This window comes from Phodopus roborovskii, unplaced genomic scaffold, assembly GCF_943737965.1.
Source record: "Phodopus roborovskii unplaced genomic scaffold, PHOROB, whole genome shotgun sequence".
Lineage (NCBI taxonomy): Eukaryota > Metazoa > Chordata > Mammalia > Rodentia > Cricetidae > Phodopus > Phodopus roborovskii.
In genome coordinates, this window is record NW_026125543.1 from 1054940 (window position 1) to 1127028 (window position 72089).

At 41.7% G+C, this 72089-nt stretch overlaps 2 protein-coding genes across 3 annotated transcripts; one reads left to right on the forward strand and one right to left on the reverse strand.

Annotated features, from left to right (window-relative positions):
- The first annotated feature begins 7225 nt into the window (after positions 1-7225).
- Smad9 (SMAD family member 9) lies at positions 7226-21112 on the forward strand. Its single transcript, XM_051176951.1, has 5 exons — positions 7226-7655; positions 10446-10703; positions 12924-13145; positions 16062-16318; positions 20899-21112. Exons 1-5 carry the CDS (start codon positions 7244-7246, stop codon positions 21040-21042), a joined length of 1293 nt encoding a protein of 430 aa, XP_051032908.1. The 5' UTR covers positions 7226-7243; the 3' UTR covers positions 21043-21112.
- Positions 21113-26433: 5321 nt separating this feature from the next.
- Rfxap (regulatory factor X associated protein) lies at positions 26434-31052 on the reverse strand. Of its 2 annotated transcripts, none has more exons than XM_051176958.1 (3): positions 30456-31052; positions 28649-28756; positions 26434-27906 (listed from the first exon to the last, which is right to left on the reverse strand). In XM_051176958.1, the coding sequence occupies exons 1-3, from the start codon at positions 30888-30890 to the stop codon at positions 27796-27798; spliced, it is 654 nt and encodes a 217-aa protein (XP_051032915.1). In that variant the 5' UTR covers positions 30891-31052; the 3' UTR covers positions 26434-27795. The 2 variants fall into 2 exon arrangements, with proteins under 2 accessions (XP_051032915.1, XP_051032916.1); XM_051176959.1 differs by having other exon boundaries at positions 30486-31050.
- Between the last annotated feature and the right edge of the window lie 41037 nt (positions 31053-72089).

Here is a 72089-nt window from a genome sequence, read left to right on the forward strand (position 1 = left end):
AGCTGGATTAAGATCTGTGGGCCATGCAGAGTGGCTAATCAGATGCCACCACTCCAGGAAGTGTATGGGAGGGGCGGGACAAGAATCAACATTGATTAATAAAAAAGCCTATTCAGGAAGAGGTTCAAGGATGGATTTTCTTAAGAAGCTCAATTGGTGCTTTGAGAAACCAAGGGCAAAGCACTCCCCACCTTTCTGTGCACCTCAGTTTCTACTGGGCCTTTATCCAAGTTGGGAGCTATTTTCCAGCTATTAGAAAAGGCAGGATGTGAAGTCTTCCATCCTTCCTCCCAGCTTCCTTTCTCTTTCCCGAGGCTAGGGATGCAGCTGGTTTTCTGTCTGTCCTCAAGCCCTCCCTCCAGCTGTTCTATTAACATGGTGCCCTCTTGTCCTTTCTGACTTTTTCAGGGTCCTTAATGCACAAATGCTGAGCAGCAGGCTCACCACAAAAAATATTCAAGAATGCTGTGTTTTTCTTTTCCACTTGAGAGCCTGTCTGCTTTAGGAGGAAAAGTGGCTGGTTTATAATTAGATGGTCAACTGCAGGGATGTGAGGCTCACAAGTACCCCATACCAGTCTGAATGTGGTGGTTCTTTATATTCCCAGTCCCCCACCAGCCTCCTCAAACCCCAACCCCCAGCCTCCCCAGCTTCCCCAACCCCCTGTCCCCAGCCTCCCCAGAGTCCCCAGATTCCCCTGCTCCAGCTCCCAGGTCCCCCCTTGAACCATAAAGAAGAGGAGCCACTCATGCAGGGCCCAGATTTGGAACTAGGCATTCTGAAATAAAGAGAACTTATTTTGGGGGGGGTTGTTTGTTTGTTTGTTTGATTGATTGATTGATTTTTCCTGACAGAAAAGCTTTTTCAGGGGTTGGGGATATACTCTGTGTGTGTGTGTGTGTGTGTGTGTGTGTGTGTGTGTGTGTGTGTGTCCTCAGCTGTATGGATGAGGGGGCCCATGCAGGAGTCTACTTCTAGAATATACTGTTCTTCTATCCCCAATTCACACCTTTTCCATTCTTCTCAAAATTTTCACCCCCTTCCAGTTTCACTGACCTCATTGTGACCTTATAGTCTTCCAATGACCAGATGGGCAAACCTGCTGTCTTAGTCAGGGTCACTGTTGGTCATAGTATGATGCTGTGATGAAACACCATGACCAAAGCAGTTCTATATAACAGTTCATCATCAAAAGCACTAAAGACAGGAACTCACACAAGGCGGGAACCTGGAGGTAGGAGTTGATGCAGAGGCCATGGAGGGGTGCTGCTTACTGGGCTTGCTTCTCCTGGCTGTTCAGCCTGCTTTCTCATGGAACCCAGGACCATCAGCCCAGGGATGAAGCCACCTATAGTGAGCTGTGGCCTCCCTGGCAATCACTAATTAGGAAAATGCCCTACAGACAGATCTTATGGAGTCCTTTTCTCAATTGAGGACCCCTCCTCTCTGATGACTTTAGCTTGTGTCAAGTTGACATAAAACTAACCAGCACACGTGCCTACATCTGTTCCCACTGTTTTTCTCTTCTCCCTCTATCCCTTCTCCCCATCTCTTCAGGGTTTTTTGCAAGATGAATCACTCCATTTGTCCTTTGAGAACACAGTCTCATACAGCTAAGGCTGGTCATTCAAGAATGACCTTGAAAGCCCGAGTCTCCTGCCTCCGCCCACTAGAGGCTGGTAGCACATAAAACCACACCTAGTTTTATGAAGCACTCCTTTCTACTGTCATTCTTCCATGTCTGTATGAAGACCTATAAAAGCCCGTTTCTTGAAGAAAGACAGAGCACAGTGCAGAGATCCTGCCTGCCCACTGCTGCCGATGAGCCCTCCATGTCTTCCTCTGCAGCTCTGCTGGTCACTCTCTGTTTCTGTCACGTCCTGTCCATCTCCACATCAGCATCCAGTGGGACCACTCAAACTTAAGTCAGGCCATTTATCTTCTTTGCTTTTTAATCAACTCTTCATGTTTAGAGTAAGCCTATTTTCTACAGTTTTCTTCATGGAGGGATGTGGCCAGCAACTCCCTTGCCCACTCTTCAGGATTTCCTTCATCTACAATGTGGACCAAGTCCCCGCCCTCCTGTGCCACATCCTTGGGACTCTTGCCTTCGCTACTCATCCCTTTGGTTTGTTTTCTGTCATTGTGTCACCTGCAGGTCCACAGAAGCCCCTGGCTCTTTTCTCAATACCACAGTGCTTTTCTGCACAGTACTTCATGGTTTGACAATATCATTCAGTAGTCAAGCAAATGTCTAAGCTCCAGAAAGCCAAGGGCCGTGTCTTCTGGGCATTCAGTAGACTTTCAGAATAGAGGGTGCATTGAGACCAATGAGTGGGGGTTGACAAACAGCTTCACGGTCTTATTTATATTCATTCACTCATACGTTTATTTATTTATTTATTCTTCTCTCATACATTACATCTTTTTCCGAAGTTTCCCCTCCCCACACACCTCCCGGTCCACTGTTGTGCCACATGGCCCCTTAGAATCACAGCTTGTGGGAACTGAGCAAGCCATCAAGCCATTGGAGGGCTTCTGGTTTTTCTCCCTTAAGCCAGATCCATTCTCCTTCATCCTCTGTTTCAGTCTAGCTCAGCCCAGACTTGGGCGCCCCTGTCCTGCTTTCAGTCTCGGCTTCTGGTGTCAGCCCATCACCTTAGGGAGCAGCAAGCTCTGTGCTGTAGCAAAAGCCTGGGTCCCCCAGCAGCACGGCAGTGCTACAGTATACTGTCGTCCATGTGCCTTTCTCACACCTGCTTTGTCCTTGTTCTGTCCACCCACCTGTGCTACCACGGCCAGCCAGAAGCACTTACTGCTGTATTAATTGGTGGTGTATAAGATTTGCTGGGAAAACAGTTCTTTCAGCAAATGTGTTTAAGCTCTAAATGTGGTCAGTAAACTGTTTCTGAGAGGGGTTCTTAGCACACCCTCAGCTCTGGCCGTGGGTAGAGAATCGTAGAGAATCAAAACTGTTGTGTTTGAACTTCCTTTGAAATGAAACAGTGGTGCCCTGGAGTGACAGTCTCTGCGTTGTGTCCTGAGGAAGGGCTTCTCAAGGCTTCCACTTACTGTGGTCCTTTGGGATGATCTGGATTTTGAGATCTTATCTCTTCAGAGCTAAAAGACAGACTCTTCCAAGGTGGCTAGGTTAGTGGAAATAAAAGTCAGTGATTGGTCCACTGTGGAGGCACATGCCTTTAATCCCAGCACTCAGGAGGCAGAGGCAGGACTCTGTGAGTTCGATGCCAGCCTGGTCTACAGAGGGAGTTCCAGAGCAGCCAGAACCACATAGCGAGACCAGCAGGGACCGAGGCCTTTCAGGAGGTGTCCTGGCTTCCTTCCAGCAGTGACATCTCCTCTCTGTCCTCACTGGTATCAGAGTGCTCAGTCAGCACTCTGATGGTTCCAGCAATCTAAATGGTGCTTCCTTTGTTTGCTGTGCTCTTTGCACTTTGTGAAGATATTGTAATGACAAGCAGCACTACTTACCTTCCCCTTACAGTTACAGTTTGCATAAATGACAGTTGCATTTTCTTCACGACCCCAGGGGAGTGAGTGCTCTGTTCAGTTGTATGGAGGCCGGCCATCGGTGCTATCAGAAGATCATGTGGGCTGGAGGCCATTGTCTGTGCACATTGCCATTCCCCGACAATGGAAAGCTACAGGGAGCCAGCTGGCACTGCTGAACTCATACAGGCAGCAGGGGCTGCTCTATGAGTGATCCTGCAGTGGCCAGCTCCTAATAAACAAGGATCCCTTAGTTCCTCCTGTGTCGGAAATGCTCCAGGAAAAGGAATGGAGTCATTTAACAGATTCCACGCTGATCCTCCTGGGAAAATACAAACTGTTAGACAGATAAGAACCTCAGCATTTGGGAGATTCTAAGCTTGATTAATTTTTAGCACATTGGGCATAAAGACGAGCAGGGAGGACAATGTTTGAGCATCTTTGTACCCTCCAGTCAGCCTGATTTAAATTTCAACTTTCAGATAAGTTCTAGTTTTCCTCTTTGTCTATCAGGAGGTCACAGTCTTGCCCAAATTTAGTATTAATCATTGTGAAATTCTGTATTGAACACTTCAGGGTTTCCCTTAATGCAGAGGTCTCTGCTTATTGGGATAGACGCTGCATTACAGCCTTAAAATCTTACTCGGGGCCCTGTGTGGCCTCTGTGATGATGCAATACACAGTGAGGTCAGACTTGAAGAATCAAGACATTTCAGACCCATAGTTCATCAGGGAAGGATGACAGTCCCTGAGTGCCACTCAAGGGAATTTTCAGACAGTCTGGGGAGGCATCTGCTTTAAAAGCAATACTTTTCAAGCTTCTTGATTGTAAACCATAATAAAAAAAATATGCAGTTCATATTGTTGATGTACCCAGCTCCCAGATATGTATGCAAGAATGGAAGGTTTTCATTATCTTATTATTCATACTATAGAGATTACTTTATTTGTGTTAGCTGCCTTACAATCGACTACTTTTTTTGGTCTCATACAAATCACTTTGCTCCAATAAACTGATTTCATTAGGTAGGAATCCACAATTTAAAAACAAAAAGTCAAACCAACACCATTGAAGAGAACTGTTATTTGTTCCCTGAAACAGTTTTTCTTTCTTTCTTTCTTTTAAATATATTTAGTTGAATTCTGCTGAGCATATTTATGAACATAAAGATTTATGCCATAACTTACTAATAACAAATTCCACACAAAACTAAGCAGAATCTACAGCTCTTTGGGCTCATGTTCTTATTTGTCACGCTCCAGTCTCCTCCAGAAAGCTCCTGACCACTCCGACCATTGCTGCAAGGCAGCCAGTCTAGATGGAGTAAACATAACTCCTCCATGGTGACTTAACTATACTTTATAAATTCACACTTGTTAAGCCACAAAAACAACCTTTCAAAAGAAAATGGAAAGTAAGTCAAACTACCAAGTGAAAAAGAACAGCTTTGAAGACTTCCACTGGCCCCTTCAGCACAGTTTGCCCCGGACCATCCTAAATAAGGTCCTCACGAGGAACGGAGCTGTAAGCACTGCGTTCCATGCCTTGGGTGTCATCAGCCTTGCCTAACCAGGCTGCCTCAGTGCTAATCCTGGCCCCAGGAGCAAGGAGGATCAGAGAGCACCTTTGTTCCAAAGAAATTTAAGGTTTAGAGTGCCATTCAGAAGTGGCAGCCTTGTACTGCAAATTAAACATTTATATAAGGAGGCCCGGAAAGCCATACCTTTCCCCCCAGGGATACAAAGGAGAAAATGGCGCTCAAAGTGGGTTCAACAAGGAGCTGCAGGAGGCTTTTGAGCTATGCTGATTCTAAGAGGCTCAAATGAGTCAGTTTGTCCCACTGATGTGACAGATGGACAGCACTGCACATGAGTGAGGTAGCGGGTTTCTAAAATATGGAAGGAGAAGGGTTTGTTTAGTCCCCCGCTATGTCTAGGAAGAGCAAGTGCAGCTGTAGCTCAGGAAACTGAGGGTGTCTTTTTTGGGAGCACAGAAGAAATGGATCCTTTGGGTTAGAGCATAGGGGAGGGGCCAGTTGATTTGGGGGCAGAATAACAAATGTGACAATGGTAATATTTGGTGTTCACAGGAACCTGTATGGTGCCGTGACTGTTAGAAAAACAGTTCTCAAACTTTTTGGTCCATGTTGCTTTTCCACTTTAGCTTTTATATGTGGGTTACATCTGTCAATTTTCTTCCATTTTGGAAAGTAAAACTATTTTTACACAGCTATTGATTTGCAGGCCAGCAAAGGGGTACAGTGCGAAAAGGCACTTGCCACAAAGTCTGAAGACCTGACTGTGACCCAGGTCCCACATGATGGAAGAAGAGATGTGACTCAAAAATTGTTCTGTGATCTCTGTAGGCATACCATCATCTGTAGGCACACCAACACACACACACACACACACCACACACACACACAATGTAATTTTAAAGTTATTGATTTATTAATGTAAATATATCTTTTATGAAGACAACCTTTTTTTTCAATTTTTATTTGTATGTATGTGACTGCTATGCCTATGTGTGTGCCTGTGTGCCACATATGTGTAGTGCCCAAGGAGGCCAGAAGAGGGCAACAGATCCCAATGACCTGCAATTAAAAGGTGATTGTGAGTGGCTGGGAATCAAACTTCTTCTGCAAGGGCAGCAAATGCTTTTAACCGATGAGCCATCTCCCCAGCCTCAAGGCAAACATTTTAAAATTAAAGACCTTGTTTAAAAGATTTGTTTAAAAGGGAAGGGGGAGGGGAGGAAATCTCTTGAATGCTGGTTTAATGGATGGTACCTGTGTTCACATTCTACCTCCTCATACAACCTGTTATGATCTGTTGTTTTGGCTGATGTGTGTGAGGAGAATTTAGTTTACAGAAATGTGGATTTGCAAAAGAGAGGACCTCACAGGCTGTAGGGGGGCCTTCGGGAGCTGCAGGGCTTCCTGGGAATACACTCTGAGAACTGCTGGTTTGAAATTCTGTACAGTGAAGTCTGAGCAGTAGGATTGTTTGAGAGGTCAGCAGCTTTCATTTTTATTTACATTTGTTTGTATGCATTTCCTACATGGAGGGCGGATTATTTGTGCAACTGGGAGATAAAGAAAGAGCACATATTCAGAGGGAGGGGTTGGGAACCCTGGAAACCCAGGCAGAGCCTACATTTGGTAGCTGAAGGAGCCACACCATTTCTTGCACAGGGAAGTGATTTGATGGGAATTGTGTTTGGGAGGAAAGAAATTGGTGTGGAGGAGAGTATGAAGGAGAGAGGTCACACTGAAGCCGCAGCCCATACTGGGCCTGGCTGTACTCAGTCGTGGGGAAAATGGAGAGGAAGAGAGAAACAACAAAAGAGATTTGGAAGGCTGTGCTAAGATCTGGCTGGGAGAAGGAAGAGGAGGGTAAGGTCAACAAGGACTTGGAGGAGTTCTCAAGTTAAAACATTGGGAGGGTGATTTGTCCCTTCTGTCCTTCCTCACTTAGTCTGAAAAGGACTCAGACGGCTCATGAAGGCTTGTCCTGTCTTTCAGAGTTAGATCGCCCATCCATCCAAGTGCTTTGGAGGAAGTCAGCCCATCTCCCAACTTAAATTAGTCTGCACTGCTTCCAGAAGAAAAGGCAAGCTTTTTCCCATGACATCCTTGGACAAGAGCTTGGTGCTGACCTGCCCAGGGCCCTGAAAGTCTTGAAAGGGCCTCATCCTCATCCTTGTGCAGTAGCCTGAGGTCTGCCTCCTATGCACCCCAGCACCCCCATCAGCTCCCTCTTCTCCTTCACCAGCCCTGCAGTGAAGAGGCTGCTGGGCTGGAAGCAGGGAGATGAGGAGGAGAAGTGGGCAGAGAAGGCAGTGGACTCTTTGGTGAAGAAGTTAAAGAAGAAGAAAGGGGCCATGGATGAGCTGGAGAGGGCGCTGAGCTGCCCAGGCCAGCCTAGCAAGTGCGTCACCATCCCCAGGTCCCTGGATGGACGCCTACAGGTGTCCCACCGCAAGGGGCTGCCCCATGTCATCTACTGCCGAGTGTGGCGCTGGCCAGACCTGCAATCCCATCATGAACTGAAGCCCCTGGAGTGCTGTGAGTTCCCCTTTGGCTCCAAGCAGAAGGAGGTCTGCATCAACCCATATCATTACCGCCGAGTGGAGACTCCAGGTGGGTACACCCCCCTGTCCCTGCCAAGATCAACTATCACAGGTTCTGTGGTTGTGAAGCATCCACATGAAATGATCTCTGTATCAGGAGGGGCGGGGGTGGTGCACTGAAGCAATGGCACCAAAATCATGCAGTCAGAAAATTATACTAATCTTATACTAAAAGGCTTGTAAGCTTGGTAGGATTTTGGAAAATGCAGTTTTATTTGTGTGGATTTAGGAGATCTAGTTCTTTCTCCCTTCCTTCCTTCCTTCCTTCCTTCCTTCCTTTCTTCTTTCCTTTCTCTCTCTTCCTCTCTCCCTCCCTCCTTCCCTTCCTCTCTCTCTCTCTCTCTCTTTTTTTTTTTTCTTGTCTTTTCGGTGTTTCAAGACCAGGCTGGCCTCAAACTCACAGAGATCTGCCTGTGCTGGATTAAAGGTGTACGCCACCATGCCTGGGTATCCTTCCTAGTTCTTAACAGATTTAATGCCTTAATAATGGTTAACTATAAAAAATAGATACATTAAGCATCCTACCTTCTCCTACCCCAAGCCAATCGAAATCTATGACTATTAAAGTTAAACTAAAGAGTGGGTGTGGGCTCCATTTTGCTAATCCCATCTCAGTCTGAAACAGCCCAGGGGAATTGCTGAAGGAGTCCGGGACAGCCAGGGCTACACAGACAAATCCTGTCTCCACCTCCCGCCCAAACACACACACACACACACACACACACACACACACACACACACACTCACATACACACACGCACACACACACACAGAAAGAAATTCCCTCTGGGACTGGAGAGATGCTCGGCTGTTACAAGCACATACTACCCCTGCAAAGGACCCCATTTTGTTCCTAGCACCAGTGTTGGGTGTATCTTCCTAACTAGGGGATCTAACTCCCTCTGCGGTCATCTGTCTGCACATAGCCTCCGCACCACACACATAATTAGAAAATAAATCTTTCAAACGTGCTTTCTGAGTAATGATTCTAAAATGTACCTGGTTTTCCTTTAAAATACCTGAAAGCCCTGTATTAAAGAATTTTTGAGTTTCCATTTTTTTTAATTTCAGTTTAGGTTTCTCTTAACATGACAGTCTGAATATTTCATGTAGGTAGATAGTTTTTATGTCCTTAATTGTAGGTTTAATTTTCTAAAAAAGATGGGCCAATATTATATTAATTTAAAAAATCATCTATAATATTAATTTTAGATAATATTCTTGCCACTCCTAACACCTTTGTAAGAGAATGAAGTGATTTTCCTTATAGGAATTTGAGCTGAACCTGACCTGAAACCCTTCTCCCTGAGGGCTACTTCTCAGCATCTGAAGGTATTGTGCAAGCTTCTAGGGAGAAAAGTGGTCCTACACAGCTGCAAAGCTGTGGGCCAGCAATAAGCACCCTGGTAAGATATCCCCAAGGGTACAATAGTGGCACTAACATCTTAGAGGTAACCAACAGCTGTCTAATTTGACAGCCCACTAGAACCTCAAGTTGTGACTATGTATGATCAGACCTCTGCCCTCAGCATTTTCAGGATCCTATGTGGTCCTCACATGTTTCCAGGAAAACTGGGGTTCCATCTTTTGGGTTCTTAATCTCATTAATAAAATAATTTAGGAACAGGCTTGAAAAAAAAATCAGTATGCCAATTATCTTAGACTAAGTTTGAATGATAAGCAACAGAGGGAGTCTGTCAGCCTTGGTAGCTGACTAGAGGAGGGAGAGTTATGCTTTTCTGAGGAATTCAGAAAGGCAGGGAGCTCCATAAAATGAGCTTATGTTCATTTTAATGAGTCGAAGCCAGGCTGGCACAGGCCTCTAACCCCATCTACTTGGTCGGAGTTCTGAGGCAAGAGAATGCAAGTTCAGTGCCTGCCTACATTACACAGGAGGCTGAAGGTCAGCTAGCCTTGGTAACTTAGGGAGGCCCTATCTTGTTTTTTTTTTTTATTTTTGTTTGTTTGTTTTTGTGTTTTTGTTTTGTATTTGTATTTGTTTTTGTTTTTTTGAGACAGGGTTTCTCTGTATTGCTTTGGAGCCTGCACTGGAACTAGCTCTTGTAGACCCTATCTTAAGTAAAAAGAGAGCTGGATGTGGCTCAGTGATAGAACACTTGTTTAGCCCACAGGTTCCATCCTAGTACTTCAGAGATGGCAGGAGGCCAGAAGGGACCCACTAACCCAAACAAATTTAACTGACAGGTTTTTCCTGTTGCCTCTGACCTTTTACCTCATTTCTTCGCTCATTACTTGTATTTTACTTGATGGCTTTTGGTCACTTGCTTTTAGATCATTGTGGTAAGGACACGGATTATTTCAGCAGCAGCAATGAGTCTGAAATTGAGGCTGATTGTCTAAATAATTCAGTATGGTCTCTAATGGAAAATATTCTGGGCTTCACCTAGGGTTTGGTTGCAAGTGTTTAGAACTAACTATGCCTCTTTTAAAGAGGACTTTATTGGCAGAGTTGAAGAAAGATATAGTCAGATGCATCTCCCTAAAGTCAACAAGATGGGTTTCCATAAAGTCGATATGAGGCCATGGGAGCTTCCTGAACTTGGTTCCTGACTGTCTGCTTAAGATGCAGGTGGCAAGAAGCAGGGCTGGTGACTGAGGATAGCCCACAGACTCCTGAGTAGAGATGAGACCTACATGCACAGTTTCCCATGAGCCAATGTGTGGAGAGGGGGCTGGCAGAAGGAAATATCACAAATGACCAAGGGAAAGCATTTGTTGTCCCACTCCATCCTGATGGGACAAGCTCTCGGGGTGATCTCTCTCATTCTCTTTGTCCTAGTTCTGCCTCCAGTGCTGGTACCAAGACACAGCGAGTACAACCCCCAGCTCAGCCTCCTGGCCAAGTTCCGAAGTGCCTCCCTGCACAGCGAGCCCCTCATGCCGCACAATGCCACCTACCCGGACTCTTTCCAGCAGCCCCTCTGCCCTGCACCACCCTCCTCGCCAGGCCACGTGTTTCCTCGGTCTCCAGGTCCCACCAACTACCCACACTCCCCGGAAAGTCCTTCCGAGTCAGACAGTCCATTTCAACACTCAGGTCAGTCTGTGGAAGTGGGACCCACGTGGATGTTCCTAAGTGTGGTGTTGCATCTAGCTTGCCTGTGGCACCTTTAGGTTTACAGCGCCTTCCCTGGGCCTGGCCCATCTAACCCACTACCCTCCAGAATGACAAGGTTGGGACCCATTTTGAAGTAGAACTGCAGATACATATTTTTGGATCCAGTCCTCTTTCAGAAACTAAATAGAATTTAACACTGTCCCTGGAAATTTACAGAATATGCGATTAGTGTTTGTTTTGAAACATGGTCTGCTTTTAGATTAGGCTGGCCCCGCGAACCCACAATTCTTTTGCTCCAGCTTCCCTAATGCTGGACTTACAGGCATATGCCACTTTGTTGAATGTAGAAGTAAGATTAACATAGTGATGTATGACAAACAAAAAATTAAAAATTTAAATGCTACAAAAAAGGACTGGTTAGATAGCTCAGCAGATAAAGGCACTGCTAAGTTAGCCTGCCAACCTGAGTTGCATCCCCAGAACTTACGTAAAGGTAAAAGGAAAGAACAGACTCCACAAAGTTGTCCTCTGACCTCTACACACATATCCTGCATACACAATAATAACTAACTAACTAACTAACTAACTAACTAACTAAATAAATAAATAAATAAATAAATAAATAAATGAGAGCAGGCAATAGGGGACTAAGTAAGGCTTTTGTTTGCTTGCTTCTTTGAACAATAAAAAGGCAGGTATCTTTTGCTCCAAATGCCATGTGCATGGCCTCAGTGGTGTGCAGAGCTAGGCTGCCAACATCAGCTGATACATTCTCTTCTCTGAAGCCAAGACAGCAGTTGAAGGTAGTGAGTACTTCTGGAGCTTAATTTGGGATTGAAAAAGCATATGCAAAAGAGAGGGACGCTCTAGTGTGTCTTCATGCTATGTGTGCTATAACACCTGTGAAGCTGGCCAAAGAAGAGACATGAAGAGGATATATATATATATATATATGTATATATATATATATATATATATATATGAGCTTCTTAAGTGTGAGATTAACAATATCTGGAGGGGACAAGTACCCAAGGCTTGCATATATACAGCTGACACCCACAGTTACAATCTGCCTCACCCTTTTATTCATAAGCCCTATTTAATGAATATTTATTAACTCTCACAAAGTAAACAAATAAATAAAGCCTTGCCCTAGGTTGCTGAGAAAGAATTAAGAGATTAACAAAAATTATCCTTACTCTCAAAGAACATATAAGATGTGGTGAGATAAGAGACATATTCCTTCAAAGTGTCTTTAATGTTTTTCCCTTAACAAGACCCTTATACAGCTTGTTCATATGTATCACCTTGTATTATGTCATCCCTCTCCTCTGTCTCCAACAGAGAGCCTGAAACACCTGTCCATTCATTACTCATTGCACAGAGAATTTCCCTGCATGTGTTTGAAACTTAGTATTAGGGCTGGTGGTTAAAGGACAGGATAATTATAAGATACATATTTGTCTAACACACACCTGTGTTATAAAAATTCGCCTATACTGACTGCATTCTGCCCTGTTACCATTTGACCTCCTTCCATCCATGGGCAGACCCTAGCAAAGCTGAGAAGCCAGCTTTCCTTAAAATACACTTATATGTAAATGGATGGATGTCTGTGTGTTTCATAGAGGAGAAAGTGGGCCTGTCTATGTAGATTTTTTTCTTCAATAGAATTCATTCAGGGCTTTCAACGTGGTTTGTTATATTCAAACTATTTTTTTTTAAAATCATTATGTTACTGTGGAATTACACCTTTTCACATAGCTCAGTTCTGTAACAACAGGACCTTGTCCTTCTCTGGTAAGGATGGGGTGGCCTGCCTCCTAGCGCCTAGCTGTGTTTACTCTGAGACTGGCAACATTTTGCATCAGTCTGTTCATGCTGCCTTTTTCCCTGGTCCTTCATTATATCACATCTGTAAACAGAAGTGTTTATAGATGCCCTAGCTGTGGAAAATTAACAAGGACCATGGCCTTAGACTCATGGGTGCAATAAACAAATGTGCTAGCCTCAAACAGCTTCCGTCAAACATGCATGTTTGAAGGATTGCAAAGGATTGCAAAGGAAGGCATGCATACTTGGTCTTAACAGCCAGCTTTGTGGTTTAAAGCTTTCACTTCTGTTTTCTGTTGGAATCATGAGCTTCAGAGCCCAGAGGTGACAGTGATGCGGTGCCTTTTCTCTCTTGTTTTCTTTCAGACTTTCGGCCAGTTTGCTACGAGGAACCCCAGCACTGGTGCTCTGTAGCCTACTATGAACTAAACAACCGGGTTGGAGAGACTTTCCAAGCGTCCTCCCGGAGCGTACTCATAGACGGCTTCACTGACCCTTCCAATAACAGGAATAGGTTCTGTCTTGGGCTGCTTTCAAATGTAAATAGAAACTCAACAATAGAAAACACCAGGAGGCACATTGGAAAGGGTGAGCGCCCACACAGCATGGCCCCGTCGCCATCACCGCTTCTGAGCCAAAACTCCAGCTCAGAAATCAGCATTGGTCCTTGGGAAGACCCTAGGGCACGAAGTCATGTTCTCTTGGGGTCTGTTTGCCTCTAAAGTCAGTAGGCCATCTTCAGGGGGTGACATGGGCTGAGTGACGTGAGGACAAGACATAGTAAAGAGCCAGTATCCCAGGCCTGTAATCCCAGTGCTGGCACCCCAAGTAGAAGCAGTAGGGCAGGGCTAATTGATCTGTATTGAAATGCAAATTGATCCCCTCTTTAGCCTGTGGCTGAGTGAATGCTGTGTTTGAAAGCCCCACCCCCTCACCAGGTGCCTCCAACGCAGGCTCAGCCTTGAGGACAGACCTGCCCTGAGGTGATCTTGACACTGACCAGGGGTTCAAAGTCACTGTATTTGCCTATGTGATGGACGGGCCAAATGGAATCACGTGACCACGTACTCCTTCTGAAGGTGCTGCTGTCTCTAGCCAGAGGCCAGCCTGCTGCTGGATTTGGTCTTCACGTGTCAGTCAGCCTTGGGCTCTGTTTCTTCCTCTAGGGACCCACCTTCCCACTCTCTCCTCTGCCAACTTGTGCCTGGTTTGCCGATAAGGCTTTAACTCGAGGGAAAACCACCCCCTAAATACAGGCTCAGGTGACAAAAATCTTATCTATTGTATGCAGTAAGCTCTGGAAGGATTATGCACTTGAAGGTCATTCAGGTAAAATCCCCAGGAGCCTGTAGCGGCTTCCCTCGGGCTCTCCGGTGTGTGGAAGTGGTCTCTGCGGTTCTCTTCAGCTGTGGCAGACAGCACACAGTGCAGAGGAACTATCAAAAGGCAGAGATGGGTGAGATGGGTAGTGTGGCCCACCGTTCTCAAGTGCAGGGAGTGCACAGGGAGGTGCCAACGTCCAAGGCAGAGCCCAAGGTGACACTGAAGCTCAGAGAACCCTGCTGCCTCACCACTTTCCCTGGGGTAACCCTCACTCACTGACAGAGCGGTCCCCCACCCCCAGCTTGCACTTGACTTTGCCCTGGCCTCCGTTGCCTTCTCTTCTGCAGAGCTTTTCGAAAGTTGGCTAATTATCAAGATTGTCTGGAGCTCTGAGCAGTGCTGAACGGACTGCTTTGAGCTCAGCTATACAACTGAATGTCCCATCACTGTCAGTCACACTGCTTGGAGAAGGCCCAGGGCAGGCACTGCATTTCAGCCAATCAGAGCCATCCTTCTGCTTCCTGGTCACCAGTGCCTGAGTTGTGAGTGTCAGGCCTGATGCCCTTCATGGAAGAAAATAGGGAGGAAAGCTGAGGGCAAGTAAGAGAGAAGAAAAGAGGAGAGGGACGCAGTGGGGAGTGGATTTTGTTTGAGTCTTGCCTATTTCCAATCATCTCCAGTTCTATCAATTTTATAATCTCATACATGTTTACCGCTGAATAAAATACCATTGTGCGTGTGTGTGTATGTGTGTGCGCGCGCGCGCACGCGCGCACGCACGTGTGTGCAGTACTCTTATTTATCCAGGATGTCCTTTTGAAATGGAATTCCAGGAATGTCAGAGAAACAGAGACAAGCTACATGTTGCTTGTGTTTTCACATGACTGTGTATCCTGTGAAGTATGGTAGGAGCACCCCTGTTCTCAGGAGCATGGTGTGACTTGCCTCTGAAGTGAGATACATCTCTGAAGCCTCTGCTCACAGAAATATTTTAGTTTTGAGTCAGGGTCTCACTGTGCAGCCCTGGCTGGCCTGAACCCTATGTAGGCCAGGCTGGTCTCTCAACTTCGCCTGCCTCTGTGTCCCAAGTGCTGGCATTGAAGGCGTGTGCCACTACACTGGACCTCAAAGAAACAGATTTGTAATTGTTAGTAATTTCTGGAGTAGGTCTAGTGTGTGGATTTCAGTAGCATTGACATAATATTAACTGGACTTCTTATTATAGTGTTTCGTTTATATGTGGGTATGAAGGACTTTGGGGGTTTTGTTTTGTAGGATGTGTTTCTTTTTGTCTAGGATTATGGATTTTTTTTTTTTTTCTCGAGTGAGAGCAAAAGTGGCGGGAGCAGTAAGAAGAGAGACTATGGACTCACCTTTTTGTTTTCTGTTCTGTTTTGTGTTTCGAGACAGGGTTTCTCTGTATTACTTTGAAACCTCTCCTAGAACTAGCTCTGTAGACCAGGCTGGCCTCGAGCTCCCGAGATCCACCTGCCTCTGCCTCCGGAGTGCTGGGATTAAAGGGTGCGCCACCAACGCCCAGCAAGACTGTGGACTGATTTTTGAGAGTGTCCATTCACATGGGTTGGGCTTAAAGTTTGTCCCCCCCCCCTTGGTGCTGGAGAGATGTCTCTGCGAGTAAGAGCACTGACTGCTCTTCTAGAGGACCAGGGTTCAATTCCGAGCAGCCACGAGGCAGCTCGCATTTGTCTGTAACTCCAGTTCCAAGTCTTCTAACATCCTTACACAGACATACATGTCCCCAAAACACCAATGAACACTAAATAAAAATAAATTTATTTTTTCTTTATTTTATATGTATGGGTGTTCCCCCTGCCCAGTATGTAGGTACACATACATACCATGTATATGCAGTGCCCATAGAGGCCAGAAGAGGGCGTCAGATCCTCTGGAACCAGTTCATTGCAGATTGTTGTGAGCAGCAGTTTGGGTTTTTAGAGCTGAGCTGTCTGACTCTCTGCAGTCCTCGGGGTTGAACTTTTTAATGGATTTGTAGGAAAAGTCAATGGAAACATGGGTATTTGGGGCTCACACCTTCTCCTTCTATGACCAGTGGTAGATGAAGAGTTAACCTGACTGCAGAGGGTCCTGCCGCTTGAGGTGGCGGGCGGGCGTCACTGAGAAGGGAGCAGAGTAGAAAGAGTGTGGTTTTTGTGCCCACAGGTGTGCATTTGTACTACGTTGGGGGCGAGGTGTATGCGGAGTGCGTGAGTGACAGCAGCATCTTTGTTCAGAGCCGGAACTGCAACTATCAACATGGCTTTCACCCCGCCACCGTCTGCAAGATCCCCAGTGGCTGCAGCCTCAAGGTCTTCAACAATCAGCTCTTCGCCCAGCTGCTTGCCCAGTCAGTGCACCACGGCTTTGAAGTCGTGTACGAGTTGACTAAGATGTGCACGATTCGGATGAGCTTCGTGAAAGTAAGGATGCTGGCTTTGGGATTATAAAATGGAAAATGGGAAGGAAGCTCAAAATGCTCCCGGCTTGACATGGCATTTGCTCAGCCAACTCAGACAGATGACGACTTTGTTTTTTCTTGTTCTCTCTCCGTCTCTCTCTCTCTCCCTCCCTCCCTCTCTCTCTCTCTCTAAGTTACCTAGTCCAACTTCTGCTGCCCATATATTCCTAAGTGTGGGACCACCCAAAGGAAATAGTGTGGTTGGGGTCAACCTTCCAGTGCCACTGCCTTAAAGAAAGCTGGGTCTCCCTAAAAGCCATCAACTGTCTTTAGTTAAGGCTGGGGATTCATGAACCACCTGCTCCATCAGAGAATACTCACACTCTCTCTGTCTCGCTCATTAATACCTCTATCTATCTATCTATCTATCTATCTATCTATCTATCTATCATCTATCTATGGAGAAGCCCTGCCTCACTATATGCAGTTCTGGCTGCCCTGGAACTCACTTTATAGACAAGATTAGATAGAAACTCACAGGGATCTACCTGCCTCTGCATTCTGGGATTAAAGGTGTGTACCATGACAGCCAGCTCTTTTAGGGGTGATGTTATTAACAGTTTATAGGAAGGTATAAATATGGACTGACTTATTAAACAATCATCTGAAGTTTTTACACTCTACCTGAGGAAGAAAACCAAATTTAAGTAACAGTGTTTGGATGTGAAGATTCAAGGACAGTGATGATAGGATGGAGTGCAGCAGAGATTTTCCCATCTTTCCTCTTGCCAGGCACTGCTGTCACTCAGTAAACGGCTAAGAGCCTCCTTTCAGTTGGGAAAGCTGCCAGGCAAATGTAGGGAATAAATTTATAGATGAACTACAAGAGAGGACTGTCTCTACTCTAAGACAGCAGTGCTCATTGTTGGGACAGAAGCACCGGAGAAGATCTGAGTAATTCAGGGAATTTACTCAGATATTTAAAAATCTGTATTCAAAGTCTGTGGTGTATATAATAGCTTTCACAGTGGCAAATACCCCACTTAGGGGAGGAGTGTGGCTTCGTCCAGAGCTCTTGCATTTTCTTTGTAATTTATTTTTATTTCATCTGTATGGGTATTTTGCTTGCAAGAGTGTACCACATGCGTGCAGTGCCAAAATGGCCAGAAGATGGCAGCATACACCCAGAAATGTAGTTACATGAGCTAGTGAGCTGTCATGTAGGTACTGAGAATTGAACCCAAGTCCTTAACAAGAGCAGCCAGTGCTCTTGACCACTGAGCCATCTCTCCAGGCCCCACTTGCCTTTTTAAAAACAGTTTTTGGAACAGAACGGGGCTTCCTGAAGTGAGTTAGGTAAGTGAGCTACATTCCCAGCCCAAGTTTTATTACTCATGTAAAGTTAGTTACCCATAGCCAGGTGGTGGTTGTTGTTCTTTTGCTATAATTATTGCCTAAGAAACACAAACATGAGACTCAGTGCCCACATGAGCACTGAGGGGAGAGAAAGGGGGTAGCTGGTGGTCAACTGAAAGCAGGGGAGAGAGAGAGAGCAGAGAGAAAGAGCAAGAGAGAGCAAGAGGGGGGCAGAGAAAGAGAGAGGCGCGGGCTTGGCGCCTTTAATCCCAGTACTTGGGAGGCAGAGGTAGGCAGTTTCTTTGAGTTTGAGGCCAGCCTGGACTACTAAGTGAGTTCCAGGACAGCCTGGGCTGTTACACAAAGAACCGCTATTCCCCCACCCCCAACCCAGCAAAAGTCTTAAAGGGACTTTTTATATTTAAGAGCTTTATTCATCTTTGACTTTCAAAGCCATAAAGAAACCCCTGGAAAATTTCCAGCACACTGCTGCTTTGGAGCCAGCAGGGGGCATTAACTCGATGTTACTGAACTATGCCTTGAGTGGGACAGTTATTTTTCCTGAATCCATGAATTTAATGAGGACGAGTTGTGAATGCCTCATAGGTAATTACTTTAATACAAGAATGCATAGAAATATGATCATTTCCCAACATGAACTAAATGTTCCTTAGCTATGTAACAAATTTATAGAGCTACAAATTTTAATTCACAGAAAACACACTGCCACTGCTGTTATGAACTCTCCTGAAACCTCCTTCCTACTCCCTCCTCCCAGTGATGATGAGGAAGAAACTCAGGGGCTTGAACAGGCTAGACAATGCTTTAGCACTGAGATTCGTAGCTAGTCCTGTGAGGACTTAAACAAAATAAGAACTGTCAATGATTAGTTTAAAAATTTACAGACACTAGACACAGGTGTCGATCATTGTAAGTAAAAGAGCAGATCATCTTTTCTTTTCTTTCTTTCTTTTTTTTGGAGACATGGTTTCTCCGTATTGCTTTGGAGGTTTTCCTGGAACTATCTCTGTAGACCAGGCTGGCCTTGAACTCACAGAGATCCACTTGCCTTTGCCTCCTCAGTGCTGGAACTAAAGGTGTGAGCAGATCATCTTTGAAGTTTTTTTTTAAAGCTTTGATTTTACTGGCCTCAGCTCTCCTACAATCAGCCAGTCAACAACTATTTGTTGAGCAGGTGCCAGTGCTTGGCCAGGTGCAGCCTTGGGCATTGGGATGGTATATCATTGGTCATTCACAGGCTCTGCCTTGTGCCACCAGTGTATTGGCAGAGAAAGACAGGCAGCATGCAACAAGCAGTGAAATGAATCAGATAAAGGAAAATAGAGAGGTTACAGATGGGGAGGCGTCATGGACGCAATGTTTGGTAGCAGAGGCCAGAATTCCATGGCTGCTACAAGCCTGGATATGGAAGGGAAGCAGGGCTGGGTGACTGCAACATTGTGCTGGGGTGGGGGGTGTTGGGGGGTGGGATGAGGTGAGTGGGTGCAAATGAGATGGGAGCATTTCCTGAGAGTCAAGCAGCGTTCAGCACTTTGTGATGCTTGGAGACATTGGGCAGAGAGGTGTCAGGGTCTGACTTGTTATTTTGTTTGTTTGGGGACAGGGTCATTCCGTGTAACCCAAGCTGGCCTTGAACTCTACATCTTCCTGCTTCATTCCCTGTCCTGCTGGGGTTGCAGGCATGAATCACCATACCCAGCTTGTTCTGTCTTTAAAGGACTATGTTAAGTGAAGAAAGGTGTGCTACAGTGAGGTGGAAAGGGAAAGGCTGCTAAGAAGGCATGGCGGGGATAGAGAGGATGACCAGGGTTAACAGCACTGGCTGCTCTTGCAGAGGACCTGGGTTCAATTCCCAGCACCCATATTACACCCAGCACCCAATAACAAGCCCAAGCCACCCGCCAACAGTTTAATAAGTAATATAGTGTCTGTGTGTTTATTTGGGGCTGAGAAGGGCAGCAGGACCTGAAGGGACAAAGAAAAACCACCCACAACAATTTAATGTATATAGGTGTTTTGCTTGTTCGCATATCTATGCACTGTGTGTGTGCAGTGCCTGTGGATGCCAGAAGAGGGTGTCAGATCCCCTGGAACTGGAGTTACAAATGGTTGTGGGTGCTGGGAGCCAAACTTTGGTTCTGTGCAAGAGCATCAGTACTCTTAACCACTGAAGCATCTCTCTAGTTTTTAAACAACACTGAAGTACTATAGTTGTCAATAATAAACATAATCTGAAATCCCTCCTTAATGCTTAAATAACTTTCCATTGACGAACAACAGATAAATATGAACATCTACCATCTATGTATCCATCATCTACCTGTGTGTTTATCATCTATCTGTCTGTCTATCTATCTATCTATCTATCTGTCATTTTAGTAACTGTCTATCCTTCTAATGGAGATAAATGGGTAATTTCTGAGTAAGCCTGAGACAGAAGAGAAATAAGCTCTAAGCTCTAACATTCCATCTTCCAAATCAAGAGTTACTGATTTTTGCAACTTTTAGATCCAGCCTCAGGTCTTTAGTGAGTAGCAGTTTTTTGTGAACACAGGCTTTCACAGGAAGAGTGAGTGGACCATGATGTTGAGCCCATTTCCTTGTGAAGGGGAGATGGCTTGATAGTGTCTCCCACGGGATGTGTAGAGTCCCAGATCACCACTAAATAGGTGTCTGACTGTAAGTGAGCTAACAGAGAACACCCTGACTGACCTGGACCCTTCTGAGATATCTGCTCCATGGAGGCATCCACTTCTCACAGGAAGCCTGTGGACCCTGCAACCCCTGTGCTCTGCCTGGTGACTTCTGGCAAAGGGGCACAATTCAGTCTGGGCTTGTAGATGGAAGTTTCTGTTCTGCCTAGTCCCGAAGCTCTTTAGTCCCAAATAAACACACAGAGGCTTATATTAATTATAAACTGTTTAGCCAATGGCCAAGGCTTCTTATTGACTAGCCCACTCTTAATTATTAACCCATATCTATAAATCTATGATCTCTACGTGGTTTTGGCTTACCAGAGAATTCCTGGCATCTTATCTTCCCAGTAGCTACATGGTGTCTCCCTGTCAGCTCTTTCTCTTCCCAGCATTCTCCTAATCTGGTAGCCCTGCCTATACTCCCTGCCTGGCTACTGGGCAATCAGTGTTTTATTAAACCTGTAAGAGAAACATATTCACAGCACACAGAAAGGCATCCCTCATCATGGGCTCTTTCCTTGCTTTGCAGGGTTGGGGAGCCGAGTATCATCGTCAGGATGTCACAAGCACCCCCTGCTGGATTGAGATTCATCTTCATGGACCACTGCAGTGGTTGGACAAGGTTCTAACTCAGATGGGCTCCCCACATAACCCCATTTCTTCAGTGTCTTAACAGTCATGGCATCAGCTACTCGTCCACAGAACAGTTGTAGGCAGTGGCTTCTGTCATTTGAAATGGAAGTTTCTGGATGCAGATGTAAATACATATAATGTATATTATTCACATTTTTATCACCATTTGATTTGCGCTGCCTAGTTAACCTGGGGCTATCCCTGTGTGGTTCAAGGACAGTGTTTTCCAGGCCAATGCTAGAATGTCTTCTGTGAGAGGGGAAACAGTATGTAAAGGGCATTGGCAGAATCTGAGGCCACTTCAGTCACTGTACAGGATGTTGTGCCCCCGATGAAAACACAAAGCTGCTTATATTTAAAAAATGAAAAAGAAGAGAGAGAGAGAGATAAACCCAAAACAAAAGCAAGCAAACAAGAAGGACGGGGTTTAGGAACACTAGAGCAAAACCCAATCAAATCCACATAGCTTTAAAAAAAAAAATCTCACTTTCAATGTGAATGGCAAGAAAGAAATCAAACCTTCAGTGATCTGTGAGATAAGCCTACTTTATCTCTGAAGCTGAAATATGCACAGTCAGGTACTGAGCTGAAGTCAATGGTACATTTAAACAGATGGAAACTGTGATTGGAAAGGGAGAAACTGTGAAGCCTGAGTCATATAGCCACTGCTTAAAAATACGAGGATAATAAGGGGCAGGGGGAAGCACCGGAGATGAGCCATAGTGACAGGGTTAGTCCAGAATTCAGTCCTAGCAGCACAGGGGACTCCTGCTTCCGCTCTGGAAGTCAGGCTCCAGTCTTCCAGTTCTCCCTGTCAGGTGACCTTGCAGATGGCTGTGTCTGCCTGGGGACACTGTGTGCACAGTTGAGGCTGTAGAATGGAGGGTCGTGACAACATGCACGGTCCAACATGCTCATACCGAAGCCTCCAAGGCAGGGCACCCTTTGCCACATCTTTCCTCCTGGTGACAGATATCAGTTGGTTACGATGATTAAAACAACAGCAAAGCCTCAGGGGCAATCTAGAGCCATCTTTGGATCATATTTATATATGGTTTAGCCTGGCACCTGTGCTGATTAGTTATTAGCTGGTTACATTCTGACAATCTCTTCTAAAGCTATGAAACAGCTATAAATTCCCCAAGTGAGGTGGGAATGTTTCATATGTGCTACATTTTTGAGGAAACAATGGTAGAGAATAATAAATCATCTTTAGAAATATCTTATGTATACACATGCATATGTCAGTGTGCATGTATTATTAAAGTCTGCTGTTTCCTTCTTTGTATGATAAAGGGAAATTTCCTCCAGGTATGTGCCTCTCGATCACTGCATTGCTTGTAAGTTTACTTCATGCCCTTTGGGAAGCGCATTATTTAAGATGGCTTTTATGCTTGTAATGGATAGAGTTCCTATAATCTGAGTTTCCTTCATTTAATCTATTCTGCCTAGCATCAATGCACATGCATTTGTTTCCCATTCAATTGTATTTAAGATAGATATGATGTGACAAGTCACACTCACATGCCTACTGTATCTATAAAACCTATCACATATATATCATAAACATATATGATATAGACATATCAAAAGATACTTATTTCTCACATTAAAGCCTGGAAGCCCACTTAGAGCATAGAAAACCCCAAGCTCATTGATTCATTAGGTCTGTCTTGAGCATTTGTGTGTACCAGGTGCAATGTTAGGTGCTGCTGAATCAAACGTACGTTGGAGTCTGTCCCCACCTCCAGGGAGCTGCAAATCTAACAGTAAGCATTTGCACAGACATCAGGTCTCAGAACTCATAAAACCCACACATGCCAATTTTCTTGGGCTTGAAAAGAATATAATCAAGTTCTTATTATTACTGTATTGAAATTTTATGTCTTTTAGGAACAATTAGGTAATTCATCTTTGCATAAGTGCCACTTTTATTCCTCACCATGACACCTCTTTTCATCCCTGTATTTCTGGTAATTCTTCCAGCTTCTTCCTTGGAAAAGTCATTTCTACAGCAGATCTCTGAGTCCTTGTCCCAGATTTCTCACAGCCCTTTTGATCTCTTCCCAAGTGGGAAAAGATTGCCTCTGGCAATATGTAGCCTTATCGAACTGTCAGAGGTAGAGGTAGGTGGGTCTCTGTGAATTCAAGGCCAGCCTGGTCTAGATAATGAGTTCCAGGACAGCCAAGGCTATATAGTGAGACCCTGTCTCAAAACAACAGTAGAAGCTTACAAAACAAAACAAACCATTTAGATTTTCCTTGCAGTATTAAGGCAGACAAAATATCAAAGTGTGCCTGGTTTCTTTGAAAAAGGAATCATGACATAGGTACATATGTATCATCAGAGAATTTCAGCATTAAACAGATGTTAGCCTTCTGCTCATGTAACACATTTTAAATAGCTCCCAGTCCTAGCTGCTAAGAGGTCATAATATAACACTAGACTTCAGACCCCTTTGACCATTTGGCATGCATTCCATGAAACAGACAAGCAAAAACAGGCTGTGTAGTGTTGCTTTACAGGATGAGGAGGAAAGTGGGCAGGCCACGTCTTTCCACATCATTGCCCTGGGTAGGGTCATACAATGGAGAACGGCACCAGTTTGCCTTGCCCACAAGACGCTGGATGTTTATTGCCATGTTGGAGTCAGTATTTGTGTGAGTCTTAACCAAAATAAGACATGATTAGTTTGTTCCAGCTAGATGGTAATGTTAACAGCTGCTCCAGAGCTAAGAAACTGCCACCGCACACGCACACACACACGTATAGTCAGCCAAAGTGGCAAGCTTCCTAGCATTTAGAATTCTCTTTTCATTGTCTTCTAAGGATCGAGTTATCCCCATAATGGCAACAGAAAGAACAACAGCATAAGCATTTTATAAACATTGCTGGATGTCAAGCTCCTGCTTAATGCTGAATGAGTTCCAGATATTCCATGTATATATTTAATAAAGCAAGATATACCATGCAGTCCACATCATCTTACCTGCTAGGATTCAACAGCTGAACTGTACAAGGGTAGCTCGCCCTCACATATGTTAAAGATAAATTAAAAAATGAATATAAAACAGACCTCCAAGAGCAGGCTTTGGTCCAGAAGCCTAGCTTTCTGTCCTGGAAATGCCATACATCATTATCTGGTGGTTTATGGTAGAGACCTTTGGGCTCAATTTTCTTCAAACTTTAAGTAACAATTTGTTATGAGACTTCCCGCTCAGTTCCGCAGCCATATTGCCCCAAATGAACACCCAGAGACTTATATTAATTATGAACTCCTTTTACAACAATTCTATGTTTATGATCTATAGTTCCTTAAGATGCTTAATCATAAGCTGTCCTACTTGGAAAGTAGAATTTTAAAGAATTCTTCATGCTGTAAAAACATTGGTCACACTTTTTTTTTAACATCTTGGAATAACTGGCATTGTATGTGTAATTTTAAGGATATTTTGCAGACATTGTGGAGATGGTTAACAGCTTCTCGCCAAGCCATAACTAAATAAACCCTTTGTATGGTGAAGTTTTGGAAGTAAAAAGTGAATTAAATACTCATCATCAGTTGAGCATCTTACCTTAGTAACTCAGCACTATGCATGTTAGTCAAGGAACATCTACATACAAGGATTAGCATGTGATATGTAAGGAAAACTCACTAAAAGTCATTTATTTTTTCATATGCCATGAAATATGTATAATTGAATAAAATGTTTTCTAAGAGAAAGGTGTGCAATTGCAGATGACTGTGAAGTGTTTGCAAGTTGCTTTTGTTTTCCCTGCCCCAAGTTGTCCTACTGATTCTAAACTTTATAGCTGCGAGCTGGTTGGGTTTCAGAAAACCTTGGTAAGGGGCAGAGACTATACAACTTAGAGTCAGTACTGTCTGTCTTAGAATACCGGAGAATGCCTTTTAAACTGAGTAATATACATTCTTACAGTTAAAAGTATTTTTGCTTGTGGTTTAGTGGCTTGGCATACAAGCTAATATTCTCACAGAAAACAAAAAGCAAGCATTTCTAGGCAGGCAATACATAGAACATGAGTTAAGCCCTCCTGCCTTACGGCTGTTTAAATACCACAAGACAATATTATTTCAGAGTTCTGAAAGCCGCAAGTCTGAAACCAGTCTCTCTGTGCCAATGTAAGGTGCTGACAGCACTGAGTCTGGAGACACTAGAGGGGAAAAAAAAAAAGTTTTTCTAGATCTTGGGGGCTTGGTACATTTCCCTTTCCTTGAAGCCTCCAGAATCCTGTGCCCATCCACCACCTCATCTACTTCTTACAGGGTAAGAGCTTACTATGTAGTCTTCACTATCTTCTCTACCGGAGTTAACCAATTTTAAAATTTGTTATCTGGTGAAAAATAACTACTAAGAGTACCATTTACTTACTAAGTATCAACTAGACTGCTCCAAACCCTATGGTTTTCGTTCCTAAGCCTTCAGTAACTTGTTTACCATCGACAGATCACAGGGTAGATTTATACATCTAAGCAAGGCTTAGCTGGCCTAGACTGTCATCAAACTTCTCTCTCAGGAGATGATAGCTTATGTCGCATAAGTGTTAGACTATCAGGTAGTACAGAGATCAGACCATAGACCTTTGATTTATCTCAGATTTATTGTGTAGGCTAGGACTTGTTACCACAGTAACTGGGTGGGACTCTAAAAATATAAGTGTAATTGTTCAAAACCCTCAGAGGTTGTCTTAAGGCTGGCACACTGTTAATTCTTCAGCTCTATTCTGGTTAAAATAAGACTCATGTCAGTTAATCCTGAATTAAGGGACAGGTAAATAAAAACCTGTTGGTGGAAGAAGCTACAAGTCAAAACTCGTGAGTATATAGAATGGGGGAATGTAGTCAAACTGCAATACATCTACTCTAAAGCAAAAACCTTACTGATAGGTTTTAAGGGACAGCTTAAATTAAATGTGACAGCTAATAATTAAGTTATATTGGAAACTGTTCTAATTCCTATCTAAATTCATGAGAGGGTATCTACTTTATACTTAATATCCCAGAGAAAGATTCCAAACCCCTTGGTGATCTACTTTAGGACTTAACAAGTATTTAAGCCATCTCCAAGTTCTTAAAACATAATCTAATCCCTTCATTTATCTCTATTAAAGTTACACCTTTCTTACTCTATAACTGAAGAAGTATTAAGCTGGGTTATTTTGCTACCAAAGTTAACAAGTTCTGTCAGGGATGTCCAACCTTTTGATACTGCAACATGACACTGTCACTACAAATGTGCTGTGCATATTCATAGCTATCCTGGGATAGGTGTGCCATGGGTTGCAGAGTGGACAGACCTGCAAGTCTAGAGAAACAATAACGCTCCCAATACTTTAAGTACAGTACCAAACAGTAAATTAATCCCTCTATAACTAGTATGAAGCAACTAAAGAAATAAGTACAACAAAAACTAAAGGTCAGAAACTGGACTTTAATAATTTTTGCAAAAGGGTCTTTTTCAGATACACAAATATACAACACAAACTGAAGAAAAACATCATTTTCCTTGTGTTTTTTCCTTTTCTTTTTTTTCTTTTAATGTTGTGGTGATGCAGGGGATTGAACTGATGGCCTTGCACATGCTAGGCAAATGCATCCCCAGCCCTTTGAGTACTTATTGTAGTAGCTGTAAGTTTAACATCAAATACATTTTAGAACTTAGGAATCAACCAATTAACACATTTCTGCAGAGTCCACCTTGAGACACCTTTATTAACCTACCCCTGGATATACTCCTGACATATGATTCTTTATCTTATGGTATTTTTGTCTTTTTAAAGTTTTCCTACGAGAAAGTACACATACATACAAATCCAAATAATTCATGACTCCTTTAACAGTACTTAGGAATAAGTGTTAAAGTAGTTTGGTTTTGAAAACCACTGACAAACCATTTTCAGGCTCTCCTTTATGAAGAACATTAAAAACACATCCAAGAAGACCAATTCTTCCCTGGCCTTGGCAGGCAGAGTGTTTCTAAACTGTTCACAAATTCAATAGAGATGGTGTGCTTTAAAGGAGAGTGACACTAGCAATAGAGGTGCCAACTTCAATGCATTCTCTCTAGTTTACATGAAAAGAGATTAGTAACCACTTTCCTCACAGGTATAACCGTGTTTAGCTATCACATCTGCAGCCTCAACTATAAAGAAAGGTTATTACAAGAACCTGACCATGGTACTCTGATCTCAGCCTATCATTGCAGCTGAGGTGATTAATAACAAGGTAACGTTTAGTTGTGGTAGTATCTCACACACTGAAGAACATGCAGTATTCCTGGCCCCTCACTCCAGCCTAGCTATGTTTAATGTCAATACGACAACCCAAAACACACTGTTCTTTTCCATGCCTCATGATGAGAATCATGGTGCTAGATGAACTGAGATTACATGAACTATGACTTCCACAGAAAGCAACTGCCTCATGAGCTTCAGTAAGCACAACTAAAAAAGCATTAGAAACTGTAAAGGTGACTTTTTTCAAACTCATGGTGATCTGAAAGGATTAGATGCAAAAATGCAATACTTATTTATCCCCAAATGCACACGCACATTTATAGGAAAATACTTTTAACAGCCCCTCTCTGCCTCTTTTTTTGAGACAGAAGCTTGCTTTGTAGCCCAGGCTGGCTTGAACTCGGAATCCTCTTGGCTCAGCCTCCCAAGTGCAGGGATGCCAGGTGTGCACCACCAGTGCCTGGTTATCAGGGCATCACCATTAGTGTCAAAGTCCATTCATCCCTTAGAGTAAAATAAGTCAGAGGTGCTGGGCCCTCATACTGGTGCTCCTGGAAACTGCTGCTGTCTTTGTTCCAAAACCTGCTGATTTAATAGCTGCTGCTGTTTCTGTAGAAACTGGACAACTTCTGGACTTCTTAGTAATGACTTAAAGAGAGGGAAAATGGATTATTAGTAGAATTATCATATTTTTGTTTGCTTGTTTGAGATCAGGTCTGCTTTTAAGTCAAGGCAGCACCCCTGGCCTGAGTCTTTCAAGTGGTGGGATGTTGTAACAAAGTATCAAACACAGTATCGCTCTTTTGCATCTGTTGCCCCATTACTCCCATGTCACTTTGCAGTTTAATTTTCAGCACTGTCTTTGTCTACATATTTATGTTGTAAAGTTTAAATCTCTTCTTCATGATTCCTTGATATGATAAAACCTCACTGTGGAATTTTGAGATAAAATCTAAATTCATTTTTAAAAAAAATTTCTAATATTCTACCAAAAACTTATATATTAAGTATGGTTTAAATTCTTTCTTTCCTTCAAATTACTATTCAAATATTCCAGTATTTATCAAACAATTACTCCTTTCCTGATTGATTTATGATCATTTCTATCAGTTTTATATCAGAGACCATTATTAAATATTAGTAATTATATTTCAATAAAATACAGTACTATTTCACATATTTAGAGTCTGTTTTAAAATCTCATCTTGCGCAAAGGTTAGTTAGTGAAGCAACAGGGATCAGGGTGCTTCTGCTGCAGTCCTGGGGGAGAGAGGGCATCAGTGTAGTGAACAACTTTTAAAGTCTTACAAAGGGAAACCAGTTCCATTGAGAACAAGAACCAGCAGTTCTTTCTAACAGGTCTGCAATTACTTTATGAGAAAACACTTACCAGTCTTTTCTGATTTAACACTTGTTCTAAAAGAGTAGGCCTTGCAGGGCGATCCCCAAAAGATCCTGTTCTTTGCTTGACAATGGAGAGTATGTTGTCTGTACTTTCCTGGCAACAATGAAAGGACATTTAACATTATATTGTAATCCATTACAACAGGCAATTCAGTTATAATGAACATGTCTTTGATTTTCTTCCTTTTATTCAGTTTCTGTGAAACTTAGGAGAGCCTTTTGGTAAGTCATAGGCAGCATGCTGGCAATTTATTCAAAGTAAGACTCCTCTTCCCTGCAGGCTTTCCAACCTGGGATTCTTTAGTCTCCTATAAGGTCTCAAATCAAATATACTGGGCAGAGGGGAAATTACCTTTAAGCTCTTTTCAATATTCAATACAATGGCAAGTGAAACCAAATTCTCCTCACACAGAACAATTTAAGTCAAAATAGTCTGCCCGCTTTTGGACAAAATAAATGAATTCAGAGGCAATCTACTGCTACTGAGATACTGGATTTACACCTGATTCACACCCCCACGGAGGGAGAGGCAGTAAAATACTGCTCACAGAAGCAAACAATGCAGCTTTCTGAGTAAACTGGCTGGAGGGGCTGGAATTCACAGTACAGAGCAAACAGGCACATTCTGCAATAGCAACCTTATCCTGAGACATCAACTCCCATAAAAAATTAGCAGTGCTTACCCCCAAATATGAAAGAACCTAAATATTTACCTTTTCCTTATATAACATGTTGCTGAAGTTAAAGGAAACATTCTGTCCCTAATAAAACCACAACATGACAATGTAAACTGGGAGAAACCTGGCTAAGGGTTGACTCTAGGGCCTGGCACATGCAAAGAACTTTCTGTACTTAAACAAAAATGCTTTACCAAGAGGCCAGACATTACTTGAATTTAGTAGTGTTATCTTTATTTGGTAATATTATCTTTTCTTGGTCTTTTCCTTTTATCTGCTGGCTCCTGAATATCCCTTTCCCTTCATTATGAGATATTAGAAAACCTCGGTTATAAAAATCTTCCATGCATACCTGTTTTACTCTAAAAGCATTACAAACTATAAAGAGAATTCTAATATCACAGAAAGCAAAGACAATTCTTCTAACTCTCCCCAGTTACCCTTATTTATAGGACTGTTTGGTTTATGTGCGGAATACGTAATATTATGTGGATGGTAATACCACAAAATCAAAGAGGCTTGTAGTAGAAACAACTTTGAGTCGTTCAGGCCAAACTTCCACAAATGTAAGGAGTCTTTCCACTTTTTAGGGATTCTTTTTCACTTTAAACAGCTCCAACACACAGGTGGGTTTTTCTGAGTTTGAGCGGAATTGCACACCAATTAAAATCTTCACCTAACGAAAATATATCTGAAGAAATACTGCTTGGGCCAACAGATGAAGGAGCCGAAACTTAAGCGAGGCGAATAAGGGGCCCAAGTCCACACAGCTAGCAGCAGAATCCCAAATGCAGTGCACACTGCCTTTTACCCTCCCATGGGATTCACATCAAGCGACCCCAAAGTGCTCTGTGACTCACCACCCCACCAACAAGCCAACTTTCCCGGGGGAGGGATGGTTAAGAAAAGGATGGGAGCACTAAAGTTACTTACAACTAAGAACCGGGTATGTAAACATGCAGGATGTCACAGGGTAGATAGACTAGGTAGGGGTTACTGACAAGAGGGGCAGATCACCTCCAAAGTACCAATGCCAGCTGGGGGTCCCGCTGCCTGCTCACCTGAGTGGAAGATGACCCTTCCCCTTACATTCGTGAAGACTGGGGTTGCACCCACCTGCCCTGGCCCGGGGCCCGAGGCGCATACCTCCAGCTTGACGTTGCCCGTGCTGGCCGCCGAGGCGCCGCCAGAGCCCAGGGCCTGGTCGCTCTTCTTCTTCTTGTACTTGTCCTTGTACATCTTGTTGCGGTGCTTCTTGCACATCCAGGGCTTGCGCTGCTTGGCCACCTGGCTGGTGGTTTCGCGGCAGCCCTGGTAGGTGCAGGTCTTGGCGCCCCGCCTGCGCGTCCCGCCGCCGCCGCCCTCCGCACCCTCGTCCTCCAGCTCCTCGGGGCTGGCCGCACTCTCGCCGCCGCCCGCGGGGTCCGATGTGTCCAGCAGGTCGGCGTCGTCGTCCCCTGCCTCGTCCTCGGCGTCCGCCGCTGCCGCCGCCTCGCTCCCCGCCGGGCCGGGCCTTGGAGCGCCGTCCGCCGCGGCCTCGTCCTGCCGCATCACCAGCACTGTCACCGGAGGGGCCGACTCGGGACCAGCGGCGCCCGGCCCCGAGCCCTCGGACGCAGCCTGGGCCTCCGTGTTGCCGCCAGAGCTCCGGGTCCGCCGCTGCGGCCCGTCAGCCCCTGAGGAATACAGCCGTACCTCACAAACCCCCTGCTAGGAGTCCTGGAGCCACCCTGCCATACGCCACCGCCACACTGCGCCTACGCGCCGGTCTGCCGGCCAAGGGTTCAGGGCTCCGTGGGCGGGGCCGAGCCGCTGCCAGAAAGCACAGACTGCGCCTGCGCGCTAGCGTCCTCTTGAGTGCCGTTTGAAGCCGGTGGCGGGGTGAAGCGGCCGGGCGGGCACCGACTTGCGCCTGCGCGGCGGCCTTCCGCTAGAGGGCGCTAGGTTCTTGCAGACAAGAACCCTCCCCCAACTCCTCCTCTCCCCCGACGGCGTCGGGCTGAGCGGATGCCAGAAGCACTGACTGCGCCTGCGCAGCTGTAGAAATCTGGTGAGCGGATCCTAGGAGGCCTGCGCCTGCGCAACTGCCGCCGGCTCCGGTCAGGGTTTCCGAGCCTGGTCCTGAGCGTCTGCGCGCTGCACTTAAGGCTCCCTCAAAGCTCGGAGGGCGGGAGTCGGAGGCGGCTGTCCCAGGTACCTGCGGGGCACCAGGAGACACTTTCTGCCTGCACCCGCACCCGCCCTCGCCAGTCTGGGCAAAGAACTCTCCTGGAACGTCTCTGGTTCCAGAGAGACCCGAGGAGGAGCTGGAGAAACAGCTGGAGGAGGAAACGATTTGGCTTACGCATCCCAGTCAAGCCCCATCCTGAAACAAGTGGGGAATACAGAGGAACGCTTGCTCCCAGGCTCAAGTCCAGCCAGCTTTGCTCTCCAGTCCTGACCCTCCTGTCTTTTTCTGACACATTCCCAGTAGTGGGATTGCTGGATCCTAAGACAGTTCTGTTTCTCTTTTCCCCACAAGCTACACACTGACTTCTCCACACCCCCACCACTGTTCGTTATCTTGTTTCTGACAAGAACCACGGTTCCCACTGGGAGGAGATAACTCAGATTTTGATTTGGGCTTCCTTCCAGATTAGTGATGTATATTTTTACACACACTTATTGACCCTTTGTATGCTTTCCTTTATGAAATAATTATATAGCCCATTTCAACTGGATTATTAGGTAGTTTGTTTTTTATTTTATTTATATCTTCATTATATTTATTTGAATTTAAGTATTCTGGATGTTAACTACCATCAGATATAGTTTGCAAATATTTTCTCCCATTCTAGAGATTGCCTTTTCTAAGCCGAAGCTTTTTAGTTTGGTACCCATCCATTTTTTCTTTCTTTTCTCTCTTAATTTCTTATGTTTTTGGGGTGTCTTAGCGAAATAGATCTTTGTCTATTCCAACGACTGGAAACATTTACCCTATTTTTATTTCTAGTGGTTCATAGTTTTAGATCTTACATTTCAAACTTCAATCCCTTTTGTGTTGATTTTTGTAAAGAGTGGGGTTTAATTTAAGTCTTTTCTTTTTAATATTGACAAACCGACAATGAAATTTATTTAAGAATGAGCACAATGTAAAAATATGCTTATATTATAAAAAATTGTGTATTTGGCTTGTCTTCTGCATGCAGCTATCCAATTTTCCTAGGGCTACTTATTGAAGTATGTCCTAAATTCATAGGTTTATTTCTAGGTTCACTATTCTCTTCCATTGACCTTATATACCTGTTTTATGCCAATGTTCATTAATCCCTCCTGCCCCCAGGGTGTCTCTGTGTAGCCCTGCTGGTCCTAGAACTCTATGTAAATAAGGCTGTCTTTGAACTCACAGAGATCTGCTTGCTTCTGCCTCCAGAGTGAAGGGATTAAAGACATGTACCACCACACTTGGTGATATTACATATTCCCTTGATTATTACAGCCTTGAAGTGTATTTTTTTATGGTGTAATTTAATTTTAGGCTTTTCTTTTTCGTTCATCAAATATTGTTTCTAGTATTTTGATAAAGACTGTATTGAATCTACAATTAGTTTTGGGCAGTGTGAACATTAAAATAATATTGATTTTTTGCAATCCACTAATGTGGGATGACTTCCCATTTGTTTGTGTCTGTCCCCTCCTAAATTTATTTTAGATGTGTTTATAGTTTTTGTTGAAGAAATTTCTCCTGGCTTTGCAAAAATTTTGTTTTATACCTATTATAAATTATTTTCTTGATTGGTATATATCAATCCTACCAAGTTTGAATGTTGTATTCTGAAATTTTGCTGAATTTGTATCTTTAATAGTTTGGGACTACTTTCTACATATAAGATCATTCCAGATTATTCAACCCACAAATAGTGACTGTTTAACTTCCTTCTTCACAATTTTATACCCTTTATTTGTTTTTCTTTCTTCATTGCCCTGTTTAGGATTTTCAGTACGGTGTTGAATATACATGGTGAAAGTGGGTGTCCTTATCTTGTTTCAAATCTTAGGAAGCTTTTGGTTTTCCCCCTACTAAAATATGTTAGTTACTTATTTGCCATGATCTTTATTACATTGGGTTTTTTTCATACTATATGTTGGTTTAGAAATTTTATAATGAAGGGATATTGAATTTTATCAAATACCCTTTTCACATCTGCTATGGAATAATCCTCTTGTACACTGTAAAGATTTCTAACTCAAATAGGTTTAATAAAATTCAAATTGGCCAGTAGCCAGGTAGGAAGTATAGGTAGGATGATAGGAAGGAGAAGGGCAGGGTGAGGGGTCACCACGCAGATGCAGAGGGAGCAGGAGATGAATGTACCATGCTAATAAAGGTAATACCATGGGGCAGAACATAAATAAGGGATATGGGTTTAATGTAAAATGTAAGAACTAGTTAGTAATAAGCCTGAGCTATTAGCTGAGCATTTATTTATTTATTTATTTTAATTTATTTTATATAACAAAGTCCATTTAAATGAATTTGGGAATTTGGGCGTTGTTCTTTCCAAACTACTTCCTGCTGGTAAGGGGCGCTGTCATGGGGGATTCGAAGAAGATTCAGAAATCCTGGTTGTAGTCTGTAAGGCTGCTTTGTCCAGCTGTTTGAATGTAGGATCACCTTGTACTCTGTTTCAGGAGTTCTGGCTTGATCAAACCACATTAGTCTGGAAGGAATCCACATCTTTTCATTTTCTGTGGAAACAAAAATAGAAATACTTTTCCCCAGTAACTTGTCCTTCAACTTAAATTTTGGAGTCAAAGCATTTTTTTTTTAAAATTTATTATTTTACATGTCGATCCCAGTTCCCTCTCCCTCCCTCCCTCCCTCTCTCCTTCCCTCCCTTTTACTCTCTCTGCCCTCTCAAATGCACTCTAACCAACCTCCCTTCTCATCCCCCCCCCAATTCCATATGTAGGGGAATGCCATCCAGTTGGGGTCATGTAGATCTGACAGGTCATGTGAAGTAGGGACTAGGGCTTCTCTCCTGTCTCTAGATTAAGGCAGTTATCCCTCCATGGGGGATGTGTTACCAAGGTCCTTTTGTGCACCAGGGATACATCCTGGCTCCACTGTCTGAGGTCCCTTAGACTGCTCAGTCCTTCTGGCTGAGACCCATATTCAGGGGGGCCTGAGTCAGTCCCATGCTGGCTTCCCAGCTATCAGTCTAGTGGCCTTTAGCTCCTCCTCGTTCAGGTAAGCTGTCTGTATGTGTTTCTGCCGCATGGTCTTGTCCTCTCCATCTGCATCTGGGTTCTAGTTCGACTCAGTGTTTATGCATGAGTGTTTGATCCTGTTTCCAACAGGCATTAGTTGAGGGCTACATGGATAAGTTAGTTGTTGATCTCACTCTCCAGGAAGGGCATTTATGATAGCCTTTCCACAGAAGCTCAAATTGTTAGTTGGGAGCAGTCTTGTAGTTCTCTAGACCTTACTTTGTGTTCAATTTTATCTTCAAGCCAATATTGGCTCCCTCTTTTATGTTCTCTCTCTGTGTCTCTGTCTTTCTCTCTCTCTTTCCTGTTTTCTATTCCTAACCAGGCTCAATCTTCCTGGTCGCACATGTTTTCCTTTCCTCCCCCTCGTTTTCTCCTACTTCTCTCTCCATTTGCTACCCCCCCACTTCCCCTGAGCTCTGGGGGACTTGTTCCTTCCCCCTTCTGTGAGGGACTTTATATGAATCTCTTAGAATACACCTTATATCCTAGTTCCTCTGGTGGTGTGAATTATAGGCTGGTGATCCTTTACTCTAGATCTAAAATCCATATATGAGCCAGTACATACCATGTTCCTCTTTTTGTGACTGGGTTACCTCATTCAGGATGGTTTCTTCTAGTTCTATCCACTTGCCTGAGAATTTCAAGATTCCATTATTTTTTTTTCTGCAGAGTAGTATTCCATTGTGTAGATGTGCCACATCTTCTTTATCCATTCTTCAGTTGAGGGGCATCTAGGTTGCTTCCAGGTTCTTGCTATTACAAATTATGCTGCTATGAACATAGTTGAACAGATGTCTTTGTTGCATGGATGTGAATCCTTTGGGTATATGCCTAAGAGGGGAATTGCCGGGTCCTGTGGTAAACTAATTCCCATTTTCCTGAGGAAATGCTATACTGATCTCCAAAATGGCTGTATGAGTTTGCACTCCCACCAGCAGTGGAGGAGTGTTCCCCTTTCTCCACATCCTCTCCAACATAAGTCATCATTGGTGTTTCTAATTTTAGCCATTCTGGCAGGGGTAAGATGGTATCTCAAAGTTATTTTGATTTGCATTTCCCTGATAGCTAAGGATGTGGAGCATTTTCTTAAGTGTCTTTCAGCCTTTTTGATTTCCTCTATTGAGAATTCTTTCTTCAGTTCTGTACCCCATTTTTTAATAGGTTTATTTGGTGTTTTGTTGACTAGTTTCTTGAGTTCTTTGTATATTTTGGAGATCAGCCCTTTGTTGGATATAGGATTTGTGAAAATCTTTTCCCAGTCTGTGGGCTGCCATTTGTTCTTGTCCACTGTGTCCTTTGCCTTACAGAAGCTTCTAAGTTTGAAGAGGTCCCATTTATTAATTGTTGCTCTCAGTGTCTGTGCCCCTGAAGTTATGTTCAGGAAGCGGTTTCCTATACCAATTTGTTCAAGGGTACCTCCTACTTTCTCTTCTAAGAGGTTCAATGTGGCTGGATTGATGTTGAGGTCTTTGATCCATTTGGACTTGAGTTTTGTGCATGGCGACAGACATGGGTCTATCTGCAGTCTTCTACACACCCTCATCCAAATGTGCCAGCACCATTTGTTGAGGATGCTGTCCTCGCCCCATTGTATTCTTTTAGCTGTTTTGTTGAAAATCAGGTGTTCATAGGTGCATGGGTTAATATCAGGATTTTCAATTCGATTCCATTGTTCTACCTGTCTATTTTTATGCCAATACCAGGCTATTTTCAGAACTATAGCTCTGTAGTAGAGCTTAAAGTCAGTAATGGTGATGCCTCCTGAAGTTCTTTTATTGAATAGGGGTGTTTTGGCTATCCTGGGTCTTTTGTTTTTCCATATAAAGTTGATTATTATCCTTTCAAGGTCGGTGAAGAATTGTGGTGGGATTTTAATGGGGATTGCATTGAATCTGTAGATTGCTTTTGGCAAGATTGCCATTTTTACTATGTTTATCCTACCTATCCAAGAGCATGGGAGATCTTTCCATTTTCTGGTATCTTCTTTAATTTCTTTCTTTAGAGCCACAAAGTTCTTATTATATAGGTCTTTTACTTGTTTGGTAAGCGTTACACCAAGATACTTTATGTTGCTTGTGGCTATTGTAAAGGGCGATGTTTCTCTGATTTCTTTCTCTGTCTCTGTCGTCTGAATAAAGTAGGGCTACTGATTTTTTTGAGTTTATCTTGTATCCTGCTAGTTTGCTGAAGGTGTTTATCAGCTGTAGGAGTTCCCTGGTAGAATTTATTGGGTCTTTTATGTAAACTATCATATCATCTGCAAATAGAGACAGTTTGACTTCTTCCTTTCCAATTTGGATCCCCTTGATCTCCTTTTGTTGTCTTATAGCATTAGCTAGAACTTCTAGTACGATATTGAAGAGATATGGAGAGAGAGGGAAGCCTTGTCTTGTTCCTGATTTTAGAGGAATTGGCTTAAGTTTCTCTCCATTCAGTTTGATGTTGGCAGTTGGTTTGCTGTATATTGCTTTTATTATGTTTAAGGTATGTTCCTGTTATCCCTGACCTCTCCAAGACTTTTATCATGAAAGGGTGTTTAATTTTGTCGAAGGATTTTTCCGCATCTAGGGAGATAATCATATGGTTTTTCTTTTTCTGTTTGTTTATATATATGGTGGATCACGTTGATAGATTTTCGTATGTTAAACCACCCCTGCATTCCAGGTATGAAGCCTACTTGGTCATGGTGGATGATTTCTTTGATGTATTCTTGAATTCGGTTTGCCAGATTTTATTGAGTATTTTTGCATCGATGTTCATCAGGGATATTGGTCTGTAGTTTTCTTTCTTAGTTGTGTCTTTGTGAGGCTTGGGTACCAAAGTTATTGTGGCCTCATAAAAAGAGTTTGGCAATGAACCTTCTGTTTCTATCTTGTGGAACAGTTTGAGGAGTAGTGGTATTAGTTCTTCCTTGAATGTCTGGTGGAATTCTGCACTGAATCCATCTGGCCCTGGACTTTTTTTTGGCTGGAAGGCTTTCGATGACTGCTTCTGTTTCATTGCGGGTTATAGGTCTATTTAAGTTGTTTGTCTGTTCTTGATTTAATTTTGGTAAGTGATAGTTATCCAGAAATTTGTCCATTTCCTTTGAATTTTCAATTTTTGTGGAATACAGATTTTCAAAGTATGACCTGAAAATTGTCTGGATTTCCTTTGTGTCTGTTGTTATGTTCCCCTTTTCATTTCTGATTTTGTTAATTTGCATGTTCTCTCTGTGGTTTTTCGTTAATTTGGATAAAGGTTTGTCTATCTTGTTGATTTTCTCAAAAAAACCAACTCTTTGTTGCATTGATTTTTTGTATTGTTTTCCTGGTTTCTATTTTGTTGATTTCAGCCCTCAAGTTGATTGTTTCCTGGCGTCTACTCCTACGGGGTGAATTCTAAGGCTTTCAGTTGCACTGTTAATTCTCTTATGTGACTGTCCTCTATTTTCTTCATATGGGCACTTAGTGCAATGAACTTCCCTCGTAACACTGCTTTCAAGGTGTCCCATAAGTTTGGGTATGTTGTATCCTCATTCTCGTTGAATATTAGAAAGTCCTTAATTTCTTTCTTTATTTCTTCTTTGACCCAGGAGTGGTGCAATTGCACATTGTTCAGTTTCCATGAGTTTCCAGGTTTTCTGCTATTTGTGTTGTTGTTGAATTCCAATTTTAAAGCATGGGGGTCCAATAAGATACAGGGGACTATTCCTATTCTCTTGTATCTGTTGAGGTTTGTTATGTCACCTAGTATGTGGTCGATTTTAGAGAAGGTTCCATGTGGAGCAGAGAAGAAGGTATATTCTTTTGTCTTTGGATGGAATGTTCTAGAGATGTCTGTTAACCCCAGTTGAGACATAACTTCTGTTAATTCTTTTGTTTCTTTGTTGAGTTTCTGATTTGTGGTCCTGTCTAGTGTTGAGAGTGGTGTATTGAAGTCTCCCACTATAAGTGTGTGAGGTTTTATATGAGCTTTGAGTTTTAGTAGTGTTTCTTTTACGAATGTGGGTGACTTTGTATTAGGGGCATAGATGTTCAGAACTGAGACTTGTGTCTGTATTTGCCGATTTTTTGCCCAGCTTTTCTATTTCCAGCATGTGTTGCCTTTATTTTCTCTGTTTCAGTTTTCAAGTCTTGAACTGTTTCCTTCATCTGCTTAATTGTTTTTTCTTGGCTTTCTGTACTTTCCTTAAGGAAATTGTTCATTTCTTCCACTTTTTTGTTTGTTTTTTTCCTCCATTTCTTTAAAGGATTTTCTCAAATCTTCTTTGAGGGCCTCTATCATTTTTATGATGGTAATTTTTAAGTCGTACCCTTCTACTTCCTCTGCTTTGTTGTTGTGTTCCATTCTAGTTGGTGTAGATTCCCTAGATTCTGGTGATGTCATGCTTGTCTTTCTGTTGTTAGTTGTTCTCTTGTATTGCCTTCTTCCCATAGCTTCTTCCAATAGGTGTTGGTGGGGTCTCCTCCCTCTCGCTATATGTCCCTGATTGGCTTATGTGCGTCTGAGATTCATTATCTGTAGCTCTGTGTGGTCCAAGCTCTCTAGGAGGTTTCTCCACAGACAGGGACCCAGGGATTGGGTCAAGGATGAGGGTCCTGTAGAAGATGCCAGCAGGGACTCACAGTGGTCCCCGCAGAGACAGGCGGATCTCTGGGAGGGGCCCGGGACTCCAGCAGAGGACTGGAGGTGGGGTCAGAGATCAAGCAGGTGGAAATTACAGGTGATCTCGTGTAGATAGTCAGGTCTCCTTTGTTCGGAGTTGCTCCGAGATGTCTCCAAAGTAGGGTGGACTGTTGGCTCCACCCTCTGTCCCAGTGCTCAACCAGAACAGCAGGACCATGGGTAGGGTAGGGCTCAGGGTAGGCTGGTGGTGGGGATGGGTGGGGGTGTATCAGAGCTCCAAGGATGCTCTCGATGGGGACCGGAGACAGGAGCAGCAAGATCAGGGGCCAACTCAGGGAGTTCCGCACTTATTTTTTATATTAAACCTCTGTCTGGTAATTTGGTTAGTAGCTGCTGGGATAGGGAACAGGTAGTCGGGACAAGAAATATCCATTTACATACATCTATTGATTTTCATATGTTGAATCATATTTCTATCCCTGGGTTTAATTATGGTATTTTTTTGAGATAGGTTCTTATGTTGTGTCCAAGTCGTGAAGATCCCCAAAGACCACCAGGGAGGGACAGACCCACTGATGCAAATGCATAAGGTTTATTGTTCATCCAACCATGACAGGGACCTTGTCAGGCTGGCTGACACAGTAGCCATCAGAGGAAGTGAGTTCCCTGTCTACTGTCAGGTTTTTAAAGGCAAAAATCACAGGATTACATCAGTAGGTATGGGTTGGTTTCTGATTAGTTGACATTTGGGGAATAATCAGGGGGAATTTCTTAGTCATATTTTGGCATGCAATACCTGTGCACCAATTATTCTCATTGGTCAGTGCTGAGAGGGAACATTCTGTGTTTTCTATGGCTTTGTCTTGTTACTTGCAGGTGGCCCGTTGTTCAGAGATACCAATAGTTTTTAGAACTGTATCCTGGAGACTACAGGGGAGGTTATGGTCTCCCTTAGAGTTTCTTTTGTGGCCAAACAGTTCCCAGGAACCAAGCATCTAGGAGGCTAGGGGTCCTGGAGTTTCTTTGTGTTCAGTTTTGACCCTAGGCTCCAGGAGGCCAGGGGATCTTCATGTACATAGTTTACATTCTGGATAATAGAGTCATTCCAGTTTTATTACAAAAATGTTTCCTTATTTGGTGCCACTTTTGTAACAGGGCCCTAGACCTTAGTAGGCCCCAGCCTTAGCTCAACTAACTCCATGATAGAAATGCCATTGAGGCTGTAAAATTCAGCAGCAGACAGGACTGCCTGCAAACAGTAGACTGAACATCTAACCCATCAGAGCCATAGTTCTGGAAAGTCTGACAATGTACTAGCCTTGCTTTTTAACTTCTGTAGTCCCACTTCTGGATACTGTTCTTGTTAACTGAAGAATGTCAACCCAGAACACTGCTTTTGTCCTTAAAAACCCACCTAGAGAAAGGCTTAGTGCTACACTAGAATCCCAAACACATAGAGTATTTCCAGGCCAGCTAATAAAGACTTTGTATTGATTTAAACCAATGTCCAAACAGTTTTCTCTGATGAATACCCCACAGCATTTTCATCTAGCTTTGATATCAAGGTGATTCTAGTCTTATGTCATTCTACTTTTCATAATTACTATTTATTATTCTTCAACTATTTTGTTGTTGCTGATCAATTTTATCACTTTTATTGCTCTATAAGTTTCCTATTTCTTCATGATTTAATCTTCATAAGATGTATATGTATAGAAATGTGTCTACTTTTTATCTCTCAGGTTTTCAGTTTGTTGACACTAAGCTATTCACAATATTCTATAATAATCCTGTGTAATTCTGCAATGCTATTTCTAATGCTTCTTCTCTCATCTCTGATTTTAAGTCTTTTTTTATTCAGTTGTCAATTTTGTTTAAACCTGTTGTTTTTTAAAGCTTCATTTCCACAGCCATAAAGTTCATTCATTGTAAATTTGTATTGTAAAGAATCAAGGTTTTTATAGAGGTACACAGCCCACCTTATAAGACATTTTGGTTTGTTGGTTTTCCAGTCCAAGCTTTGTGAATTCTGGACAAGCACTTTACCCCTGGAACTATACCCCTAACCCTAAAATAATCCTGTGAAGGTTTCCTGTCTCTTTTGAAGAAACACCTGCTCCTACTCCTAGTCCAAGAAGCCACTGTCCTATTTTCAGTCTCTGCAGAGTTGCCTTTTGTGGACTCTTTTTCAATGGAGTAGGTAGGAACCAGGATTCTGAGCTTTATCATCTCAGCAATGATGAAGTTTACTTTTCCCTAAAGTAGATAGACTATTCCAAACTCATGGTGGTTTGCCTTAGGGTTTTTAAAATTTGTGACAATAAAGAAGTAAAAAATTTTTCAAGAAAATGTTATCTCCTGGGTCTTCGCAGCTTTATTTATGAAGTTTTCTATGTCAAGCACAGCTTACATTCTATAAATGTTAATCTGTGCTTTGTTACATAGATGTGCTAGCCATGAACTTTGCAATAGAGGAAAACAATTTAAAAGAATGATAAAAGTTTTGTTTAATTATGGCGGTGTTCTGATAAGAGGATCATAGAGCTGGGCCAGGTGGTATGTGCCTATGATCTTAGGGTGGGGGTAGGAGTGGGGCAAGAAAGTTGTGAGTTCAAGGCCATCCTGAGCCCCTGCCTGAAAACAAAGAATAACCCCCCCCAAGAACAACAAAAAGATTGAAAGTTGCATATCTTCCTGATATAAAAATCCCACACTTCATTGATTCATACATATTTCTGGAACTTAAAAAACACATGAAGACTTCTTTTGGATAAGTAACAGTGAATGACTAGATTGGGGAAATACACAGGTAAGATGCCATGTGGAGATTTATTTAGACATCTGCAAGCTGTGAATAGCTTGATTAAATACAAAAAGAATAAATCACTAATAGACAAACACAGTTTGAAAACAAATGTCATAACTTTTGTTTTCTATAACACAAAATTGAAATAAATGTTGCCCCAAGTTCAGTAAGGTGTCTGTTTTTGTGTTGGTTATTTAATATTCTGCTAGCAAGACTTTTAAAGTTAGTTTACAACTATGCTTCATGACTGGCAGTAACACACTGAAACCATTCTTGTTTATATATATCAGGAGATGCTGGTGGCATGTAGCTCCCTTTCAAACAAAATAGTGAGAAAAGCTTAGCTAGATCTCAGATCTTCTTAATTAAACTGATTAGTTTTCCTTTGCCCTCAAAATTTTCTCTGAGATTAATTTTTTTTAGACGTAATTAAATTCTGTTGAAAATACTGGCAAACATGTCTCGTATTTGTTTAAAATCATTCAATCTGTTAGTGTCAAATGTTCACCATAGCATCCAAACGGGGGCAGTATACTTCTGCAGTTTTCCTTAATCTATCCTTATGTAATATGCTAGCTGGATTATGCTGCAAAGTTGAAAAATATGCAGGTCTTTGGGGAACAAGCATTTTCCCCTACAGTTCATAACATTCTTAATGTGCTCCTCTTCAAAGTCACAGTATTAAGAAGGTCTACCTCTGGGGGATGATCAGGTAATAAGGGCAGAGTTCTCATGACCACCACTTAACTAATGTCCTAAGAAAAGAAATCTCAGGGCTGGGGAGATGGCTCAGTTGGTGATGGATTTACAATACCCCCATGAGGGGCTGAGGTCATATCCTCAGCACTCCTGTTAAAAGCTGGATTTGGAATGTGTCTGTCACCTCAGTGCTCAGAGTAGAGACAGATGGATTCCTGGAGTTTGATTGGCCAGCTAGTTTCACCCAATTGATGAATTCCAGGTTCAGTGGGTGATCTCTGGTCACCATGCACACACACATACACCATGCACACACACACAGAGTCCAGACACATTGCTTGCTCCTTCTCTCTTATGTGGATCTAACAGGAAGGGAGCCTTTTAAGTGCTAGGGAAACAGCTTTCACTAGACAAGCTACTGGGAGCTCAAACTGAGACTTTCCAGCCTCTAGAACCTGGAGAAGCAAATGGGTATTACCTACTTATAAACTACCTATAAGGTAGTATTCTCTTATAGCGGTCTAAAAGGGTGACAAAGTTACTTTTAAAACATTGTTTCTTGATAAAGCCACACAATTCTCTTTTACTATAATATGATTGACCCCTTCTGTTGTGGAATATTATTCTGACTAGGCATTTGTTTGTGCTATGGAGTATTTCTTTTAACTATGTGTTACATGTGTTTGTACTGAGTTTGCTTAACGATGTAAGGATGTGTGTTTAATTATGTAAAATGTGTTGCATTTGTTTCGCCTTGCCTGCCTAAGGCACCGGATTGGTTTAATAAAAAGCTGAATGGGCCAATAGTTAAGGCAGGGCTAGAAGGTAGGGAAAATAAATAGGAAGAGAAGCCTAGGCTTGAGAAGAGAAGGAGAAGAAGAGAAAGAGGGTAAAGAGAAAGACACACCCAGGGCCAGCCAGTCACAGGAGGAGATATAAGATATACAGAAGGAAGAAAGGTAGATAAAGATAAACAGGTTAATTTAAATAAAAGAGCTGGCCATAAACAAATTTAAGCTAGGCTGAATATTCATAACTAATGAGAAGTCTCCATGCCATGATTTAGGAGGTGGTTGGTGGCCTAAAAGAAATAGCCTGGTATAATCCTGTCCTTAAATGTAAACAGAGTAAATGTTACTTTTAAATGGAGAGACAGGGCTCATCATGGCCTTACAGGAAAAGAGAATGCAGAGTGTGACTGAGAAATGTGAAATTGTATGGGCATTATACATGATTCGTGCCAAAAAATGGGTAGCATGAATTTGATTAATTATACAGAACCCATTTCCTATTTACAAGGATACAGGGAGGAAAATATTAAACCACAGGATGTAGAAGCAATTAGAAAAACCCCAAATGTGGAAATTATAAAAGACAGATGGTATTAGATAATCATTCTAAATTTTCAAAAGTGTATTAATCATATTTGGCTATAGAAGAAAGTGTCCTTAAATTTACAAGACTCATAATTGACAATTGACAATTGATATGATGACTACATTTGACTGAGCTGCTGTAGCTAACACTTGAACACATACACACACACACACACACACTCATATCATAAAGTTATAAAAATTTTGAGTATCTACAAGCATATAGGTACTCAATGCCTTCTTAAAAGCATTTTATATGCTTGAAAAACATATAAATGAAAGCACAAATTAAAATAATCAGTACTGTATTAAGTGAGAGGACCTTGTCAATTAATTTTAAAGATTCATTTTTTAAAAATTTTTATTTGTGTTAGCCTGAATTATGTCTGTGTAATATGCACATGCATGGCGTCCATAGAGGCCAGAAGATGGCGCAAGATCCTCTGAGAATGGAGTTACAGATGGTTGTGAGCCACATGTGGATGTGGGGAGTCAGACCCAGGACCTCTGGAAGGGCAACCAGTGCTCTTAACTGATGAGCCATCTCTCCAGCCCCTGCAACATTTCTTAATAATAAAGTTTCCTTTTGTGTGTAGTCCAGGATCCTGGTGCAGAGAATGGTACCCACTCACACTGAGTGGGCCTTCCCACCTCAATAACATGATCCCCACAATCCCTCATAGGCCTCTAGAGGCCACCTCATTCTAGACCTCACTAAGTTCACACTTCAGATTAACCATTACAGCTCTATCCATTGTTAACTTGACATCCAAATACATTCCTTTAAATCACAACATTCTGTTTCCCCAAAGTGTCACATTCTTACAATGCAAAATACAAGCCAACTTCAAAAGTCCTCATAGCCTTTCACAGTTCCAACGGTTTAAAAGTCCATGTGAATTCCCAGGAATTTCGCTAGTGCCAGGCTCCTCATTAAGCCCACAGTGGCTCTCTCTATCAAGGTATCTCTCTTTCCTTGGTCTTCCCTGTTCTTCCTCCTGTTCTACCTTCCTGATCCCTCATGTTCTCCTCCCTCCTCCCCTTCTCCCTCCCCTCTCTCCTACTTTCTTCCACCCTCCCACCCTCCATGCTCAAAACTTACTGGGAGATCTTGTCCTTTCCCCTTTTGGGGAATGTTAGGGGGTGGTGGTGTCCATGTGTGTCTCTCTTAGGGTCCTCCTTGTTTCCTAGCTTCTCTGGGGTTGTGGATTGTAAGCTGATTATCCTTTGATCTACCTCTAATACCCACTCATGAGTGAGTACATACCATGCTTGTCTTTCTGTGTCTGAATTACCTCATTTGGGATGGTTTCTTCTAGTTCCATCCAATTGCCTGTTAATTTTTAAGATGTCATTTTTTTTAATCAAGTATATGTACAGCATTTTCTTTATCCAGGCTTCAGTTGAGGGGCATCTAGGTTACCTCCAGATTCTGGCTAATTCCAAGGAATCCACAAGGATGATTCCAAATGGAGAATCTGAGTAATAGTGGAGAGGCTACCTTAAATGCCCTTTCCCTGTAATGAGATTGATGACGACCTTAAATGCCATCCTAGAGCCTTCATCCAGTAGCTGATTCACAGTAGCAGAAGCAGAGATTCACAGCTAAACACTAGCTGAACTCCTGGAATCCATTTGTGGAGGGAGGAGTGATGAGCAAAGGGGTCAAGACCATGCTGGGGAAACCTACAGAAAAAAAATGACCTGAGCAAGTGGGAGCTCATGGACTCCAGACTGACAGTTGGGGAACCTGCATAAGACTGAACTAGGCCCCTGAATGTGGGTGTCAGTTGGGGGGCTTGGGCAGTCTTTGGGGCTGCTGGCAGTGGAACTAGTATTTAACCCTAGTGCATGAATTGTCTTTTTGGAGCCCACTCCCTATGGAGGTATGCTCTCTCAGCCTAGCTACAGAGGGGAAGGCCTCAGTTCTACCTCAAATGATGTGACAGACATTAATGAACCCCCCCATGGGAGGCCTCATCCTCTCTGAGGAATGGAAGGGAGGATGGGAGGGAGAGGGAATTGGGATTGGAATGTAAAATAAGATTATTTTTAATTTAAATAAAAATTAATTTAAAAAGTTCACTCGATTAACCTGAGATACTAGGCTGTATCTTAGTTGTGGAAGCTTATAAAATAAGAATCAAATTATATACTTCCAACATGAAATAGTTACAGAATAAATACTCCTATTCCAAAATGGAAGGATTGGAGTGCAGCAAGGAAAGCTGGACCTAAGACCAAATCCAGCCAGTGAAATTCCAAATCCTGCATCTCTGTGTATAGCATCTGGACCTTGTGATGAAGGCTCCCCAGGCTGTGACACCTGGAGTGAATGTAGCCTCCCTTTGGTCCAGTCCATTCCCAGCCTGAGCATGGTTCTATCATCTCCAATATCCTGAGGTCTCCACTACATCTTAAGCTTCACTTTTATTCCTCCTTCTAGGAGCTTCAATCCTGACACATACCTCATGGCCTTAGCTGCTCTCTGAGACTGTGGAGCAGGACTCTGGACCCTGATACTCCATCATTTTGCAACTTTCTTGCCTGTAAAACCAGTACCTTTTGGGCAGTAACCTGGAAGCTCAGCTGCCAGTTTGAGATACGGCCTACCTCACAGTGGTATCAGCTTCCCTGTGCTGAGCCTTCCTTCACAAGATGGAGCTTCTGATAGGTGGTGTTGCCCTCAGATTAAAAACACTATGCAGGAAAATTGAGATTTGGGTGTGTGAATGTGTACGTGTGTGTGTGTGTGTGTGTATGTGTGTGTGTGTGTGTGTGTGTGTGTGTGTGTGTGTGTGTGTTTATTTCTGAATAGGGAACCACCACAATCAGATTTCGAGTTGCAGCAATGAATGAATTAAAGACTGGAGAAGTAGCTTATATGCCTAGTATATGCAATCCCTATACCACAACAATTTTCTTTTAAGTAATTAATTGTTGGGCAGTGGTGGCACACAACTTTAGTCCGATCACTTGGGAGGCAGTGGCAGGCAGATATCTGTGAGTTTGAGGACAGCCTGGTCTACAAAGCTACATAGAGAAACCCTGTCTCAAAAAACAAAAACAAAACAACACCCCCCCCCAACAGAATAAATTATAGGGGTGCAGGATGGAAGGCAAGACAATCCATTGTATAATGCTACTTAAGGCTTTCCTGGACCTGAGCCCTTTCTAGAGCACTGGTCTTTTTCTGCTTCAAATTGTTGAATAATTATGAGATTTCTTGATTCTCTACTTCTGATCTAGTAACATCTAAAAACAAAACATCTAAAATCCCTACTAATGAATTAGATTTTAAAACAATTGCTTTTGCCTTTTATGTCCGAGGGCTTTACATTCTTATTTTCATTTAATTTATCTTGAGTATGTTTCCCAAGATTTAACCTGAGTCCTAAGAAAATCAACATTTATCTAGCTCAATTCTGCCTCTTTATTTCCAATTTTCTTCTCCTTGTGTTCTGACATTAACATTGATACGTTTTTCAAAAACACTCCAGGGTTTCTGTGGTATTTTGAAAAAGCATGTTCCCTAGAAACGGTATTTTAAAATTATCACCTTTAAGTATTTTTTAAAATTACATTTATTCAATGTGTGTTGGCAGGCATGTGTGTGTGTGTGGGGGGGGAGGGTGTTGGTGCAGAGGGGTGGTCCTGGGAACCAAATCCAGGTCCTCTACAAGAACTAGGTGCTCTTAACTTCTGCGCCAAGTCTCCAGTCACTCACCACTTTCTATCTTCAAAGAGCACCATACCAATTATGGTCTTCTTTAGGTGGTGCACCCTGCCACTGTCCCCCCTGTAACTATGAATTGCTACTAAGAGGTGTGGCCCAGTCTGCATTTCCCCCGAGGACTTCAAGAGCTTAGTACACTCCACCCACTTGGCAGATCTGACCTGATGGGAGAATGGTGGCCTTAGGTACTGAGAGATTGCAATGCTTTCCACATTGCTGGGGTGGCTCTGTATTTAGAAAGAAAAGGAGAAAAGAGGCAGCTAAGAGAAAAGACTGTAGGATTTGAGTTTCATGAATGATTTGAATATTATGGTAACACCCTCAATGTGTCCGTATATTTCCTTAATCACACTTCTACAGTCCCCGCTTTGTGTGGGCTTTGGCACTGGGCATTTGACTCTCTATGTCTAGGAGCAGATGTGACACAATTGTACACTTGAGCAGTGCTGGCAGAATTAGCTTTTCACACTGCTGGGAACATATTGCCAGGCTATGATGTGAAGGAAACAACATAAGTAAACAAGGGGAAGATAGATGTGAATGTGTGGTATACAGCTAACTGGGAAGAAGAGTGATGAATCTTGTCTTCATTCAAATAGACATGCGCATTCAGATAGACATTCAGATAGACAAGTAAATTAAAATTTCAAAAGTTTACCACCTTGTTACTTTTTTTTTCACATCTCTTTTTGAAGGATTCCCTTTAGAAGTTGCTCAGTGAGAGTAAATTGACTTTTAATTTACTAAAAATGCTCTAAAAAACATTTGTTTCATTTTTGTGCCTAACAAATAGTTATACATAGATATTAGTACCTTTACCAGGAGCTAAATATGTAGTCTGTTGGGTGTTATATTTTAGATTACCAGTTATTTTCTTTCAGAACATTGAGAGTACTGTTTGACTGTTTTTTATTTGGATTCTGCTCTTGCTATTGGCAACCCCATTGTCTACCTGGTTATTTAGTGAGTAAACCTATCTGTTTCTCCCCACCGTCAAGCTATCACTTTGTCCACAGTGTCTTTGGAGTCTGTGGCTTCCCCATAAAATATCTGGGTATAAATTGTCTCAGATGCTCTTGATCAAGAACTATTGTTTCTAAACCTAAGCATTATTGTTAATATCATTATTATTTTATTCTTCTGTCAACTTTGTAGAAGTCTTAGCATTGTCCTAGTTAGCACTGTCAACTTGACCCAGCCCTAGAGCCATGTGAGGGGAAAGCCTCCACTGAAGAATGGTCTAGATCAGACTGGCCCATGGGCATGTCTGTGGGAGAACGTCTTGATTTTTAATTGATTTAGGTGTTTCCAGCTCACTTTGGGCAATATCATCCCCTGGGCAGGTGCTCCAGGGTTGTATAAGAAAGGAATCACAGCACGCACCTGTGAGGTAGCTGGAGTGGGAGCCAGCAAGCTTCTGCATCTGGTTCTTGCCAGAGTTCCTGTCTTGATTTCCCTCCCTGATGGTATGTGACTTGGTGTAGCTAAATTATTGTAGGCTAACCCAAACTTTTAGTTGGAGTAGTCTATCAAAGCATAGTAAGGGGATAATGAAGTCACCATCCCTTTAAATACACACATACCACTTACAGTGTCATTTACATTTTCTGTCTTAATAATGCTCCAGGAATTTTACCATTTTTCTGATAATTGCTTCTTTTCCCCCCTTTCTTTCTTTTTTAAATTTTATTTTATATATCGATCCTAGCTCCCTTCCCTTCTTCCTTTCCTCCCCCTCCTTCCTTCCCTCCCTCCCCCCTCTCTCTCTCCCACTCTCTCATGCCCCCTCCCACCCTCCCCTTCCATTCCCTCCCTATTCCACATATAGGGTGATGCCCTCCAGGAGGGGTCATCTAAATCTATCAAGTCATTTGGAGTAGGGACTAGGCCTTCTCTCCTGTCTCTAGGTTAAGGGACTATCCCTCCATGGGGGACGTGCCCCCAAAGTCCTTTTGTGCACCAGGGATACATCCTGGTTCCACTGTCTGAGGTCCCTTAGACTGCTCAGGCCTAGTCCCATGTTCAGGGGGTCTGAGTCGGTGCAATGCTGGATTCCCAGCTATCAGTCTGGAGGCCCATTAGCTCCTCCTTATTCAGGTCAGCTGTCTCTATGTGTTTCTGCAGCCTGGCGGTGTCCTCCCTCTCTGCACCTGGATTCCAGTTCAGCTCAGTGTTTAGTTGTGGGTGTTTGCTTCTGTTTCCATCAGCTACTAGATGAGGGCTCCATGATGGTGGAAAAGTTAGTCCCCGATCTCATTATCAGGGAAGCACATTTATAGTAGCCTTTTCACTGTTGCTCAAGTTGTTAGTTGGGCTCAGTCTTGTAGGTCTCTGGACATTTCTCTAGGTCCAGTTTTCTCTTCAAACCTATAATGGCTCCCCCTTTTATGGCCCCTCTCTCTCTTTTATGGTCTCTCTCTCTCTCTCTCTCTTCTGTCTTCTATTCCTACCCTGAATCAATCTTCCTAGTCCCACGTGCTTTACTCTCCTCCCCTTCTCTATCTCCTAGTTCCCTCTCTACTCATTTCCCCCCTCCCCATATGCTCAGGAGATCTTGTCCCTTTCCCCTTATGTGAGGGACCTTATATGAATCTCTTAAAATCCTACTTGTGTCCTAGTTCCTCTGGTGGTGTGAATTATAGGCTGGTGATCCTTTGCTCTAGGTCTAAAATCCATATATGAGCCAGTACATACCATGTTCCTCTTTTTGTGACTGGGTTACCTCATTCAGGATGGTTTCTTCAAGTGCCAGCCACTTGCCTGCGAATTTCAAGATTACATTTTTCCCCCTGCAGAGTAGTATACCATTGTGTAAATGTTTCACATCTTCTTTATCTATTTTTCAGTTGAGGGGAATCTAGGTTGTTTCCAGGTTCTTGCTATTACAAATTATGCTGCTATGAACATAGTTGAGCAGATGTGTTTGTTGCATGGATGTGGATCATTTGGGTATATGCCTAAGAGGGGAATTGCTGGGTCCTGTGGTAAACTAATTCCCATTTTCCTGAGGAAATGCTATATTGATCTCCAAAATGGATGTACAAGTTTGCACTCCCACCAGCAGTGGAGGAGTATTCCCCTTTCTCCACATCCTCTCCAGCATAAATTGTCATTGGTGTTTCTAATTTTAGCCATTTTGGCAGGAGTATGATGGTATTGCAAAGTTGTTTTGATTTGCATTTCCCTGATAGCTAATGATGTTGAGCACTTTCTTAAGTGTCTTTTTATTTTTTTTTTTTTTGATTTCCTCTATTGACAGTTCTCTATTCAGTTCTGTACCCCATTTTTTAATAGCATTATTTGACTAGTTTCTTGGTGCTGTCATGCTTGTCTTTCTATTGTTAGGTGTTTTCTTGTATTACTGTCTTCCCACCACTTCTTCAAGTGGGTGAAGGTGGGGGTCTCTCTCTCTCTCTCTCTCTCTCTCTCTCTCTCTCTCTCTCTTTCTCTCTCTCTCTAGTACTCCCCTGGTGTGCTTAGTTAGGTCAGAAGTTCAATGTCTATAGCTCTGGGTGGTCCAAGCTATCTAAGATGTCTCTCCTCAGGTGGGGCCCGGCAATGGGCATCAAAGATAAAGCTGTAGCAGAGGCCCATTGAAGGGGGTCAAAGATCCAGCAGGCAGGGATTCAGGATGGTCCCTCCTTTCCCCCTTTCTTATCATGTCTATTTCATCCAATAGCACACTAAATAGATATAAGATGCCATTTTTTTTTTTTTGTTTTTTGCTTTAGGCCACACAAGTTTGTTCTTCAACTCAGTCAAAGAAAGTCATCTAAATAACTTATGCAAACTGTACCATGGGTTATAGCTAACATAACTGAAGACTCTTCCATGATTTTGTTCCCTGTGCAATATGGACATGAGTTGAGGTGCTACAATGCTTACTCTTAATTTTCCCCTAAAGCTTTATTTTTGTGCTATCCTAAGTGTTGAACAAAGGAAAACTCTCTAATGGTAAGTAACATGGTAAATTATGGTTTCCTAGCCCCTTTAATCACCACCACAACTACCACCACCAGTACCCTTTAAGTTTTCCATAAGCAAGGACAGTCAATATTCATTGTTTATGAACAGACTACTGTTTTTTTACTTTAAATTATAATTTAAGTTCATATACTAAAGAGATATAAGAATATTCATGTTTTTAATATTTTCACCACTGTGCACTTCAAATCTACATTGAAAAAAGTGACCAGAAAGTGTGCCACAGCAACCAACCAACCTCTGAGTTTGTACCTTTCATACCAGTGTCTTCTGGTACTCTTTTGATACTAAACACATTTCTCATTCAAGTGAATTGACATGCTTCGGTTGGGTTGATTCTCAGGAGCCTAATAAAAACCAAACACAGAAACAAAAATATTGCACCATCTTTGTTTAGTAATGCAATGTTTGTTTCTTTCACAGCACACAATTACTTCATTGAAGTTAAAACTTTCAAACACAACTTAATAGGCTTCAGAAGAATATACCTGTTTTCAATGATCAATTCATATAATTTACTGTGTAGAGATTATTTGGGCATCTTGGGTTGGGGAGAATGTGATGGGAGATGTCATTCTGTAAATATGTTTCTCTTATTGGTTAATGAATAAAGCACTGTTGGCCAATAGGAAAGCAAGATAGGTGGGACTAGGAGACTAGGAGGAGAGAGGAAGTAGTGGGGAGGTGATTCAAGATGTAGGACTGAGAAGAATGCCGGCCACTCTCCAGTAAGATAAGACTACGTGGAAATACTTAGATTGATAGAAATAGATTAATATTTAAGATAGAGCTAGCCAATAAGAGATGCTAGTAACAGGCTAACAGCTTTGTATCTAATACAGCGTCTCTGTGTGTCATTTAGGGCTGGTGAGGCTCTGTGACCAGGCCAGTGGAAAAACCTACTTATAGCAAGAATGCATCATAATTTTCTCCATGAATGTTACTGAAATACTTTTCACTTAACAACTTGTATTTAGCACCATTTTCAGTATTATTAGCATCATTAAGTAAGGGATGAAGTCCAGTAAGATGGCTCAATGGGTAAAGGTAGCTGCCACCAACTGATGACCTTAGCCTGATCCCTAGGACCTACACTGTAGAAGGAGAGAACAGATTCCCATAAGTTGTCAGACCTCTATATATGTGTGGTGGCATGTACCCTTCTCCCAACCTTTTTTTTTTTTTTTTAACTTAAAAAGGGCGAGATAATTCTTCTCTTCTATTCTTGTCTAATTTCAATTATATGTAACTTAATTGTTCATTGATAACATTTTTTTCTCACTCTTTTCTCTCTCTGTTTCTGGATCATTTAACACATTTTCAGCCATCTCCCAGGGCTGACCTTTTTGTCCTTTTCATGAATTGAAGCATTTGGTGTCTCTGACACTGCCATGAAGTCTCAGATGGAACTTGTCCATTGTGCAAGGGCCTGAAACCTTACAATAGTTCATGACTTTGCCTGGAGGGCTTACCTTCTAAGAAAAAAAGAGAATACAACAGCCCTCCAAAGTGAAAGAGAAGCTAAGGTTTCCCGAGGCAAAGCCATGAACTATTAGAAGGTAAGCTGTGGATTTAAATGAATAACTATTAGGTTTTAGCCATTATGTCTAGCTCTGTTGTATTAGCATTTTAGAATGGAAGTCTAGTCAGCATGTTTTTAGAAATGTGTGCCTCTGTCAGGTCTTTATATGATCTTTTCACTGATCACTTCTGGGTTCTCTGATCATAACTAGTCCCGAGCTTGCCTCAGTTTCTTCTTTGTGCTCACCCCTCCTCATTCTTGTGATTTGTGGCTTTCCCTTTTCTTTAGATTGGGGAAGCCTTCTTGAGTTTGATATTCATTAAATTAATTTAGTTTTCTTTGATTCTTTTCTCTTAATTCAGTCTGTTGCAGACTGACTGGAGGCTTCCCACAGTTCTCTGCTCCAGTATTCAGGGAGGATGGGCTCCTGGTTGTTGAGACCATCAAGCAAATCTTGAACTAAGCGTGTATTATTCCTTACAGAGAACTGTTTCTTGAAATACAATCTTGCCTTGCGTTTAATTATTTTAGGAACTAGGGATCTTATCCATAGCCTGTGCATGCTAGCTTCTAACACAGATCCAAAGCCCCAGCACCTTAAAGAAAAATGAGACAGTCTGCAGCCTAGTCCAGCTTGTGATCTTTCTGCCCCAGCCTCCCAAGTAGCACGGATTTCAGGCATGTGCCACCTGACTGGCAATTCCAGAGTGCTCTTATAGCTTACTTGTTTATGTGTTTATTTACCCCAATTTTCAGAAATAGATGCAGATGGTTTTTAGGCTTTTCTTTTAGTGTGTGTATACTTAAGTGTTCTCAGAGTCTCAGAAATCTGTCCATGATGTTCAGGTTCATGTCTACAGCTGGAACCCAGCAGTTATTTATCTGTGTTGCTGTGCAAAAAATTAAATGAATTCTTTTATTGTTTTCCTGTGACACCTACTGTGTACCAGAATGCTATATGAGAACATTCTTGAACATGGTTCTCAACCTATGGGTCACAACCCCACAGGGGTTGCTTATCAGATATCTTGCATATCAGATATTTACATTATGATTTATAACAGTAGCAAAATTACAGTTATGAAGTAGCAATGGAAACAGATTTATGGTTAGGGGCCATCACAACATGAAAAACTGTATTAAAGGGTCTCAGCATTAGGAAGGTTGAGAACCACTGATCTAGAGGTTTTACATGATACACATTCACATTCAACTACAGTTTCTGAAGTGTGATTCCTGAGATCAGTAGCTACATCACCTGGGAGCTTGCCAAAAACTGTGAAATCTCTGTAGAATTAATGAATAGGGTCCACAGTGGGACCATGCAATGTCAGTTTTAATGAGTTCCCTGGGGAATTGCTATAAATATCCAGGTTTGAGAGCCAATAGCCTGTACTGTTTTTCCTGAGGCAGCTCAAGTCAGGATGGAGCCTGCAGGCAACCAACCATCATTGGGCAAGTTCCTTGCTCCCCAGCTTATTCACAAGCAAATGAAAGTGATGAACTTGGGGCTGAAAGTTTTCCCAGATGTTCTGCGGATGTTTGTTGTATGTTCTTCTGGTCAGGAAAATCACATTATTCAATTGTGGAGATAACCCCAAGTGTTTTGTTGCTATTCTTGTGTCTACCTTTGATGTCCCTCTGTAGAATCCTGGGCATTCTTAGGAATTCATTCATGAACTCATTTATGAATAGATATTGGTATATGTTATATGCCCACTTCTGTTTTAGACATTATAGGTATAATAATAAGCAAAAGATATGTCATCATAGAACTTAACAAAGGACATGTGCAAAGAATTTATGAAGAAATGTTAGTTGAATAATGAGACTCACAATGCAATTAAAAGTGTGTAATATATTTGATCAGACACTTTGTATAATATATGCATCGTCTTAGGCACATGTGCTCAACATTGTGTCTCACCAGAAAATGCAAATTAAAATCCCAGGTAGTAGTGAAATTACCCATCAAGATGGCCTCAGTTTTAAGGAGGTAGACAAATAGCAGGACTGATAAGGATCTGAAACAACTTGAATGTCTACTCACCAACAATGGACATTCAAGATGGCATAAGCACTTGGAAAATGGTTTGTAATTTTTGCATAGTTAAACTACTATGGTGGTTTGAATAGGATTGCCCCTGTAAACTCATGTATTTGAGTGCTTGGCCCACAGGCAGTGGCACTATTAGAAGGTGTGGCCTTGTTGGAGTAGGTATGGACTTGTTGGAGAAGTGTATCACTGTGGAGATGGGCTTTGAGGTCTTATATATGCTCAAGCTACACCCAATGTGGATACAGTTCACTTCCTGCTGCCTGCAGATCAGGATGTAGAACTTTCAGCTTCTTCTCCAGCACCAAGCCTGCCTGCACATTGCCATGAAGACAATGGACTAAACCTTTGAAACTCTAAGCCAGTCCCAGTTAAATGTTTTCCTTTAAAAGTGTTGCCATGGTCATAGTGTCTCTTCACAGCAATAGATACTCTAAGGTACCTACACAAAGTGGCTGCCAACTGTCTGTAACTTCAGTTCTGGGGGGAATCCAGTGACCTCTTCTGGCCTCTGTGGGCACTGCACACATATGATGCTCATGTATACAGGGAAAATAGCCATTCATTTTTGTCTCATGGCTGAGCAATCCACACTAATCATTCTGGCTTTCTTCTGATGTTGTGATGGGATCTTTGGGGGTTTTTTTCATTTAAATTTCTTTTTTGAATATTCTTGGCTTATATGTGGGTTCTAGCACTCTAACCTCAGATTTTCATGCTTGCACAGCAAGCACTTTACCCACAGGGCCATTTCTCCAGTCTGATAACAGGAAACTGTTTTCTGTTTCTGGAATTGTAGTTTGACTTAAGGTCCTAACTGCATAGGCAAGGAATATTTGAACACTTAATTCAGGAGTTTTAGCTGTTGCTTATTATATTATATTTTGACAATAGCAGTGACCTTTGGGAGAAAAATTTATAGAATATATTGCTTCCTATTCTATTACACAGGAGATGGATGAACACCAACTTAATGTGTTGGACACAAACATCATGCTTTGGTGGTTAAGAAGATGCTAAAATGTAATTCACACAGACATATGAGCTTTTACATGCATGCCTGTTTATTTATAGTTGGTATTGAGGGCTGAAAGCTGGACCATTTATATACTTGGAAATTGTTCTATTACTGGGTTACATCCCCCAGGTAATTTTATTCTTTAATCAATATAAAATTGGGCATATTAAAAGGACAGATGTATACATTGTGCAATGTTTGAATAAGGGTAAGTTCTGTCTTCCTACAGATTTGTCAGGGATACTTAGTACTGTTTTATTTGTGTTTTGAAGATAATGTCTTACATACATAGCCCAAATTGTCCTTCAACTTAATTGTTACCCTCCTTGTTTCCCACAAGAGTTGGGATTATATGTGTGCATTAGTATGCACAGTCTTAGGCATTTTTATTTATCATGTACACTAAGAGTAAATTAGGGTCTTGCCCCTCCACCCTCTGGTAGAGAGATGAGTAACAGGGGCTCCTCCAGCCCACTTCTCCCCCTTTGAGTCCCCTGACCTGCAGTGGTCAGGGCCAGAACCTTCCTGCCACCGAATCCCCCAGAGGGAGCTGGAGGCAGAACATAGCATCTCACATTGGTTGCCTTTCCTGTCTTGCCCTTGCACCCTCTAGAGAGAAAAGAGGATAGAGCCTTGAACCCACACTGGAAGAAGTGATGGGAAGAAGATAGTATAAGAATACATCCAACAATAGAAAGACTTATATGACACCACCAGAGTCAAGGGATTCTATGCCAGCAAGACCTGAACATCCCAACGCAGATGGAGCAGAAGGGATAGCTGTAAAAACAACTTCATGAAAATGAATGAGGCCCTCAAAGAGGAAATGAGAAAATCCCTTTAAGAAATGGAAGAAAAAACAAACCAAAAAATTCAAGAAAAAACAATAAAATGGATGAAGGAAATAATTCAAACAGTTCAAGACCTGAAAACTGAAATAGAGTCAATAAAGAAAACACATACTGAGGGAATGCTTGAAATAGAAAAGCTGGGCAATCAATCAGGCACTACAGAGGCAAGCATAACCAAGAGAATACAAGAGAGGGAAGAATCTCAGGCGCTGAAGATAAACTAGAGGAAATAGATTTATTGAACAAAGAAAATTTTAAATCCAACTAATCCTTAACACAAGATATCTAGGAAATATGGGACACTGTGAAAAGACCAAACCTAAGAATAATAGGTGTAGAAGAAGGCAAAGAAGCACAGCTTAAAGGTGCAGAAAATATATTCAACAAAATCATAGAAGAAAACTTTCTCAACCTGAAGAAGGACATACCTAAGAAAGTACAAGAAGTTTACTGAACACCAAATAGACTGGACCAAAAAAAAAGTGCCCTCAGAACATAATCAAAACACCTAATATACAAAATAAAGAAAGAATATTAAGAGCAGTGAACGAAAAATGCCAAGTAACATGTAAAGGCAGACCTATCAGGAATACACCTGACTTCTCCATGGAAAATCTGAAAGCCAGAAGGTCTTAGATAGATATTCTATAAACACTAAGAGACCACAGATGCCAGCCAAGACTACTATACCCAGAAAAACTCTCAATTACTATAGACAGAGAAAACAAGGTATTTCATGACAAAACCAGATTTACACAATACATATCCACAAATCCAGCCTGACAGAAAGTTCTGAAAGGAAAACTCAATCCAAGGAAGTTAACTACATTCACAAAAACATAGGTAATAGATAATCCCGCTTTACCAGAAGCCAAAAGAAAAAGCAAGGTAAATCTATTCACAATACCATCACTACCAACAAATCCAAAACAAGCAATGGTCCTTAATTTCCCTCAAGGAAATTAAGAGGAAAGTTCATAACACTAAGTGCCCACTTGAAGAAACTAGAGAATAGTCACATTAGAGAATTGACAGCACAACTGAAAGCTCTAGAACAAAAAGAAACAAACTCACCCAACAAGTAGACACCATGAAATAATCAATTTGAGGGCTGAAATCAATAAAGTAAAACAAAGAAAACAATACAAAGAATCATTGTAACAAAGAGTTGGCTCTTCCAGAATATCAACAAGATAAACAAACCTTTATCCAAACTAACCCAAAAGCAGAGAGAGAATATGCAAATTAGCAAAATCAGAAATGAAAAGGAGGACATAACAAAAGATACCAAGGAAATCCAGAGACCCTTCAGGTCTTACTATGAAAACCTGTACTCCACAAAATTAAAAAATTTAAAGTAATGAACAATTTTGTAGATAGATATCACTTGCCAAAATTAAATCAAGAACAGATAAGCAATGTAAACAGACCCATAACCCCTAATGAAATAGAAGCAGTCATCAAAAGTCTCCCAGCCAAAAAAAAAAAAAAAAAAAAAAGAAAGAAAGAAAGAAAGAAAGAAGAGCTAATTCCAATACTCCTCAAATTGTTCCACACAATAGAAGCAGAAGGATCATTGCCAAACTCTTTTTACAAGGCTACAATTACCTTGGTACCCAAGCCACACAAAGATACAATTAGGAAAGAGAACTACAGACCAATATCCCTCATGAACATTGATTCAAAAATACTCTATAAAATACTGGCAAATCAAATCCAAGAACACATCAGAGAAATCATCCACAATGACCAAGTAGGCTTCATCTCAGGGATGTAGGGATGGTTCAACATAGGAAAATCTATCAATGTAATCCACCATATAAATAGACTGAAAAAGAGAAACCGCATGATCATTTCACTAGATGCTGAAAAAGCCTTTGACAAAATTCAGCACCCCTTCATGATAAAGCTCTTGGAGAGATCAGGGGTAACAGGGACATACTTAAACATAATGAAAACAATATATAGTAAACCAACAGCCAATATCAAAATAAATGAAGAGAAACTCAATGTGATTCCTCTAAAATCAGGAACAAAACACAGCTGTCTACTCTCTCCATATTGTACTTGAAGTACTAGCTAGAGCGATAAGACAAAAAAAAGGAGATCCAGGGGATACAAATTGGAAAGGAAAAAGTCAAACTTTCACTTTTGCAGATAATATGATAGTTTGCATAAGTGACCCAAAAAACTCTACCAGGAAACTTATACAGCTGATAAACACTTTCAGCAAAATGACAGGATACACGATTAATTCAAAAAATCAGTAGCCCTACCATGTATAGACAATAAAGGAGCTGAGAAAGAAATCAGAGAAACATTACCCTTTACATTAGCCACAAGCAACATAAAATATCTTAGGGTATTGCTAACCAAATAAGTGAAAGACCTGTATAGCAAGAACTTTGAGTCTTTCAAGAAAGAAATTAAAGAAGATACCAGAAAATGGAAAGATCTCCCATGCTCTTGGATAGGTAGGATCAACATAGTAAAAATGGCAATCTTTCCAAAAGCAATCTACAGATTCAATGCAATACCCATTAAAATCCCAGCACAATTTTTCACAGACCTTGAAAGGACAATATTCAACTTTATATGGAAACACAAAAAACTCAGGATAGCCAAAACAACCCTGTACAACAAAGGAAATTCTGAAGCATCACCATCCCTGACTTCAAGCTCTTCTACAGAGCTATGGTAATAAAACCAGCTTGGTACTGGCACAAAAATAGACAGGTAGACCAATGGAATCAAATCGAAAACCCTGATGTTAACCCATACACCTGTGAACACCTGAATTTTGACAAAGTAGCTAAAATTATACAATGGAAAAAAGAAAGCATCTTCAACAAATGGTGCTGGCATAACTGGATTCTGACATGTAGAAGACTGCATATAGATCCATATCTATCGCTATGCACAAAACCAAAGTCCAAATGGATCAAAGACCTTAACATAAATCCAGACATACTGAACCTCTTAGAAGAGAAAGTGGGAGGTACCTACTTCAAGATACCTACACGATCATCTCTGGGAACTGTGACTGTTACCTTATTATTATGTATTTTAATCTTTACAGATGTGATAAAAATCAAAGATTTTTGAGCCGAGGGAATCCTACTTTATCCAGAAACTTTATGAATGCAGTTGTGTGTGTCCTTATTAGAGAGGAGCTGGGGGACTGTGGCAATTGAGGTGAGAAGGAAGTGAAGATAGTGGCAGAAATAGGATTGATGCAGCTGCAAGCGCAGGGCAGTGCAGCTGCCACTATGAGCTGGGGAAGGCTGGTCTTGTTGCACTGTAATTTAACATTTTTGACTTTTAAATTTTGGCTTTTAATGTGAGATAACACATTTCTTTCATGTTATGCTGGTATACATTTGTGTTAATTGTTAATTTGTTCTAGCATCCAAAGAAAGTGAATATAGATACTTTTAGGCTTTTTTTTTTTATGGTATTGGTGATTGTTTGTAATACCACTAAGAGAGGAGTTATCAACTTATGGCAGTGTTCTTGAACTTCTGCTGCTGAGCTATACACTGTGACACAGATGACACAGTTCAGAAGCAGGCACTGTTTCTAACAAATGTCTTCTTTTCTTAGGTATTTGGTACCTCTCTTCTTGTGTGCCTAAGCAGACACAGGGAACTGGTGTGAAATGTATAAAGCAGTCTAGTATAAAGCACCAGGTGAGCTCAATAAAATTCTCCAACAATATATATGTTATAATGCATTAGGACTCCTGCAGGATATATCAAAAGTGAAAACGGCCCCCTGAAAGAGTCCTGGTCCCAGGCTCCAGGAGAAGGCAATATCTACTCATGCAGATTGCCTGGTTTTCTTCCCACCTTTTCTATAAGTCAGAACACTTTTGAGGATGAGGTACAGACATTGCCATCTCTCTCTCTCTCTCCCTCTCTCTCTCTCTCCATACACACAGACACAGAGAGAGAGGCAGAGAGAGAGAGAGAGAGAGAGAGAGAGAGAGAGAGAGAGAGAGAGAGGCACGTAACATGCTTTTTGTGATTTCAGGAAGTTATTAGGGGTCTTCTACTGAATGGAAATTTCTGCAACAGTCTTTGAGTTCATACATCCATTAGCAGGTGGCAGTGATGCTAGACCTTGGAGTTGCATGGGAAAACCCTGACTTTAAGCTCTACTACAGAGCTATAGTTCTGAAAACAGCCTGGTATTGGCACAAAAATAGACAGGTAGACCAATGGAGTTGAATTGAAAATCCTGATATAAACCCACACACCTATGAACACCCGATTTTCAACAAATCAGCTAAAAGAATACAATGGGGCGAGGACAGCATCTTCAACAAATGATGCTGACACAACTGGATGATGGTGTGTAGAAGAGTGCAGATAGACCCATGTCTATTGCCATGCACAAAACTCAAGTCCAAATGGATCAAAGACCTCAACCTCAATCTGGTCACACTAAACCTCTTAGAAGAGAAAGTAGGAGGTACCCTTGAACAAATTGGTATAGGAGACCGCTTCCTGAACATAATTCCAGGGGCACAGACACTGAGAGCAACAATTAATAAATGGGACCTCTTCAAACTTAGAAGCTTCTATAAGGCAAAGGACACAGTAGACAAGAACAAATGGCAGCCCACAGACTGGGAAAAGATTTTCACTAATCCTGCATATGACAAAGGGCTGATCTCCAAAATATACAAAGAACTCAAGAAACTAGTCAACAAAACACCAAATAGCCCTATTAAAAATGGGGTACAGAACTGAAGAAAATTCTCAATAGAGGAAATCAAAAAGGCTGAAAGACACTTAAGAAAGTGCTCAACATCATTAGCTATCAAGGAAATGCAAATCAAAACAACTTTTCAATACCATCTTACTCCTGCCAGAATGGCTAAAATTAGAAACACCAATGACAACTTATGCTGGAGAGGATGTGGAGAAAGGGGAACACTCCTCCACTGCTGGTGGAGCCATTTTGGAGATCAGTATGGTGGTTCCTCAGGAAAATGAGAATCAGTTTACCACAGGACCTGGCAATCCCCCTCTTAGGCTTTTACCCAAATGATCCACATCCATGCAACAAACACATCTGCTCAACTATGTTCATAGCAGCATAATTTGTAATAGCAAGAACTTGGAAACAACCTAGATGCCCCTCAACTGAAGAATGGATAAAGAAGATGTGGCACATCTACACAATGGAATACTACTCTGCAGAAAAAAAAATAATGGAATCTTGAAATTCTCAGGCAAGTGGATAGAACTAGAAGAAACCATCCTGAATGAGGTAACCCAGTCACAAAAAGAGGAACATGGTATGTACTGGCTCATATATGGATTTTAGATCTAGAGTAAAGGATCACCAGCCTATAATTCACACCACCAGAGGAACTAGTATACAAAGTGTATTCTAAGAGATTCATATAAAGTCCCTCACAGAAGGGGGAAGGGACAAGTCCCTCAGAGCACAGGGAAAGTGGTAGGGGGCAGTGAATGGAGAGAGAAATAGGAGAAAGTTAGGGAGAGGAGAGGAAAGCATGTGCGACTAGGAAGATTGAGTCAGGGTAGGAATAGAAGACAGAAGAGAAAGAGAGAGAGAGAAGAGAGAGAGAGAGAACATGAAAGGGGGAGCCAATATTGGTTTGAAGAGAAAACTAAACCTAAAGAAAGGTCTAGAGGCCTACAAGACTGCCGCCAACTAACAATTTGAGCAACCGTGGAAAGGCTATTATAAATGCCCTTCCTGGACAGTGAGATCAACAACTAACTTATCCACCATCATGGAGCCCTCATCTAGTACCTGTTGGAAACAGAAGCAAACACCCATACCTAAACACTGAGTCGAACTAGAATCCAGATGCAGAGGGAGAGGACAAGACCAGGTTGCAGAAACACATAGAGACATCTGACCTGAACAAGGAGGAGCTAACGGGCCCCCAGACTGATAGCTGGGAATCCAGCATGGGATTGACTCAGGCACCCCTGAATATGGGTCTCAGCCAGAAGGACTGAGCAGTCTAAGGGACCTCAGACAGTGGAACCAGGATGTATCCCTGGTGCACAAAAAGGACCTTGGGAACACATCCCCCATGGAGGCATACTGCCTTAACCTAGAGACAGGAGAGAAATCCTAGTCAAATGACCTGACAGACCTAGATGACCCCACCTGGATGGCATTGCTGTACATGTGGAATTGGGGTGGGGGATGGGAGGGGAGGGTGTTTATAGTGCATGTGAGAGGGCAGAGAGGGTAAAAGGGAGGGAAGAAGGGAGGGAGAGGGAACTGGGATCAACATGTAAAATAATAAATTAAAAAAAAATTGGCTGCTGAGGAAATAGCAACAACTGTTGAAACAAATGCTGCTGGATTATTTCAATTTATATATATTTTAAAATGCTTTGACTTCAAAATTTAAGTTCAAGGTCAGGTTACTGGGGAAAAGGATTTCTATTTTTGTTTCCACAGAAAATGAAAATCCAGAAAATCTGGATTCCTTCCAGACTAATGTGGTTTGAGCAAGCCAGACCCATGAAACTGAGTACCAGGTGATCCTACATTCAAAACAGCTGGGACAAAGCAGCCCTACAGACTCTAGCCCGGATTTCTGCATCTTCTTAGGATCCCCAAGACAGCACCCCCTACCAGCAGGAAACAGTTTGGAAAGAACGATGCCCAAATTTCCAAATATTGTCTATAAATATTTGTTTTCATTTAAATAGGCTTGGTTATAAATGGTTGATGACCACAACCAGTCTTTTTAAAGGTAAAAAGGGGATTATGGTATAGATATGAATACTTTGTTTTGGAATGGATTTTCATTTATTGAAACAAATTTAAGGTCAATTTTGTGATATGTATATTTCTCCTCTTGTTTAGTTATTATGTTTATATATCTCATTTAGAAATGTAATCTATAATTTAGCACAGATCATAGATAGTTACCTATAATAGTCAAAACTTTAGTTAGGTTTTACCTATCATAGTCAAAGCTTAGAGTTAAGTTCGTTAGGTTTTCAAGATATACAGATATGTATTTGAGATGGATAGGCATTCTTCAAACCTTTCAAAGACCTAAAGAATATGGCATTTAAAATGGTTTAGAGCTTTTCTTAACAGTGAGGGATAACTGCTCCTGGCAACACCACCTTCCTGAGAAAGAAAGATGAACATCAAAGAACCTCCTTATGGAGTTTGCTTTCAATCTGGCAAGACTAGCCATTTGGGCAAGATACTCCTCTTGTCTGGACTGTTTGACTATATGCTGTATGAACTGGACATGTAGGACCCACAGGAAAGTGACTGATGATACAAGATGGACATTGATATAGGGTTCCTGCCTCATGGAAGAGTCTGCCAGACAGTCAGCAGGACACAGAGAAAAGTGACTGACAAACTGCCAATACAGATGGACAGTTAAAGTTTCCTGCTTTGCTGAGAAGTCTGCCAAATTCCCTCCTTCTTAAAACAATTTCTGCAATACTATAATAAAACAGCTTTGCATTAATGGAACTCTCACGTATGAGAAGGGAATTAAGCAGTAGTAAAAAATCATATTTGTAAGGAATGAGTCACCAGGGGGAGGAAGGATTATGTGTGTAGGTTTTCAGGCTGAAGCTTGTTTGTATGTCTAATAGAGTTAAAAATAAATGTAAGATTTCTCCTTGCCAGAAATGAGTGTGGTTTTGGTCTGTGCCTTGGAGACTAAGTGGGTTGCTAACAGATCCCTTAGGGTCTTTGCCCTGGCCCCATTGCTTCTATTTGGCGAAACTTCATTCATTCATTCATTCATTCATTCATTCATTCATTCATTCATTGTTCCTTCCTTCTGTCCTTCCTTTTTTCTTCTTCCATTTTTATAGTGCCTACAGTGCAGAAATGCATGAGGGATGGAAGTGTGTTGGCAGGAAGACAGCTGTGGTGGAACACAGGTATCAGGCAGTGACATGAGCCAGGACAGAGCAACTCTGTGGGGCAGAGGGTCTAGAGGAGGCTAGCCTGGCCTTTCTGACTGACCAAGGTCTTCTGCAGAAAGATCAGAAAGGCTTTTGCAGGGATATGTAGACATGTTCTACAGGCTTTAGATGGAAAGAATTAAGGGTCTTATGCCAGTTCAGGCAGAAGTCAGATTTATAAGCCAAAATTCAGAATTTGTGTTTGATTCTCATAACACTTTAAACTATTTTAAACAACTAACAGAATTTAATTGTATTATTGTTATGATGATGATTATGATTATGACAGGGTCTTTCTATGTAGTCCTGGCATTCCTGATGCCCACGTGTAGACCAGGCTGGCCTCAAACTCTGAGATCCACCTGCCTGCCTCTGCTTTCCAAGTGCTGGGATTAAAGTCATGGGCCACCACACCCAGCATCAAAAGTGTGGACTGTTACTGCTCTAATTGACTGTATGAGTCTGGGAGAGTGAAGTCTAAAAATGAGGTAGTCTGAAGTTTCATGCAGTGACCACCTTTATTCAGGGCATCAGACAATTTACAACCTGGGGGTATTCTAAAGATTTAGCAGGGTCATATGAATTTACGGTAACCCATGCTTGGAAACATTTTTAAAACGTTTTTAAAATAATTTACTTTTTACATTTCAATCCCACTTCCCCCTTCCTTCTCTCCACCCTATTCCTTCACCCCACCCCACCCCCACCTCCCATCTGCTCCTTGGAGAGGGTAAAGCCTCCCCAAGGAAGTCTACTAAGTCTGTCCCATCATCTCCTTGAGGCAGGACCAAGCTGCCTCTCCACCCCCACACCCTTGTGTCTAGACTGAGCAAGGCATCTCTCCATGTAGAATGGGCTCTACTAGGTCAGTTTGTGCATTAGTGTTAGATCTTGGACCCACTGCCAGTATCTCATATATTGTCCCAGCCACACCACTGTCACATATATTAAGGGAGTCTAGTTCGGTCTCATGCAGGTTCTCCATTTGTCAGACCTGAGACATTGATCTCGCATTAGCTCAGGCCAGCTGATTCTGTGCGATTCCCCAACATGGTCTTGACTCCTTTGTTCATATTTTGGCTCTTTCCTCATTTTGATTGTACTCCAGGAGCTTGGCCCAATCGTTAGTTGTGAATTTTTGCATCAGTCCCCATCTGTTTCTGGAAGAGGGTTCTAGCTTCTCTGGGGTTGTGGATTGTAGGCTGGGTATCTTTTGCTTTATGTTTGGTATCCACTTATGATTGAATACATACTATATTTGTCTTTCTGGCTTGGAAACATTTTGATTAACAAGGGTAAGCGCCAATGTGTAATCTGAAGCAAACACACTCTATGTACTATACCTGGGAGGGGTACAAAAGCCCATTCCAAGAATAAATCCATGCTCTGGAGAAACAGAGGTTACAAGAGTCTTGTCTTGTCTTGTTAACTTTGAGTTTTCTCACAAGCTCTCAGAAATCCCACATAGCTTCATTCACACACCATGTCCCAGCAGTGGACTGTGAGTCCCCTGGTGCAAATGGAGCAGGAAGCAGCTTCCCTTAAGGTGGAAAGGCATCTAAGCTTTAACCTTTTACACCATTCATGCTTTGTAATTGCAGCTTTTGTTAGCAGCATCTATTAGCATGACTTTTAATTCCCTTTGAATCTATTTATGATTAACTGGACATGGTAATAATACACTTTGGTGTGATAGCTCAGTGTGATCACTAAGCACTTGCAGCCTCCCCTTATTCTGAGTCCCCAACTGTAATTCTTCAACTTCTATCAATTGTTATTCCATCTTTCGGGTTACTTTTCATTTTCAAAATGTTCACACACACAAAATCAGTGCTTTTCTTTGTATATCTGACCTATTTTACTTAATATAATGTTCTGTAGTCAGATTCATTCATATGACAAGAGATCATTTTTCTTTGTGGCTGAATAACTAATATGTACATATTGTACATATGTACCACATTTTATCATTCATCCATCATTGGGCACCTCCATGGATTTCAGATCTTAGCTATTATATGCAGTGCCACACGAACATGGACAGACAGGCACGTATCTCTTTGATATGCCAATTTCAGTTTTTTTAAGCATGAGCCCAGAAGTGATATCTATAGTATACATTCCATATATGATATGGTACATCTAATCTTAGTTTGTGGGAAAGCCTCCATACATTTTTCTATAATAACTGCTAATTTGTATTCCTAGCAAGAATATATAGGAGTTCCTTCCTCCTCATATCCTTACCAGCATCTAACATTCACTATAGTTCCCGAGGGATAGACTTTGATAACAATTGGCTAGCATATCAGCCTCTGCTGTAGAAAGAGAGTGCAAGCCATCTGTCACAGTCAGGGAAAGCTCCAGCAAGCCTTTGTAGATGTGGGGGGGGGGGAGAGTGCTTCATTTTAGTCTGAGCATCGACCCAGTATTTCCCTGGGAATAACTCATTTTTACATAAACCCACCCACCACTAATAAAAATGACAAGCTGCTCAGATGGCTCAGGGGTTGACAGCACTGCCTGCTCTTGCTGAGGACCTAGGTCCAGTTCCCAGTACCTACATGACAGCTAAGAACTACCTGAACTCCAGTTCCAGAGGATCAAGCACCCTCTTAACTCCTCAGGCACGGCCTGAATATGCTGCACAGACATACATGTAGGTAAAACACCATGCACGTAAAATAAATAACCTACAACATTTTAAACAGTGACTGGGAACAGTAAGTAAAGTGAGTAAATCAAAGGTGATGGGTTTGGGTGACCAACTAAGGACAAATCTAGTACGAACACTGCCAAAACCAAGGGCAATACTGACTTTCTTTTTTTTTTTTTTTTAAAGTATTTCATTTATAATTATGTATATGTGGTTAATCAGGGATATATGCATATGAGTGCTGTTCCCTGGAGGCCAGAGGCATGGGATTTCCTGAAGCTGGAGTTACAGACGTTTGGGAGCCTGATGTGAATGCTGAGACTGAACTCAGGTCCTCTGCAAGAGTAGTGCATGTTCTTAACCAGTGAGCCGTCTCCCCAGCCCCATGATGACTTTCTATTTTATATGCTATTCTATGCTGGGGGAATAATCTCTTTAAAAAAACCAATTGTTTGAACATTAATAAGATGCTCCCATTTTTCCCATTTTCTTTAGGATATAATTCTGTGTTTACTTATTTGGCTTTTTGCCCCTTACATGCCTTTGAATAAAAGCAGAAATTTGTACTTTTTTTTCAGTAAACAAAAATTGTTTGGCTCTTTGAGAGCTGAAATGTAACTACATTTGTTTCTGAGGATATATATATATATATATATATATATATATATATGTATATATATATACATATATATATATATATATACATACATACATACATACATACATATATTATCATTGTCTGTCTGTATCCATCCAGGAATCACTAAGAAAACTAAAATCACTAGTAACTAAAGCTTGTTACTAAAATGGAGTAGTATTCCTATATAATTTCTGTAGTTCAGATATCTCTACTTATACAGTACAAAGGCTCTCTCTCTCTCTCTCTCTCTCTCTGTGAATAGTTGCTGTTAAGTTTAGGAACAATGAGAAAGAAAACAAATCTGTGGGTATATATACAGATCTGATATTTTCCACAATTTCTCCCTGAGATTGGTGGACTCTGTAGACATGGAATCCATTGTCATAGATGATGGGCTGTGTGTGGGATATTCTTTTGGCCTTGGCATTTAGCAGTTCATCTACTTTGGGTTCAATATTATGATATATGTTTGATATGGAAAGTAGAATTTTATAGACATTAGGGGTTTTGTTCAGCTTCTGAAGTATTATTAAAAAGAGTTGGAAGTTGGTGCTAAAAATGAGTACAGAAAATAAATTCTGAGGCAATAAAGCAAGTTGTGAGAAATGGTGGCAAATCTTCAGGTTACATAGCTGAATGTCCCCCATGCCTCTGGTCTTCCTCTTCCAAAAACATCTGCATTCCCCCTTTTTTTTCTCCAGCTTTCCCAGTCAGCTGAAGAAATCTGGGAATTTGACCTTCATTTTCTGATTTCCCATGTTGACTGCTGGAGCCTGGCCTAGGAATAAACACAATGACCTCTCTTCTGCTTGTGTAGACTTAAATTAGCACAAATTTCAAGGATGGGAAGGGACAGGGTGATGCAGAGACTCATGTGTTTATACTCTGCCACTCACTAACTAGCTGTGTGGGGAGCAAGTCATTCTAGTGAGATGGGACTGGATTTTGTTCACGGGCAATCACAGTCACATGTCCTACATTTAACGGATGTCTTTGTTCTTTACAAGTACTTACGGTACACTTATATGCCAGGTCTGGTTGAAAGTTCTGGAAGAAGGGAAGGGAAAGGAAGCGGGGGAGAGGGAAAAGGAGAGGTGGGAAGGGGAGGGAAGAGAAGGGAATGGAGGGGAGGAGGGGAGGGAAGAGAAGAATTCCCTGATTCCAAAAGGTTACTTTATAAGGAAGAGACTTAAAGACGTTGGAGTCCTAGCAAGCAGAGTACTTGTTCCAACACTTTATAAGTGAAATATAATAGGGGGCTTGAGAGAGACATTAGTGGCTAAGAGCACTCACTGATCTTGCAGAGGACCTAGGTTTGGTTCCCAGCACTTAGATGACTATTTCAGACATTTCAGACCAGTAGATTCATACAACATTCGTCTTTGTGTGTCTGACTTATCTCAGTCTGATGTCTTCAAGGTTCAGTAATGTTATTCATTGAGTCTTGGAATTTCTTACTTTTTCAAGTTGAGGACTACCCTAGTATATGTCTGTGTATTTGCATTTTATCCATCATTTCACCTGGGGACAGATACTTGGATTGTCCCCTAGTTTTTGCTACAGTGAGTGGTGCTTCTGTGAACCCTGGTATTTTAGTACTAGTATCCACTCACATTTTGCTTTCAGCCCTAGAACTGCTGGAAATATGGTAATCTTATGTCTAACATTTTGAGAAAACATCATGTTGTCTTGCCCAGTGTGGCTTCACAGTTTTTTGTGCATGAGGACGCTCGTTTCCCACCTCTTCACAATACATTTTCTTAGCAGTTTATTCCTTTTAACTAACACTTATCCTTATTTGTATGAAGTAACATTTTCTGTGTAGTTTTGCTTTCTGTTTCCATAACTAGTAGTAATATCAAACATCTTTTCATGAGTTATTGACATCTTTAGAGCTGTATTCATCTCAGTCCTTTGGATATTTTTATTTAGCTGAAGCTCTGTTTTCTACTGTATTGTAAATCATAGGGAGTTTTAAATTATATTAACCTTTTACTAGCTGTCTGACTTGTCAGTGTTCTCTATCATTCTCTAGGCTGCTTTATCATTCTGTTAATACTGCAAAATGTTTATAGTTTTGAAATCCAATTTATCTGTATTTTCTTTAGTTGTCTGTGTCATATTTAGTAAGATGTTGTCAAATAGCTCTGTATGATGATTGTCATGTATATATTCTAAATTATAAACTTGAATTATATACTAAATAAATTCGAATTCTAAAAGAACTAGACAATATTATGTTATTTTACTTATTTGATTGAATAAGCTATGTTGGTTTAAAAAACCTAGGCTTTAAGTTCTGGTTCTAAATTTTGTTTCTTTGCATAGTTTTCTTTTTTTGTCCTTGGTGGTCACCTCTCAGCCATGATTACATCCAGACCAAGGATGGTCACATCTAAAGCAAGGGTGGATATGTCTAAATTGAAGACACCCAGTAAAAAGAAAATGGTATTCAGTGCAAGGATGCATCTTTCCAATATGAAGCCACCTATATCCAATGAGAAGGTGTTTTAGGAACAATGAGGAGGTGCTTGTTTGCAAGTCAAGGATGAACTGTTTCCTGGTCTATATGCACCAGAGGTTGTGCCTGTTACAGGTCACTCTTGTCTTTAATTTCCACTTTATGGATTATGCAAACATTTTTAGTGAAAGTTACTCACAGATGTTCATTTTTCCTATGTCAGTCAGTTATCTGCTCTAAGTCATCAAAATAGTCTACCTTTTATACATTTTTACAAATTTGTTCAAACTTACTGAAATTCTACTGGTAAAAAACTTAAAAATAGATTTGAAATTATTGTTTTTCAATCTCTAATTGTGAACAGAAGGGTCATTGCAGGTGCACTTTATTTTCAGTTTCACGTTTGTATAATGTTGGAATTAATAGCAACCATACATTTTCTAAAATATTCTCCCCTTAGCACATTTCCTTTACGAAGTGGCAATCTCTCATTCATTATTAATGTGGCAGCTTTATTCTGAAGGTGGTAATTAAAAGTATTTATGTTGTTTTAGTCATCTTTCATATCCTGACAGTTTCTTGTCATCACAGAGAGACAGCAAATTTGGAAATGATGTTTTTTATAATAAAGAAGTATAATAATGCCTTTTAAGTAAGTTTTCTAGGTAGTTTTCCAAAATAGCCTTCTATGTCATTCAAAACCTAGGACTATTCCCATGTTTTTGCAAAGTTGTAAAAGAGTTCATTATATTTTAGAATTCTTGTTTTTGTGGAAAGTAGCAACATTTTTCAAAACCATTTCTAGCACTTAGCACATTCCTGGAACATGTTGACTGTGAATGATGTAAAATAGAATTTATTTGTGGAGCAGTCTCTTTGATTTTGCCTCAGAATATGTTTTATGACATTTAAAGTAGCCTTTAAATTAAGAATATTATAAAAAAAAAATCACGGTTTTTAAAGCTGCTACAGAGAAAATATCTTGTTTGGTATGTTTTCTTTTAATTGTGCACAAAATGAATTCTTTTTTACTTCCTCAAGCCCAGCTAGAGCAGGACTGTCATTGGCTCTGCTAACTACCCCTTCCTCTTGTTTGTGCAGGAACATTCCTGTTCTGTACACTCCATATGGCTTCATCTGT

Excerpts from the sequence above, each read along its gene's own strand:
- Smad9 (XM_051176951.1), top strand. The coding sequence starts at position 7,244 with ATGCACCCCAGCACCCCCATCAGCTCCCTCTTCTCCTTCACCAGCCCT. Across the intron at positions 10,704-12,923 it reads CAGTCCATTTCAACACTCAG|ACTTTCGGCCAGTTTGCTAC; the intron begins GTCAGTCTGTGG and ends GTTTTCTTTCAG. Across the intron at positions 16,319-20,898 it reads TTCGGATGAGCTTCGTGAAA|GGTTGGGGAGCCGAGTATCA; the intron begins GTAAGGATGCTG and ends CTTGCTTTGCAG.
- Rfxap (XM_051176958.1), bottom strand. The coding sequence starts at position 30,890 with ATGCGGCAGGACGAGGCCGCGGCGGACGGCGCTCCAAGGCCCGGCCCG. Across the intron at positions 28,757-30,455 it reads CGGGCCCCGGGCCAGGGCAG|GAAAGTACAGACAACATACT; the intron begins GTGGGTGCAACC and ends CATTGTTGCCAG. Across the intron at positions 27,907-28,648 it reads TGTTAAATCAGAAAAGACTG|TCATTACTAAGAAGTCCAGA; the intron begins GTAAGTGTTTTC and ends CCTCTCTTTAAG.